Source organism: Myotis lucifugus, unplaced genomic scaffold, assembly GCF_000147115.1.
Source record: "Myotis lucifugus unplaced genomic scaffold, Myoluc2.0 scaffold_9, whole genome shotgun sequence".
In the NCBI taxonomy this organism is placed as follows: domain Eukaryota; kingdom Metazoa; phylum Chordata; class Mammalia; order Chiroptera; family Vespertilionidae; genus Myotis; species Myotis lucifugus.
This window is the reverse complement of record NW_005871057.1, coordinates 895,687-966,770: the sequence shown is the minus strand read 5'-3', so window position 1 is coordinate 966,770 and position 71,084 is coordinate 895,687. Positions and strand designations below refer to the sequence as shown.

Sequence of the window (71,084 nt, the reverse complement as noted above, 5' to 3'; positions counted from 1 at the left end):
CAGGGGATTGTCAAGGGCGGGGGAAAAAAAGGACACTTATGTAATACCTTTGTAATACTTTTATCAACAAAATAAAAATAAATAAATAAATTTTAAAAAAAAAGGTAATCTACATTTTATTGTTTTGGGGATTTGGATCTAAGGTGGGGAAAGTTGAGATATTCATGTCATGCTATCATCAAAGTCTTAGAAAGAGCCCTGTCTTACTTGGTTTCATTTGGTTTCTGCTTTCATCTTCCATTCCCAGCCGTGTTGCTCTCTCCATCATAAGGACTGATCCTAGTGTATAAGCAATACATGTTCTTGAATATGTCTATATTCTTGTAAAATATGTGGTATTATTTTGTGTCTGTATTTATAATTTGTAATTTCAAATTATGTGAAAGAATTACATAGAGAGGACCCAGGGTTCCATGGGATTTAGGCAGAACCCCCATTCTCCTGACCTTTAGAGTTTCATTCTTAATAGTGAGTCCATCAAAATGAAGGGAACACCTGGTATTCCAGGAGTAAAGAGGAGTTCCCAGAGCCCTGTAGGCTTCTGAAGAGATTTCCACCCCTTCTTACCTCTCCACAATCACTCACCACAATCTGCCTGTGGACAGACTAATAGAACTAATCCCACATACCTTGTGTGTGTGTGTGGGGGGGGGGCAGTTTCTGTCCCATATACCTTGTACCAGTGGGCTTGGAGATGACTAAGAATCTTCATATTGCTGGCAAGGATGTGGAGAAAAAGGAACCCTCTTGCACTGCTAGTAGGAATGCAGACTGGTGCAGCCACTGGAGAACAGTATGGATTTTCCTCAAAAAGTTAAAAATGGAACTCCCATTTGACCCAGTAATCCCACTTCTAGGAATATATCCCAAGAAACCAGAAACACCAATCAGAAAGGATATATGCATCCCTATGTTCATAGCAGCATAATTTACAATAACTAAGATTTGGAAACAGCCTAAGTGTCCATCAGCAGATGAGTGGATTAGAAAACTGTGGTACATCTACACAATGGAATACTATGCTGCTATCAAAAAGAATGAACTTTTACCATTTGCAACAGCATGGATGGAGCTGGATAGCATTATGCTAAGCGCAATAAGCCAGTTGGAGAAAGATAAATATTACATGATCTCACTCATATGTGGGATATAATAAACAACATAAACTGATGAACAAAAATAGATCCAGAGACAAGGTAACACTGAACAGACTGTCTAACCTCAGAGAGAAGGGGTTGGGGGCGGTTAGAAATCAACCAAAGGACTTGTATGCTTGCATATTAGCATAACCAATGGACACAGACATTGGGGCAGTGGGGGCTTATCCTGGAGGGTGAGAGTGGCGGGGGGGGGGGGGCGGTCAATCAGGGAAAAAGGAGACATATGTAATACTTTAAACAATAAGTAAAAAAGAATATTTATGTCAAGAATTGTGAAGGGGCTGAGATTTTATTCTACTTGGAAGCTAAAGATTAACTTGCCAGTTTTATGGATGTTGGGAGAAAACATGAGATTCCTGGGTCGGAGACAAAGAACAATTACCACTTACAGCCAAAGTAACATCATTTTTATTGTACCAGTTCCCCAAAGTCTAACTCCCTAATGGGAATATATTATTTTTTATTATAATGGGGAGTTAACAAACCTGCCCTTTGTTATTTTTACCTTCCAAAGCTGTTCCCTATACAACATCCTTAAAAAGACAGTCCAGAACAAAGGCAGTCTACTCACAAGACCAGCAGAATCATAGGAGACCCTTGGAGATCGTCTCCCAAATCTCCTATGCAATTTTCTCTCTCTCCTCCCTAAACACTTCTATATGGAGCTTATGCTATCAGATAACCCTTTCTTATTGCAATCATCTTCAAATCTTTCATTATTCCCTCTAATTTTCTGAAGACTTCTGAAGAAATTTGTGTCTTATCTTTCTAATACAATAGCACTTTGGTTCTATGACTTTTCCTCCAATGATCTTAACCTCTGCTCTATTTCCTATTCCTTGTGAAGGTGAACATCACTTCATGTACTAGGTATTTGGGTTTTCCTTCATGTGAGTGCCACATTTATATCCTGTACTCATTTTTCTCTTGGGTTTACCATTTTCTTGTCTAACTAATATCTTATGTATTGTAGACATGTATCTCTTGTTGCCTTTAGTTGTTCCAAATATGTTTTTCCAATCTGTGATCTGGGTATGAACTTTTCCTATTATAGCTTTTGATAAAGAGAAGCCCTTGATTTTGATGTAATATTTATCCTTTTTTTTTAATCTTAGAGTATGCTTTTGGGAGTTGGTTTAAGTTCTTACACACTCCAAAGCCAGTAAAATATTCTATGTGTTTGTTTTTGCTTTTCCATTTAGGAGTTTAATTCAAATGCATTTCACCTCTGAATATGATATAAACATACATTCTCAGTGGACGTAATAATATTCCCAAGGGAGTGAGATTGATATTTAGTGGGATAAAAGAACTTAGATATTGTGGTTTTCCCAAAGACCACAAACAGATAAATATACACTATGTCTGTGATATTAAAATTTCATTGGGAAAGAAGGAAAATTAGCAAATGAATGTCTAAAAAGGTTTCTTAGGAAGATAATAATGAAAAAAGGTTTGAGAAACACTTGTATACACTAAGACTCAGCATTACTTTTCTCCATACAATGACATTTTGCTAATATCACCTATTAAGTGCTCTCTCAACCTTTCCCCACCTTCACATATCAACTGTCTGATGCCTGACAGTGAGGTGCCTCCACTTACAGCCCTTTTCCAAGATCGTTTTAATTACTCACAACATATTTAGTTTTCTTATACATTTTAGAATAAGTATGCTGAATTATTTTTTTAAAGTCCTACCAGACTTTTCATTGGGATTGAATTTAATTATACATTAATTTGAGAGAACTGACATTTTACACTATTGCCATTCATTCCATGAACATGGCATACATAGCACACCATTTATTTCAGTCTTTATGTCCTTGAATAAATCTAAAACTATACAAGATCTTATATATTGTTTATTTGGTTAAATTAATAGTTTATGGTTTTGATTGCTATTATGAATGGCATCATAAAATCTGTTATATTTTTAGTTGACTATTGCTGATGCAGAAAAATAAGATTTTTGTTAGTGGATCTTGTATTTGGTCTTTTTAAAAAAATATATATTTTATTGATTTTTTACAGAGAAGAAGGGAGAGAAATAGAGAGCTAGAAACATCGATGAGAGAGAAACATCGATCAGCTGCCTCCTGCACACCCCTCACTGGGGATGTGCCCACAACCAAGGTACATGCCCTTGACCAGAATCGAACCAGGGACCCTTCAGTCCGCAAGCCAACGCTCTATCCACTGAGCCAAATCAGTCAGGGCTTGTATTTGGTCTTTTATTAAATCTATAGTCTTTTCTGTTGATTCAGTTGGGATTATTTCATCTGAAAAAAGAAGAGAGAAATGAAAGAGAAAGGAAGGAAGGAAGGAAGGAAGGAAGGAAGGAAGGAAGGAAGGAAGGAAGGAAGGAAGGAAGGAAGGAAAGTCATATGAAAGAAAAAGTTGTGTTTTTCCTCTGAAGCAGATAAGGAAAAGCCAATAATCCAGTGGCCTACATACATATAGCAAGAGGAACAGTGAATTAAACCCTTGTGGAGCACAATGACAATTAGCTGGTCTAGTTTAATGGCACAGGTAATTTCTGCTTTGCATTTCAATGATCAGCTAGTTTAATACTATTGAATAAATACCTATGATTACCTCTAGCTTTCTTATTCATTTGCTCAGTCCCCTTTTTGCTGTATAATTATGAATTTTAGGAATACATTATGTTATAAAAGGGTAGAACCACTTGTACTGCTTTATCTCAGCAAGCAGGCAATGATCAATATTCTGTGGTTCTCTTTGAATAGCCATACTTAGTAACCTCTGAACATTCTTATCAGTACTCACAATGAGAAGAAATTTAAGCACATGTATTAGAGGAGGGGGGAAAAAATCTCTTGAATAGTTTCCTAAATGACAATCTATAATAATTGGTCTGCTCAACGTGATCATTTTTGCCTGGTGATTCCAATGTATTGCTTAATGACAGCTTAGAAAGATTCAAAATATATACACCATTTCTTAATTGAACAATATATACAAAGTAAAATTATGCTCCACCATAATAAAGTTGGATAAGGTTTCCATGCAAATACATGACTGTAGAAGCTGAAAATTTCTCCAAATATTCACAAGAAATCTAGATGCCTTTAGAAACAAGTTCCTGAAAATGATCAAATCAATTGAACTGAAAATTTCTTTACTATTGAAAAAATCCAAGAAATTACTTGACCAACAAGTGATTTCTCCCAGTATAAAAGTGTGGCACTTGGGAAAATTTAAGCACATGTACTTCAAACACCACCAAATAGATTTCTACATAAAGCTTTTTGTAAGCTAAATGGAATTGAGAGCAAAGGCACACAGAGGAAAACAGACTTCTCTGTGTGACAAAAGGAAAGACAAATTTTTAAAAATGGGATAATCTTAGCTGCCCTAGTAGAGTAGGCAGGACTCAAATATAATGGCTTAGCAAAGAAGGAGAAAATCATAACAGAAACATTTTTATGAAGGTGATCTTCTGTAATTCTATCAGAAAATACGAGAAGAACATGAGGTTTAAGGGAAATGTTTTTAAACAAAACAACGGAGCAGTGATTTAATGTAGGTCATTATTAAAGACAGCACATAATGATATTGTTAATTCATTGTACTTTGTACACTTCTCTGTGAAAACACAAATTTACCTTATGTCATAATCATAAGCAATTGGCAGTCAGGAATTCTCTCTTCCTCTCCTGTTTTATTTTTTTTAATCTCCTGCACCCAGCATGGTGCACAGGTATGTAGCAGTTTTTCAATCTTGGAAATTCTTTGTGTTTTAAAGCAATGCTTTAAGACTGCACTACTTCTAGATGTACTCCTGTCATTGGATTTGCTTGCTTCATAGACATGACTTACTCTGCTTGAGCCGCAATGCCCTAAATTAGTTCAGTCTAGACCAATTATTCTGACCCCAAAATTGGACTTTTAATTCTGCCAGATGCTATTTGACAGTAGATTCCCCAAAATTGAAAATCTTGCCAAGCATACATTATGTCGTTGTGTAATTACAGCTTTCTAGTACTCAGTATGGTATTATTAGCTCAAGCTGTAGCTCATGTAGTGTACATAATTACAGCACACTCAGCAGCGAGCACTGACCTACAAAGGGGGGGGGGGCCCTTCTGGTGCTATTTTTATCTACTTCAGTGTTAATATGTGGTTATTACCAGGACTCCGAATTTTGAGAAAATTTGACATTCACACTGCATTTGCAAGTACCTTTGGGATATCTAACATCACCCTGATATTTTAGAGTGATAATTTCTACTAATGAAGACTGAATATTAATTACTATTTGAGCAAAACTTCAATTTTTTTGGCTCTTTCCTCTGCTGAGTGCCTGGGAGAATGACAAGGGACAAGATGACACAAAAGTGTGCAAGTCGTAAAGAACTGTTCTGCTGGTGACTCTAGCTTGTTAAGTTTTCATAATGCCTAGGGTGTCTTCACACATCAGTAAATTACACTTTCTTGTCATCATTCCATTTATATATTTTATGGCTTCAAATAACCCCTCTTTAAGAGGCACAGGAGTTAGCCCTTAAGCAACTGGTAGATGTAGGTGTGTTCTCCGGGGGATCAGGGTTGTCCTGGATACAAGGTAATAAGTCTTGGTGCTCTGCGCTGGGAGTGAGGGAGGCCTCCGCTGCCTGGGCATGTCCTCTGCAGCTATCTTCCCAGCTTATTGCTCCCCAGTCTCTATTACACAACTCAGCTGGCTACCTGCTTTTGCCTACGTGCTCCTCTAGAATTTACTTGCATTACAAGAAAGTTTAAGGTATAAACAAAACACATAGCACTTAACTGAAGCTCTCAATATCAATAATTAAAGCACTTTAATTTTTTAAAATGCAAATGTCCTGAAGACTATTATTTTATATTTCCTTATAGCATTGTCATAAGTAACAAGAGTTAATGCTTTTGCACATTATTTCACAGTGGTAAAGCTTTGTGAATCTCAAGAAATCTCTTTAAGTGTGCAGTAGATACTCCATGTTATTCTAAAGGGCTCACTATTTTAATACAAAGAAATTCATTTTTAAGGAAGGAACCAGTTTTCAGACTATCCATAATTTACATTTTAACAATATACTTTTAATTATTCTGATGAAAGCCATGGCTGCTTCAATATTAAGGAAACATACACAGAAAGTAATTTTCATTTATGTGCTCAAAACTTCATATACTACTATAGGCAGGAGAAATAATTTTAATTCAATAAAAGTCTTTTGGTATTATCTAAAAAGACACTAGCATAATCAGCTAATGAAGTTATAAGAGGGCTTTTATTTTGTGTGGACATTTTTTAGACTTGGTTTGACTAATAAAATATATACACACTTTTCTTAATGCTGAATCATGCTATAATAAGGTTCTACTTAAAACATCTTGGCATTTCCCTAGAACTGAGTGACCATTATGAAACTGGATGGTGGGCTACATAAGTAAACGGGCATCTCTTGATAGGTACCAATGAAGTACAGAAATATTCGAGCTGTTTGAGATCTTGGATGCTATTTAGCACAGCAATATTTAGCTAAGGCTCAGAGAATCAACTTGACTTGTAAAACTCAGGCTGTCTCTCAAGGTAAAATCTGATATCATCATCATACAAGAGGTTGTTAAAAGGAAATTTTTAGTTTGAATAAACAAATCAATTAATAATTTGCGAAAGTAATTATTCCTCATGTTTATATTGACATACGTCATAAGAACCTAATTATCAAGACCTACAATTCTGAAATCTTTAATGAGAATACTTGGGTTCAATATATCCACCTGAAATTTATTGGAAACCTCATATAGGAAACACATGTCAGATGCCATGAATGATTTTAAATGTTAATAAAAGGAATGAAAAATGGGAGGAGGAAGAAAAGAAAAAGACAATCCTACCCTCCAAAACCAGATTTCTAGCTAGAAGGAAGGTATTGCTATTTAACACTTTGTTTAAGGCTCCATAACCATTTCTGTATGTTGTCTGCCTCTACCTTTCAATGAAAAACATTTTGAGGGCAGAGAGTATATCTTTATTCACGACTTATCTCCCAGAATGAGTATCTTCTCTTAATATCATTTGCTCAGAAAATAAATGCTTCTTGAATTGAAATTAATTCTGTCACTGTCATGGTGCATCCAAACACCAATAATAGAATGAAGTCTATCTTTTATATACCATTTCAGATGCATTAATATACATCCAATAAAGCTTTTGCATAAAGAATAAGTAATGCTATGTATTTTAAACAGTAGCTTACACAAGAGGTTTTCAAAATACTTGAGGGAAAAGTACATAATGAAAATATTTATCTCTTTAAAAACTATATTTTAAATATCAATATGATATTTTTCTTGAAATGAAAATGACTGATTTAGAAATACATTCATTGGTACTCTTACTAGTCATTTAATTGTGATCCTATAGGTAAACTGGCAATCTCAGTGGAGGAATGCTTTGATTCTGTGTGCCTTTATTAAGTTATACCCGGTTGAGAGGGTAAAATATCCAAGGGAAAAGCAAGGAAATGTGTTATAAATTAGATGAGGCCCCTGAAGACAGATGATCAGTTGACAGATGGTCAAGACAGACAGATGGCAATAGGGCTATCTAACAGAGAAAAAGGTGGGTTTGGGTGTTCAGCCAGAAGGAAGAGCATGAACAGAGGCATAGAGGTGAACGCGTCAGAGTACACTTCTCTTTGTTCTAGAGACCCAGGCATCATTTTGGGTACCAGTTTTCTGGCAAGTGGTTTCTGCTTTGTTTGCTGTGCCTGAGTGCTACTTGGCATCTTGCTTAATTCCCCATGTCACTTTAGAATTAAGGTCGTCCTCGGCTCTTGCCACCCCCAAATAATTGAAATCCAGACACCACGTCCCAGAACATGCTCACCGGCTAAGTGACTTTCCCAAGTGCTGCCTGCTTCTCTGCCTGGGTTTCTAGACAGGTGGGTGAACATGGGTAAACTACTTAATCTTTTCTGAACTTCAGGTTCCTCACATATAAAATAGGAGAAATAAGATCCACCGCACTGGTTGGCTGTGATGGCTATAAATTGCTGAGCATGATGCCTGACACATGCTATTTCCATTCCCCTCCTAAGCTCTGCCCACTAGTTGGGACACTTCTGCTATTTTGTAGTACTACCAACGTCACCCTCCATACACACCCTGGCACATGGACTACTTTCTTCAAATACCCCACTTTCTGTTGGCCTTCTCTCCACTGCCCGTGCTTTGGCGTGGAACTGCATTGCTCCCCGCGTGGGCAGCGGGCTTTGCTCGGTGCCTCCGGCTCCATCTCTCCAGTGAAGTATCTCAGTACCTGTGCTGGCTCCTCCCAGGCTGCAACTTCCTGATGACAAGTTATGTCCTGAAATAGGATCCTGGGCACTTTCAGTTTGGGAAAGAGAAAGTGTGGGTGAACAGAGCTAGTTTCTAATATTTGAAGACCTAGCTCATAAACAAGGAATTAGACCAGGGTTTCTAAACATGTTATGCCTTATGGTGGCCCAGTGAAGCTCATGGAAACTTTCTTAGAATAATGATTTTAAACACACAAATTGTAACACATAGGATTACATGGAAACTAATTATATTTAAATAAATTTATCAAAATGTTTTTAAAAAGAAGTTTGTAATGTAGCACCATATGTGATTTTTTTATTAACACAAAAATAACAGTATGTAGCAACAAGCCTTGCCCTACCCACCCTGTGTAAGCGCTGGAAAGACCCTCTTTTAAACTCATTCTGTGCTATTCAAAAGAGCAGAAATAGGCTCAGTGGGTTCATAAACAAATTTCAGTTCACCATAATGAAGAAGCTAAGAGCTAAAAATCATCATAGGCCACATATAGTAATGCATTTTTCATCACTAAAAACTATTCAAAAAAGGTTAACTGATTAAATGAGGATGGAAAATGAAATTGACATAAAATATAACATTTATAATAATAAAAGCATAATATGCTAATTAGACCAGATGTCCTTCTGGATGTCCTTCCAGATGAAGCCCGGAGCTGCAAGGGAAGCCCAGGTCCTGGGTGCCAGAGGGAAGCCAGTGCCAGCAGCCAGGGCAAGGAAGGCCTACTCTTGCATGAATTTCATGCATCGGGCCTCTAGTCCTATATAATAAATCCCTAATATGCAAATCAACCAAACAGTGGAATGACTGGTCGCTATGATGCACACTGACCACCAGGGGGCAGATGCTCAATGCAGGAACTGCCCCTTGGTGGTCACTGCATTCCCACAGGGGGAACACCACTCAGTCAGAAGCTGGGCTCACGGCTGGTGAGTGCAGTGGCTATGGTGGGAGCCTCTCCCACCTCCACAGCAGCGCTAAGGACCCCTCAGGGGATGTCCACCTTCCAGCAGGGAGCAGGCCTAAGCTGGCAGGCGGACATCCCCTAAAGGGTCCTGGACTACGACGAGAGGATGCAGGCCAGGCTGAGGGCCCCCCCCCCTCGACCCCAGTGCACGAATGTTGTGCACCGGGCCTCTAGTATTTACATAAAATATAACATGAGTAATGTTTTTTAAAAGATGTGTGGGTGCAGCAGGCCTACTAATACCTGCCATGGTACAAAATGCTTTATCTTCATCAACTCATCAATTCTAACAGAATCCTGGGAGACAGGCATTACCTCTGAATATTAGCTCAGTTATTTTTCAATATCCTGACCAGGTCAAACATCTAAGAGGTAGAAGTCAAATCAAGGTTTATCGGGCCCCAAAGGTTAGTAGTTTCCATCTGTAAAATGGAGTTAATGATATCTACTTATAGGGTTGTTATGAAGATTTAAAAATATAATGCATGCCACGTGCATATGTCTGATTATCAAGGGTAACAATAATCTAAGTGCTTTGCATGTATCATTCCATCCTCACAGCACTCTATGAGGTAAATGATATTATCATCCCCATTTCACACATGAGAAAACAATGGTGCTAAATGTTGAATAGCTTGCCAAAAGTTATACACCTAGTAATTGGATTTGAACCTACATGGTCTAGCTCAGGAGTCCAAGTGTTATATTGTAAATCAGCGAGCTGAACATAGGTGCCTTAGTAAACCAAATTAATTTGGAGTCTTTATTACCCTAGCAGACTCAGAGGAATATTGTTTCCAGAGTCTGAGCAAAGCAACATGGAGGAAATTTTCCTTTATACCTTCCCAGGCCTTTGTCTCCTAAATATGGAGTTTCCGGACCTTTTGCGGGCTTTACAAAGAGCCCTATGTAGATATTGTGCAGGAAGCTTGTAACCTTGAGCACAGCACAGCTCAGTAGCCTTCAGCATAGTACATTTCCAGATAACTGGAGGGCATCTGTTTAGGGGAGCAGTCAGGGATGGCGGCGGAGCAGCTTGCAAGGTCAAATAGTTCAGCTTTTGTTCCCTATTATTCAAGCAAGCAAGCATGTTTACAGAAGCCAAGAAGAGCAGGGTTAAAATTGCAAACAGCAGTTTTTACACAAGATGGAGTGCCTATGTTTCACAAGCTGGTAACCACTATGCTATGCTGTACCCAGACATGGTCCTATCAATTCGTTTTATGTATATACAGGATTTCTCACCCCAACAAGGCAGTTAAAGTTCTAGGGTTAAGAAATGGAACTGACTGCCCTAACCGGTTTGGCTTAGTGGATAGAGCGTCAGCCTGTGGACTGAAGGGTCCCAGGTTCGATTCCGGTCAAGGGCATGTACCTTGGTTGTAGGCACATCCCCAGGAGGCAGCTGATCGATGTTTCTCTTTCATCGGTGTTTCTAACTCTCTATCCCTCTCCCTTCCTCTCTGTAAAAAATCAATAAAATATATTTTAAAAAAAAGAAATGGAACTGACATAGTGAAACTAGGGTTGTTTGAGGGATATAAGTTCAAACTAGGCCCACAGTTGTGTTCATCACTGCACAGCCCGTAAACGTTCAGTATTGAAGATCTCTGACTGTCAACCTAATTTACATTACTTCACATGCCAATATCTAAGCCAGGAAGAGAGAGAACTTCTCACTTCTTGATTCTATATATATATATATTTTTTTTTTATTGATTTTTTCACAGAGAGGAAAGGAGAGAGATAGAGAGTCAGAAACATCTATGAGAGAGGAACATCGATCAGCTGCCTCCTGCACACCTCCTACTGGGGATGTGCCCGCAACCAAGGTACATGCCCTTGACCGGAATCGAACCTGGGACCCTTCAGTCCACAGGCCGACGCTCTATCCACTGAGCCAAACCGGCTAGGGCTCACTTCTTGATTCTTATTCCTTCATTCTAGCAGGCCTGTTGGATGAGTCAAAATCAAATGACCCTGGGCCAGAGCAAAAAAAATGGGCATGCCTCCTCCTACTTTACTCTGCCTTTGAGTGAGATCAGCCATAAATATGTCTTTTTTAGGGAGAAAAAATAGTGTATTTATTTATGAATGTGGAGGAACTAAAGCCTCTCCAGCAGTTCCAAAACATTGAGGATTTGATGCTGTCCAGTAGATGGAGTTAAATCTTGGGGGGAAATTGGAGAAATTGAGTAAAATCAGGGATAGTATAGGCAAGAAGACTGAGAGAGACTGGAGAAAGAAAGGTCACCCTGACATAATATGTCTGCTTTACCTAAGTCCCTCTGCAAAACAAACAATAATCATTTCAAAGAACCTCGCAATTTCATTAGTAGGTTTCTCTCCTTTCGTCCTCCTGCCATGTCTTTTTTGTTCCCTCATGCCCATCTGAGGGGCAGAACGAGGAAGACTAGGAAAAAGTGTGAAAATGTAAAAATTTCAAATAACAACAACAAAAGACTTTTCAGTATTCATCCCTGTCAGTATGACTCAGAATCAACTTGTTCTGCTTCTGTTGCTTGTTTCTTTTAATCATTAATATTATGTTTGTTTGTTTCTAATCCCTGAGGACTTTTCTTCACGGTTGGTCACTGGCGATGTACTCCAAGGGGAAAGCCAGAACCACCCACTCCCACAGACGCTTTGGAAACTGCCGCTTTGATAAGTGCTAAGTGGGTTTCTCTGACCAACAGCAGAATCCAGGATGATGATTCACAAGCTGAGATTTATGACTTGCTTTGTTCAAAAGAGACAAGCAAAATGTTTATTTCTGTCATTCCTCTGAAGAAGTCATCTGAGTCACTCACATGCCTCTCTTGGTATTTAAAACGCTAGCATTTTGAGTAGTCATATGACAATCTTCAGAGGTTGATAGAGACTAATAGACATAAGTCAGATTTGGCCTAGGTAATTGGCTCGAGATTATTGAGCCCTTGAGCCCACTACTTGCAAGTCAGTGTGTTAAAATTCACATTCTCTCATTTAATCCTTACAAAAACTCTAGGAGGCATTCATATCTATGGTCCCCATTTCATATGAACAAAACAAATGATTGAGAAATTTACCAAAGGGCCTGCCCCTGGTAAGTGGTAGAACTGGAATTCAATCTGTCAGATTCCAGAGCTCAAGTTCTTAACCCTCTATTTTCAATTATCAGGGAGCTTTCTCAGTCACCCAGGCAGGCCGCTGGCAAAGACTGCTGAAATACTTGACTTATAGCTATGCGTTAAAGGCCTCTATCCACCTGTGGAAGATGTACCCCATGCTGCTTTGCCTGCTACTCTCTGTGCCTTTAAATCCTCTTAGACAGTGCTGTGACTATTTCCTGAGCACCCTCCATATGCTGCTTAACACAGACAAGTTATTTCTAGCAAGAAAATTTTTTCTGGGGGTCGGTTTCCTAAATGCAGCCTCATCTGCTACCCTTCAATATGATCCAGCTGAGTCCGGGCTGAAGTCATTGGGGTAATGAGCTGCACTGGGGTGCTGTCTGGGTGACACCTGAGACACACATGCCTACAAAACCCATCTCCGGGATCTCCTAAGAGGAAGAAAACCACTAGGCCAAGTCACAGGGGGGGAGTTTGAACCCCAGTAACCAAATTCAGATTGCTCACTGTGTTTGCAAAGTGGCATTCACCCTGAGCAAAATTCTCCTTAAGGACTCTCCTGTTAGTATCCTCAGCATCCGGAAGTTACTCAGGTAATTTCGATCATTCAAGCCAAGTGCTTGCTCCCTTCTCACTTAAGCTGCCTGTGGCTGCCTTTCATTAGTAAACACTGGGCTCTACGTGATAACTCTATTGGCAGTGCAGGAGCCCAGAAACTTCATGGGACGTGTGGTGGTAGTTATTGTAGTAAAAGCACTTTATGGGAATTTATTCTCTTCTGTAAAAGAAACAGAGTCTATAAATACTGGAATCTGCTAGGAGAAAACGGAGAAATCTTAGGTTGGCCAAATTGGAGGATTTTCATGTTGTTATATATCACTATCATTTTTACTTTAGTTTGCAAAGCATTAGAAGTAGATAAACACAATTAAGATTTTAAAAAACCTTTGCTGTGAGCTTGAGAAACATTTAATAGTTATTCTGGCTTATTTTTCATCTCTCACCTATTAAAAAAAAACTACGCAAGATATTTTCTAAAACGAAAAGTACTAATGGCTGATAAATACCAAAAAAAGTATTTTATCTAATTATTGCAAGATTTTTAAAAGGTAAACTTCAATTTCCAATCTGTGAATTAAAAATGAGAGAGAGAAAAAAAGAAAATAAATAAATAAAAATGAGAGAGAGAGAGAGAGAGAGAGAGAGGCACAGTAATGGTTGCAGTGATGTGGTTCCTATACCATGAGTGAATTTAAGTTTAAACTGTCTTTCTGACAAATTATTTAGCCAGTTTTACAAAATCTTTTAAAAGGTTATACCCTCCTATCATATCCAACACATAGTTTCTAAAAATCCATCCTAAGAAAACAGTTGCAAAATAAATAAAATAACATAACAATCATGGGTAGAAGAAAAAAGAAAACAGTTGCAGTTAGAATCAAAGATTTGCATAACAAATACACTGAACACAGTGACGTCAGAAGAGGCAGGGTCCCAGCAGCTCATATTCCTGAGGTGTCTAATTGGCCTACTATAACCTCCAATGCTGACGGCCATCTTGCATAATAATCTGAAGAATATTTTAGGCATGAAATTTAAAAATACTTGGGGTCCAGTCTTTACTCTGACTCTTATCTACTGGCTGACTCTAGGAAATTACTTTTTGCCTCTGTTATTTAACATTTTCAACGGCACCATAATATACTCTTAAGATCATAAGACTTTTGAGCCAGACTGTTTATTCCCATCTCACTATTTACTAGGTAATTAAATTGAGTAAGTTACTGAACCTATGTACCTTTATTTTCCTATCTGTGAAATAGAGATAGTAATCATTTTGACCTGTAGAATTGTTTTGGCCACAATAATGTAATTATCCAATGTTAATTACATTATTACTAATAAATACTAATTTAATCTAATGTAGGTTATATGACTATACTTGAGGCATGGGAATTATAAAAGCCATATTTTTGAATGGGGAGGAGAAGGTAGTGAGATAGTGCAGTATGTTGGCAACCATGCTTGGGTGGAAATTACTGTTTAATATTTTAACCCTGCTGACTTGGCTTTGTCATTATTTGCTTTGTTTAACAATAGAAAAGTTACTTTGATTTTCTGAACTATGTATGCTATCCCATTGATTGTGATTTTACTGGTTTTAGAAAGCACATTCTTCTGTACCTGGGAACCAGGACAGCACAATTATCTTAAATTGCCTCAGTGGCCACAGATAATGCGTTCTGGTTGACTCAGTGGTCCCAAGACCTGAGGGCTCTAGATAATGTGTTTCTGTCAACTCAGTGGTCCCAAGACTTATGGCTCCAGGCAATGTGTTTCCGTTGATTCAGTGATCCGGAGACCCAAAACTATAACTAACATGCTCAATTCTGCTTCTGTAAACTGCTTTTTTGCAAACCAGGTTCCTCATTCCAAACCCTGAGATGTAATCAATACCTTTGTGATTTTTGCCTATATAAATCTAGTGTTGGGGCTAGGTAATTACTACGAAATTTGAGAGAGCAAAATGCCCCCTCGTAGTCCCGGATTTGCAATAAATGTGACTCCTTAATTCGACTTCTTGAGGCGTCCTTGTGTGATTCGTGGGGTACATTACAACAATAAGATTCAATTCTCATTTTTCATAATAGGCTTTTTGGTATCAGTTGAGAGATGTATGTAAGAGTCAGACAGATGAAGATCAAAACATCAGCTTCTGAGAGACAAGATTTGGGTCAAGAAAGATTTCAGAGAAAGTGATCCTAGGCAGTAGAGTGAGGATGTGGAAAAGAGAGATAGGGGACAGAGAAAGCCAGTAAAGAGTGTGTCAATAATGAGAGTTGGGGATTGGGGAGAAAGACATCCCCAAAAAGTGTCTATGAGCTCATTTCTCCTGGAGAACTTCTGAGAAACTATGTGGAACACACCTGACTATTGTCCAACCAGAGGATAGGGAGGCTGGTCTCACCAGCTGAAGATGGTGTTGACGCCTCTGCCCTCTGCTCCTGGTTCCCAGGGTAAAACTAAGAGCAGCTGTGGGGCCAGAATAGTCCCGCCTGTGGAGAAACAACGAGCTGCAGGGACTGTCAGCATGGTGGAAGCTGTCACTACCAGGGCAGGCAGGTGGCTTAGAGATGGCTGTTAATATGGAGTGGGGCGTTAACAGCTTCTGTCAAACAGAAGCGGAGTTGAGGCATGGAGAGTGAGCTTCCTAATACTTCAATTCTGAGTTTGGCGAAGTAGCTGCTCCATCACTGGCCTCCTGCGCAGGGCAGACTCTGCCCCATTCCCTCGCAGGTGGAAGGGCAGAGCAGAAGGCAGCTTGTCTGAGGAGGTGCTTCCAAGAGAAAGAGGAAGGGGTTGAGACGGGCCTTCTCGCTGGCCAGGTATGTCACTCCTGTGGAGGAATGAGGGAGCACGGAGAGAGCAGGAGGAAGGGTTAGGGTTGGCAGACATCATCCACGTGGAAACAGAAGGGCAGGAAAGTGGAGAGAGAGCCCAACGGAAGTCAGCCTATAAAAGCTAATACTGAAATTAAAAACAGAACAAAACAGAAAACAGTATATTCACACGTTAGTTCAGAATATCAAGGTTTATACCCCCCAAACAGCTAAACAATTCCTAAAGAAGTTATCTGATGGGGAATGGGAACCAGGACAAGGAGGAACAAAGGGCTGCTTTTCCATTGTGAACTTAATCATACTCTGACTATTTAATCTGCATACATGTATTATTTTGATAAAAATTTAAACAGTACATTTTAAAAAATATATAGCAGACCCACTGCATTGAGAGGGATAAGGTTTTTTAAATCTGGATGGCAGAATAATCCTAATTTTAAAAAATTCTACAGAAACAGTTGTTACTTTTATAATCAGGAAAATGTTCTGAAAAAATAAATGAAGCAGAGATGAGTTGGTCTCATTATAGGTTTCTTCTACGTATTAGGTACTTACTAAATATTTGTCATTATTTCAATAATTGATTCTAAGAAGCAACAGTGAAAATAAGTTGAAGAACACAGTTATACTCTGCTAGTTCTAACACTCCTGCTTGATCGAAATCTCTGGGGCCCATTGGGATGTAAATAATACTAGTGAGGTGCCAGAGTGAAATGCAAGAAACTCTGAATTTGGAGTTAAAAAACGAACACACAACACTGGACTGGAGTTCTGGCTCTGCCACCCGCCAAGTCTGTGGTGCCAGTTAAGTTCTTCAGCATCGCTGAGCCTGGTCCCCCTCGACAGCAAGGGGACAGTAACACTGGCCTCAGAGGATTACCGTGGAGATGAAGTGAAACGTGTGCAAGCACTGTGATCAGCTTACATAAGTAGAGATCCATATTCGAACACTCTTCTTTAAATATAAGATTTTAAAGCCGAAAAGCAAATTATACAAAACCTATCAAAAAGAAAAGTTATAAGGGAACATTTAATCATAAAAATTTTACTATAGAATACATTTTAAGTTAAGATATAGTAGAAAAGAAATAGAACTGTCACTGGGTGCTGGCTAGTACCTTGGCACACTGATAACAGTTTTATGTTTTTCATCTTAACAATTTTTTTTGTCTGATTATAAAAGTAACACATACCTATCAATAGATCCTCAAATATATCTTCCGCAAAATACCTTTCAACGGCCATGAGACATTTCATTAATCAGTTGTGCAGTAATTTAGCATTTTTCTATTAAGGTAGATTGTTCCCAACTTTTCAGTATTATAATTAACTGGGTTTGATATGCCACTACATAAATTGTTGCATCCTAACTCGTCATGGCCTGTTTACTCATCTGGACAACAAGCTTTGTGAGGGACTCTTCATCTTTTTGCCATTGTTACTTAGTGCCTAATATTTTGCCTGCCACACAATATCTACATCTATAAATATGTGCTGTGTGAATGAGCCAAGAAATGAATTAGTGAATACTAGTATTTCCCCCACAGAACCCAAGGGTATTGCAGGGGAGCCTAACAAAATGAAATAACCTTCATGGAAGTGCTCTGTGTGTTTCACCAGCATTATTTTTACTGTTTGTAGTGTTACCATAAACCAGAGCAGTAAGAAAAAGACGCCCGAGAGGTAGGTGTGGGGGCACGGCAGGGGAGAGAGGGCTGCAACCAGTTCCTCCTCTCCCACACACTCGCAGGCAGGCGCTATTTAGAGCTCTTTGTCTGCCTTGGCAAGGACAAAGCTTTCATCTTAATGGGATCCTCTGCTGGCAGTGCAGTAAGTGGCTGTTTCAAGGCAGGAAGGAAAAAGAGAGAAAGGAATGGCCCTGGGGGAGGGAAATTACTTTGCTCAATTTCTACTTAACTGTGAGTGAGGACTGTACAAGGGGAATATATGGACAGAAATGCAGAATGCATCATGGACTACGTTCTGTGCTTGAGGTGTGTCTGCTGAAACCTGGATGTGGCGTGCGCTTCCAGAGGAGCGCATTGCAGCCCCTGGAGGTTTCGAAGCCGTGGAGACAGTGTGCATACTGGAGGAGTGCTACGTTACGGTAGTTTCTGGCTTAAAATGGCACAAAATAAACTTTGCGTGATGGAAATATTGCCAAACTTGTTTGATATGGTGGTTGCAGGGGTATATACAATTGTCATAACTCTACAAACTAAACAGTTCAGATCTCTGTGCATTTTATTGAATGTAAATTATACTTCAATTTAAAAATGTATTAGTAGCCTGACTGGTGTGACTCAGTGGTTGAGTGTGGACCCATGAACCAGGAGGTCACCAGCTGGGATTCCCGGTCAGGGCACATGGCTGGGTTGCGGGCTCGATCCCCAGGAGGGGCGTGCAGTAGGCAGCCGATTGATGTTTCTATCTCCCTCTCCCTTCCTCTCTCTCTCTGAAATCAATAATATATATATACATATATATATATATATTATTGATTTCAATAATATATATATTAAAATGTATTTAGTAACAGTTTTTTCTGATTGCAAAAATAATATGCACTCATTCTAGAAAGTTTAGAAAATACAGATAAGCACAAAGAAAGACAAAAATTACCAGCATTTTACTACCAGAGAAAATTTCCCTTAATATTTGGGTCATTGTTTCCATTATCCCACCATTCTAGTTAGGAGGGTACCTAAGAAAGCAATGCTTATTATGATATGGACGTATTCAACCAACAATCTGACCACTTATAAAATTAGTCCCCACCCAAACATCCTCCAGCTTCCGACCCCCACCCATCCTGTCAGAGGGCTGTCAGGCAGCTATGCCCTGAATGTTGGATGTAAACATCCACATCCACACATGTAATGGGAGTTGAAACAAAGTGGACTGTGATATTTTTTAGAAACAAGGGATCTTTCATAAACTCAGTAAACATGCAGTTGGAAACTGCTGGGTCATATAAAAGCCATTGAAAAGCAAGAGTTAGACATTATGTGCATTTACCAAGAGAAAATAAACAGGGATAATGATAAGCACTTCAAAAGAGAATGATCTCACAACATAAACTGATGAACAAAAACAGATCCAGAGACAGAAGCATTGATCAGACCATCAAACCTCAGAGGAAAGGCAGGGGAGGGTGGGGGTACAGAGGAGAGATCAACCAAAGGACTTGTATGTATGCATATAAGCCTAACCAATGGACACAGGCAACAGGGGGTGAGGGCAGGAGCGGGGGTAGGGGGTTGGGGGGGCAATGGGGGGATAAGGACACATATGTAATACCTTAATCAACAAAGAAAATAAAAATTAAAAAAAGAGAATGATCTCATTATCAAAGATTAAAAGAAGCCCTTCAGAAAATAACAAAGCCTTCAAATTATTTTTGTTACAAAAGTCAAACATATACTAGTAATGGTGAAGAATGTTACATCATACTGTCACATAATTTTGTCCAAAAGAAAGAGCTAAAATATCAACGTTTTAAAAGTTAATTCCCATTCAAACACTTTAAAAACCATACTTTTATAACACAGCTCTTAAAATATTAGTGTGCATTGGACTCACCTGGAAATCTTGTTAAAATGCAGATTATTATTCAATTAGGTTGGAGGAGAGGCTCTAGATTCTGCATTTCTAATGAGCTCCCAGGTATGCTAATGTAGTTAGTCTTTGAACCTGACTTTGAATAACAAGACTGTAAAATTGTAATTTAAGTAGAGTCACTTGAAATGGCCTTTATTCAATACTAATTATCCTTGAGTATTGAGAAATGTCTCCCTATCCTTCCAATAGGGATAATAGTGGCTGCCCAGCCCACCTCCCTTGGGGAGGATACGGAAGGACATAACGAAATACAAATGTTCACAGTTACCATGGATTAAAGATAATGTCACATATGTGCCTAGCTTAGGAATTGACTTTTTTTTAGTAATAGACTAAATAGTAACTATTTTAGGCTTTACAGGCCATATGTCTCTGTCACAACTACCAAACTCTGCCATTGTTGCATAAGTACAACCATAGGAAATACATAAATAAATGGTCATGGCTGTGTTCTAATAAAACTTTATTTATGGACACTGAAGCTTTATTTTTATATAATTTTTCTGCCATGAATACTCTTTTTCAGTTTTTTTTTCAACCATTTAATTGCCCATTCTTAGCACAAAACCAAATAGCAGGCTGAAGTTGGCTTGTGGGGCATAGTTTGCAGGCACCTGGTCTGGCACAATGCCTAGCAGGTAGCAGATAATGGTGGCTAATATTAGGCATCTAGAATTGCTTTATAAACTGTAAAAATCAGCAGATATAATCAATTAGCAACGTTCTTGACCTCCATCATACCTTAAAAACTATCAGCTGTTGTCCTACCATCATACCTGTCCTTTCTCAGTACCTTAGGATATAATTCTCAGGAATTATGGACTTTACATCTCAGTTCTCACCTGTGTCTGCCATGATTCTCTCCTACCCTGACCCCCTTTGGTGATATCTGATGCCCAAGCCTCTGTTTCCCACAAAGTCACTTGATAGTGCCACGACTGCAGGTGATGGCCATGCTAAGGGTGTTGGCTCCTGAAGCTACAAACTCTTAAAATCCCTCCCACTCTTGGAACCGGTTCCCTCTGCCACAGGGTGGTGAGGGCTGGCTTCTATTGCTGCCACAACCATCAGGGAAGGTCTCCATTGCAAACTAGTTGAATGTTAAAGTGAGGGGAGGCAATGTTTAGAGTCATTAATGCATTGGGGCCATGCTGCCCCAAAGCAGAATCAAGGCCTTTCTCCTTTGTGCCTTAGCATCAACAAATGAGTAACAAAATAGGATTGTCTTGTGATCCTAGTATTTTGCATAGTTTATTGAAATGGAGCTTTCCTTTCTTATATTCTACTCTCCTTAGGACTCTAACATGGGCTTATAGAGGCTGTGCCAGAGGCTAAATCTGAGAGACAGACATTATGCTGTACTTACTAATTGGTCCTCCCCTCTGGCCACCTATTGGTCTAAACTTAAGAGCCCTACTTTCCCTTCCTTTAGGATGAATTCTTTCCCAGGAGACTCCTTTTCTCCTCAATAACAATAATGAAGGATTCATGCCCTAAGACTAACACGTGCAGACAGGTCTGAATGCCAACGGTGATTAAAATTTAGGTTCAAGCCAGAAACCTCCACTCCATCAGAATTTCACTCTTCATTCCCTTTCATTCTTCTTAATGTGTTGTTCATTTTCAATAATGTTGGTTATAAAACCATAGTTATCTTTACTGTGGGCTTTTAGAAACCATTTTTTCTAGGACAAAGTCACAGAATCAAGCATGAGAAGGATGCAATACACTGTTATTAGTCTGACGATGAAGAAGGCCACGTGAGAAAGAATACAAGAGGCCTCTAGAAGCAGGGAGTGGCCTCTGGTGACAGGTATCACAGGAAACAGACTTTGGTCCTTACAACCACAGCAAATGCATTCTGCCAAGAACTGTAGTGAGCTTGGAAGAAGAACCTGAACATGAGATAAAAACGTAGTCAGTTGCCCTAGCAGGTTTGGCTCAGTGGATAGGGCATGAAGGGTCCCGGCTTGATTCCTGTCAAGGGCACATGCCTGGGTTTCGGGCAGGGGGCATGCAGGAGGCAGCCGATCATTGATTCTCTCTCATCATTGATGTTTTTCTCTTTCTCTCTCCCTCTCCCTTCCTCTCTGATATCAGTAACAAATATATTAAAAAAACAAAACAAAACTGCAGCCAGCTGACACCTGGATTTCAGCCTCATGAGAAATTGAGCAGAGAACCCAGCCAGTTCCTTCTAGACATCTGACCTACAGAACTGTGAGATAACAAATGAATTCTGCCCTAGGGCAGGAAAAGCCAGTGATCCAAGCTCGTGGATTGGGGTGAGGCTTCAAAGCCCTTTCCTATTGCTGATGCCTGAATAGATTTAGTCTCTTTCCGAGGGACCAGCCAGGAGAACACTTTATTTACAACTAGAGGCCCAATGCATGAAATTTGTGCATGGGTAGGGTCCTTAGGCCTGACTGGTGATCAGGGCCGATCTGTGGGGCAACTGGCAGGGAGATTGGGGGGGCGGGGGGGGCGGGGCTCCCCCTGGCAACTGCCTTGGCTGGCCTGGGGCCTGCGGGAAGCTCCTGCATTGAGCACCTGCGCCCTGGTGGTCAATGAGCATCATAGTGACCGGTTGTTCCACCAGTTGTTCCGCCATTCAGTCAATTTGCATATTAGGCTTTTATTATATAGGACTAGAGGCCCAGTGCACAAAATTCATGCATGGGGGGGGGGTGTCCCTCAGCCCAGTTTGCACCCTCTCCAATCTGGGAGCCCTCAGGGATCGGGCCTAAACTGGCAGTCAGACATCCCTCTCACAATCCGGGACTGCTGGCTCCTAACCACTTGCCTGCCTGCCTGCCTGCCTGATTGCCCCTAACCACTTCTGCCTGCCAGCCTAATTTCCCCCTAACCACTCCCCTGCCAGCCTGATTGACGCCTAACTGCTCCCCTGCCAGCCCGATCACCCCCAACTGCCCTCCCCTGCCAGCCATCTTCTGATGACGTGAGGGCATTGCGCGAGGGCACGAGGGCCACCTAGGCTTTTATTAGTATAGATTGCTAGCCCTTAGTCTTCATTGGACACTACTGTCACTGTCACACTAAACTTGGTAACTTCACTCCATTAAAGCTCCTTCTTTGGTCTCAAACTCAGCCTGAAAGAGGGATCCTGGCCAGATTCCAGCATATGTGGACACCAGGCCCCCCCACCCCTTCCGGGAGTCCTCAGGGGATGAAGGTGAGACCCACAGCACCCCCTTTGTCCTGCCCAACTCTGCTCCTTCCCCAAGGCCACCTTAGGACTGGACCGGGTGGGCTCAGGTTCTTTCCCCTCTGCTCCATAGAAAAATTTGGTCACGAGTTCTGAAGGACCTCACAGTTAGTGAAAGCCTTCACCTCCGCCTGCTAAGGAGCATCTCTTTGATTTTGATATTTTGGAACTTTCTGCTGTTACAAAGGACTGAAAACCACAGCTGTCTTTTTGGGGCCACATTGCGGGGCATGAAAACAAAGAGGTGTGAGGTGGGAGGAAACAGCCAAGAAGAGAGATAGGAAAGGGCAGCAAATGACAAAGAAGGGAGAGGAGCTGGGCGACCTCTGCAGGGCCTCCCTCTGAGCGCTCCCACCCCTTACAGATCCACCCCAGAACCAGAACCCACCAGGAATCACAAAGCTGCGGGGCTGGCATTTGTTCCTGCAGTTTCCTGTCCTGGTTCACAGGGAGGGGTGAGGTGGGGTGGTTTCCAGGTGAGCAGAAGCCAAGTGGCTCCCTTGGAGATCACTGCCCTGTAGAGAAACACATAAAAGCTTTGGGGCAGGTGTAACTTCATTAAAACTTTATATTAAAAGAAACAATTTTTTCCCACCTATGATCTTTTTAAAGTTCATCATTTGTATTTTGAATTTAAATTAGTATATAGTCATGTGTATTAACTAAAGATCCTGGGTTCTGTGTGATGTGCAAAAATGTCTTCCACTGTGAAACTATGCAATTTTTATTGGGACAGTTTTGAAGTAAGAAATTGGGTCATTATTTCCTTTTTAATGAGATGAACAGATGAGGTAATAAACACCTAGACCCTTTCCAGCCTCAGAGATTAGAGCTGATTAGAGATAATTACTTTCCCCAGGATTGTCCACAGCCATTGAAAAATATCACGAATGTAACTTAAATACAATCAATTTTCATCACATCCAGTCTTTAAGCAGTGTTATACCCAAAATACAAGAGCTAACACTTAATATTATACTGCAAATTGTCATGAGCCAGGCATAGTCTGCAAGTTTTACATGTGTTTATTCATTTAATTCTTACAACAAGCTTATATCATATCCTCATCCTCATTCTACATATAAGGAAACTGAGACGGGTAAAGATCAATAACCTGTCCAGTTACTCAGCCAGTGAATGGGATTTGGAAGCAGGAATTTAAATGAAGGTAGCCTGGCTCCACAAGATATGCTCAGACCACTACTAGGTTTACACTGCTCCTAATAGAAGAGAAACACAAATGGTAAAAAAAAAGAAAAGAAAAAGTTTGACAAGAAATTTAAGTATGTATATTTCTTTAGAAAAAAAACACTGAAAGAGAAATTATGTAACAGGAATAAACTTCTAAATATTCTCATGAACTACCTGTTTCTCAAACATCTCTCTTTAAAATATATATATTTTAAAATATATATATTTGATTTTGAGAGAGAGACAGAGAGAGAGAGAGAGAGATCTATGTTAGAGAGAAACATCAATCAGTTGCTTCCCATACATGCCCTGACCAGGGATCAGTATCCAATCCACCACCTTTTGGTGTATGGGCTGACACTCCGAACAACTGAGCCACCGGCCAGAGCCTAGACATCTTTCTTATTCTGACAGCTGCTCCCCCCAAAATATTAAACTTAAACACAGTTCCTTCCAGAACTATTTTTCCTCTGCTTTGTGTTTTCCTCTCACCTGTCCTCACACCTCTTCCATATCTATTCTGTTCTTTCATCCAGGACATTCATTGTTTTTAATTTTAAAATGTGGAAAATACATAAAGAAGAAGATAAGCAGTTATCCAATTCCCACCACCTGGAATTAACTACTGTTAGCACTTTTACATATTTTTCTTCCAATATATTTTTGAAGTTATTCTTTTCCCCTTTTTTTGCAAAAATTATACATGCTTGTTATACAAAATTCAAATGATGCAAAACAGTACAAATATGTAAAATTTTGAAATATCTTTTTTTTGTAAATATACACAAACTTTATTGAACTGTGCCTTATAATGAACATTCTAATCCAAAATTTCAGAAGCACTTCAGAAAGAATTGATCAATCAATATTCCAAATTCTCCACAACTCCATTTGTTCCCACACACCTTGCTCTTGAAGAAAAATGGGGGGAGGGGAGGGCAGAGAGGGGGAGAGAAAGACAAAACAAGTATTCAAATCACAGAAGTGTTTTTAATAAAATATTGGTGCTAACCTTGGCCAGTGTGGCTCAGTTAGTTGGAGAATTCTCCCATGATCCCAAAGGGTAGGCCAGTTCGATTCTGGGTCAGGGCATGGGTGCATTCTGGAGGCAGCCAATCAATGATGCCCTCTCACACTGATGTTTCCCTCTCTAAAAATCAACACAACCAAAGAAAAAATTTTGATGCTAGATCACTGATACCTGTATATAAAATTCTACCCACAAAAACCAGGTAATACTTTCAACAATATATATATAAAGTAAAAATAAGGTCCAGCTGGTTTAGCTCAATGGATAGAGCTTCATCCTGTGGACTGAAGGATTCTGGGTTCAATTCAGTTAAAAGCACATGCCTCGGTTGGGGGCTGGATCCAGAGTAGAGAGTGTGCAGGAGGCAGCCAATCAATGATTCTCTCTCATCACTGATGCTTCCATCCCTCTCCCTCTTCCTTCCCTCCAACATCTACAAAAATATATTAAAAAATAAAGTAACAATAAAATTATAATTTAAAAAAATTCTACCTACTGCCTACACATCACAGGAAGAAAATGAAGCAAAGTGATAGTTTATCCTTCCTAATCTCTTAAAGCACGGATGGTAAGAGGTTTGGGATCACATCCGACATAGAAGTAAGGCTTTAGCACCTCAGAAAATGTATCCCTGAAGGAATGGATGTGAGACATGTCATTCCAACTGTAAAAGGAAACATGACCCATCTCATAGTCCAGGTAGATGCCAATCCCTCTGGGCATTTCCTGCAGCACAAGGGTGACAGGAACAGGCCCTCGAGCCACATAGTCACCATCCTGCAGCTGAATCGTCCAACATCTGTTCTCCTGTCTGAGCAGGGGCTGCTTTCTCTCCTTGGAAGGGGAGTCTTTACAGACCCCCACGGCCCACTCAGGCTTGTCATCCACCTGGACCTCCCAGTAATGTCGGCCACAGTCAAACCCTTCAGAACCCAGGACAACTGCGTTGTCTGCAAATCCCTTTGGATTCCGATGAATTCCTTGCTTTTTCCTCACAAATGTCACAGACTTTTTATCCGCAGACACAAGCAGATGAGGATGTGCAGTTTCGGGATCCAGAGTAACTTCTTCTCTAAATGTCTGCATGATTTGCAGCAGGGCCGAACACTGTGGAGGAAGACTGAATTCTCTCTTATACTTCAAGCAATAGACATCTGGAGGTTCTAGGTTATCACAACGGTGGAGGACACTCTTGATGTTCATCAGCAATTTCACATCTGACACCACACTCGTCTCTGCCATCTCCTTTCGTAGACCTCTAAGTTTGGAAATGTGGTCTGAAAATGTAGCTTTGTTTGCAGTGAGATTCCGTAGAATGTGCTTCTCTTGTGCAGCTAGCCTTGAGTGAACTGCCGCTTGCTCACACTCTATGGATGCTATCACACTCTCATATTCACAGGCTAACTTCGCTCTCCGCTTTTCCACCTTTTCTCTCAGTTCTGATCGTTGCCTGTCTTGAGTGGCTAATAGTTTCTGAAGGTCTGCCAGCTGCTCCTTCAGGGGCTCAATGTAACTTCTGAGCTTTTGCCTGTGATTAGAGGCAGCCTCCTCCCCGGGCCTCACCTGGTGGCCCTGGTGGTCAGGGGGCTGAGTGCACAGGGGACACAACAACTTTAGGTCCTCCTCACAGAAGAGGGTCAGGGCCTGGTTGTGCTTCTCACACAAGCGCCTCTCTTCGTGCTGCTTCATCTCGGCCCCTGTGATCTGGAGGAGCTTGGCCATGTCAACCATCCTTCCGAGCTGGGTGTTGCTCCACAGGTGCCTCTCTTTGCATGGGTGACGGCACACAGGGCAAGGGAACCTGTCCTGCACATCAGCCCAGGTGTGCTGGATGCAGAAGCGACAGAAGTTGTGCCCACATTCGGTGGTGACAGGGTCTCCCAGGTTACCCAGGCAGATGGGACAGTTGATTTCTGTCTGGAGTTTTGCCACAGCTCCTTCACCTGCCATTTCTCTTTGTCAGTTAAGGTCAGCCCCTGGTGTCCTGTGAGGTCCTTAGCTACAGAGGTAAGTGCCCAGAGGAGCTCCACTGCCCTCCTGCAGACAATCAAAGTAGCTGGAGGACTACTGTCCTTGGCAGCTCAGAGGATATGAATCCAAGTTCAGCAATCCTCTTGGTCAGAGAGCAACGATGACTCTTCAGTACCGATTGGTTCCAGGAGCAGACGGCTCTTGTCTGGTCCGTAGCGCCAAAAGCAAAAGGAGAACCTCCCACAAGGCTCTCTCTAGACAGTCTGGCACAGCACTGCGGGAGCCATGACCTGACTCTGGTATATATACACCATTAGAAGGACCCAGTTATTAACCAAGCCCACCAAAGTCCAGTGGCTCCTCCCCCAGGGGGGAGGGATGAACCAGAGTAAGAGGATTTTCAGTGCTTTCCTGAAGCCAGAGAGGATTAACTGTTAATAGGCATGATCTAATTTGCCCCTGGTATTCTCTTTTGATCCTGTCAACACCATTTATTTATTTACTTATTTTTTTAAATGCATTTTTATTTACTTCAGAGAGGTAGGCAGAGTGAGAGAGACATAGAAACATCAATGATGAGAGAGAATCATTGATTTGCTGCCTCCTGCACGCCCCCCATTGGGGATGGAGCCCACAACCCTGACGTTGGCTCTGACGGGAATCCAACCAGTGACCTCTGGGTTCATAGGTCTACACTTAACCACTGAGCCATGCCGGCAGGGCATTTATTTTTTTTTAAATCTCTAGTCTCTAGGGTTGAGCCCTATCCGGTTTGGTTCAGTGGATAGAACTTCAGCCTGCAGACCTAAGGGTTCAGGTTCCATTCCATTCAAGGGCCCCTAGCTTGGTTGCAGACTCCTCCCCTTCCTGGACAGGCATGTGCAGGAGGCAACCAATGGATGTGTTTCCCTCACATCCTGCTTTCTCTAGGTCTTTCCCTCTCTCTTCTACGCTCTAAAAAGCGATGACATAATACCCTCAGGTGAGGATTGAAAAAAAAAAGAATAGAGTGCTAACTTTGCTGGGGGTGTGACAGTGCTCACAAACAACAATCACATGCTATTGAAAAGGTTTAAAAAAACTTTTTTGTTGATTGGATTAACTAATAGCGGTTAACCTGTGATAGCATTTCCAAGGCAGTTTTATATTTAAAAAACCCTTTAAGGGCCCCAGGTTCCATCCAGTCAAGGGCATGAATTTTTTCAACTCAGGTTGCAAATTAACACACATTTGGAAGATTTCAATTCTCCATTACTATCATCTCCCCGTGAATGTCGCCATGTATCCCCAGTCCCTGGCTAAAGCTGTTAAATAACTAAATACCGGCCTGGTCTTGGGGTCTCCATTAGGGACTGAATGACTTTGGACCACCTGCTTATGCTGTGGGTGGCTCTCTCCAGGCCGATTAAGGAAAATCAAATCAATCTGGTTCTGATCATCTGGGATTCAGGCCCAGGGCTCTAACCTCACCCCTGTCCTCCTACACACACACTCTCACCTACCTCCGCCTGTACACAAACCCGGCCTCCCTGAGACATAAGGGAAGGGAGTCCACATGCAGTTTCTGACCAGCACCGGGAGGCGTTTGTCACCCTCTTCGTTCAGGTTGAGATCCTGGTTTCCGAAATTTTAGCAAAAGCATTTGATGGCTCAGGAAGGCCCCGAACCATAATGAAAGCAGGGTCCTAAAATAACCTGAACCCGCATTAGAATTCCCCCGGGAAGTGCCGACTGGGCCCTTCCAGGGCCGCTGCACAGAAAGCGAGGTTTTTAGCGCCCACGGCTCTGGGCAACTCTGTGCAGCGGGCGTTTGAGGACCTTCGTCTTGGCTTTACCCCATACAAATGTTCCCATTCCTGGCTCCTCGGGGGTCAGACCTGGATATCTAACATTTGATAGGGCATTTAGGTGACTTAAAGTTCGGATGGGGGCCAGGAAAACATAATTAACCGCTTGTGTTTTAAAATAAGCCAATCCCGAGTTTGGGTTCCCTTTAGAGGTACATGTCTCCCAGCGGGGCCCTGCTCAGGTGCTCAGGGACCCACAGGTCTTCCTCGCTCGGGCCTCCCGCACCCACTTGGTCCCATCTCCGGACTCACCAGCAGCAGACGGCTCCTCTCTGTTCTGAAACGCCAAAAGGGAACAAATTTTGAAATATCTTAAGTTCAAAGATAACTTTTAACATTAGGTAAACATTGATGAAGTCATTTTTTGATATATCTACAAAAAAAGAACACATATAAATATGCTTTTATAAAATTGAAATCTTAAAGCTAGTTTTATTTAAAAGTATTCAACTTATACAATAGTACATGAATTTAATTGAAGAAAAAGATGTTTCTGAAATGAAGAAATTTTGTTGGAGGGAATGGAGATTAGTGCAACCACATGAAAAACAGTATGGAGTTTCCTCAAAAAGTTAAAAATGGAACCGCCTTATGATCCAGTGATTCCACTTCTGGTAATATATCCGAAGAAACCCAAAACACTAGTTTGAAAGAATGTATGTACCCCTATGTTCATGGCAGTATTATTTACAATAGCCAAGATCTGGAAACAGCCCAAGTTTCCAGATGAGTAGATAAAGTTCCAGATCAGTAGATGAGTAGATAAACAAGCTGTGGTATATTTATGCAGCCCTAAAAAAAGAAAGAAATCTTACCTTTTTCGACAGCATGGATGTATCTGGAGATTATTATGCTAAGTGAAATAAGCCAGTCAGAGAAAGTCAAATACCATATGATTTCACTTATATGTGGAATCTAATAAACAAAATAGAAATAGAATCATAGATACAGAAAACAGACTGACAGCTGTCAGAAGGTTGGGGAGTTGGGTGAAAATGGTGAAGGGATTAAGCAAAAACAAAAATTCACAGAAAGAAAAAAATGAAGGAATTATTGAATTTCCAATTAAATTATTTACCACAACAGCAATCATTTTTTTTTAATTCTCTAAGGCTAAAATAATAATAATAATAATAATTTACTTAAGTTAAAGACCAACATTTGGAATGATTTTTCTTTTTTTAAAATCTAACTTGTTAAGGTATAATTTGTAAGTAATTCAGTGCATCCATTTCAAGTTGAAAACTGTTGACAAATGTACCTACCCACATAACCACTACCCTGTTCAAGAACATTTCCATTGCTCCAAAATGTCCTCTTGTGTCTCTTTGCAGTCAATTCCCTCACCACCCCCACTCCCTGTCTTAGCAATCAATGATCCAGTTTCTATCATTATAGATTAGTATTGTTTGTTCTAGAAGTTCACATACTAGAATCACACAGTATGTACTCTTTCCATCACTCAGCATGTTTTTGAGATTCATCCATATCGTTACTATGTATCAGGAATTTGTTCCATTTTATTGCAGAGTAATATTCCACTGAATGATTGTACCACAATATATCCATTCCTCCCTTGGTGGACATGTGAATTATTTCTAGTTTACAAACAATGCTGCAATGAACAAGTCCCTGCTATGAACATGTGTTTTATAAATTCAATTTAAAATTTTGTATTCTCTAATACTAACTTATTTTGTGTATGGAACATCCATTCACAAAGTTCATTCAAATATGACAAAAGCTTGAAGCAGAAGTCTATACTTTTCTCTGTTACTAGAGGCCCAGTGCACGAAATTCATGCACTGGGAGGGGGGGGAGTGTGTCCCTCAGCCCAGCCTGCACCCTCACCAATCTGGAACCCCTCGAGGGATGTCCGACTGCCGGTTTAGGCCCGATCCCACTGGGCAGTCAAACATCCCTCTCACAATCCAGGATTGCTGGCTTCAAACCACTTGCCTGCCTGATTGCCCCTAACTGCCCTCCCCTGCAGGCCTAGTCCCCCCCAACTGCCCTCCCCTGCAGGCCTGGTCCCTCCCAACTGCCCTCCCCTGCCGGCCATCTTGTGGTGGCCATCTTGTGTCCACATGGGAGCAGCAATCTTGTGTGTTGGAGTGATGGTCAATTTGCATATTACCTCTTTATTAGATAGGATGTTTCATAATGTAAACAGCAATATAAACTGATGCACTTTATTTATTTATTCTTAAATATGTTTTAATTGATTTTTTTTAGAGAGAGAGGAAGGGAGAGGGATATAGGAATAGAAACATTGATGAGAGAAAAACATCAATTGGCTGTCTCCTGCATGCCCCCCCCTTCCCCAACCAGGTATGTGCCCTGAACTGGTGATCTCTTGGTTCATGGGACAATGCTCAACCACTGAGCCACACTGTCCAGGCCAGAGCCACTTTAAAATGAAGCCAGAGCTTCCATGCCAGAGGAAATGCCTTGCACTTCTTGTGCCTCAAAGTTTTGTAATGTTAAAACAGGAAAAAACAACCTTTGGACTGGGCCTAAAGTAACCATGTGCTTTGCAAAAGGACTGTTTTCAAAAATAATAAGAAAGCAGCTATTATGACTACTGGGCTGATGACTATCAGACTGAAAGTGAAAAACACTATTTAGAATTAACTTCACTACATTATGTTATCTGCATCAATATAAATGCCTTCCTTCTAGTGATGGATGCAATTGTTCCCCGTTCCTTTCTCATGATTACCCATTGCCTTTGTCTCCTAATTGGAACATTATTTGGGCTTCTGCCTGAATCAATGATTCCCAAATAGCTATTCTTATTGATCTCAAATAAATGCTTGTTTGCCTCTCAAAAGACATCTGTTTTTCTAAAATGTCCCATATGTTTTGTAGTAAGCATCTGTTGTTTTTGCATGTCTCCTCAAGAACTTTGCTCCGTGAATTCTGCCTTTACTCTCCTACATCAGCTCTTTCCTCTCTCCATTGGCTCATTCTATCAACATATAAATTTTTCCCATTAAAAAAAAGAATCTTGTGCCCTGGCTGGTGTGGCTCAATTGGCTGAGCATCGTCCAGTGCACCCAGAGGTCGCCCCTTTAATTTTTGGTCAGGGCACATGTCAGGTTGCAGGCTTGATCCCTAGTAGGGGGCATGCAGGAGGCAGCAGTCAATTTTTCTCTCTCTCTCATTGATGTTTCTCTCTCTCTCCCTCTCCTTTCCTCTCTCTCTCAAATAAATAAAAACATATTTTTTAAAAATCTTCTCTTGATATTCTTCTTCTAGCTATTGCCCCATTTCTCTGATCTCTTTGATTGCAAAACACATAGAAACAAACTGTGTTGTTATTATTAATATTAGTTGTTTTCAAATTCCTTTCTTCTCAGTTTCTCTTGAACAGACTCTTGTGGGGTTTTCTTCACCTTAAACTGCTCCTGACAAGGCCTCTACATAGTTAAATCCAAAGGTCAGTCCTTATTTTTACTTTACCTCTCTTCATTTGACAGGGTGATCTCTTCCCCCACCCCACCTTGGGGCACTTTTTTCTTTTTGCTTCCAGGATATCTCATTCTTTTAGATTGTCTCCTGTCTCATTGGCTGATTCTTCTCAGACTCCAGTCTCCTTTGCTGATTCTGTGTCATCACCCTGACATCTAAACATTGAAGTACTCATTCTTGGAACTTTTATCTTCTGTATTCTCTCTCCTTCAATGATCTCATCCAGGCTCATAGCTTTGAATACCACTTACATACTAATAACTCTCCAGCCAAGAACTCTCACCTGAATTCCACACTAATATATTCAACAGTTTATAACATCTCCACTTTGAGTCATAAAAGATGTCTCAAATTTAGTTCTCTAAAATGAAACTCCTATTTTCTCCTACAAACCAGTTCCTCCCACAGTTTTCTCCATCTCAGTTAATGGCAACTCCATCCTTCCAATTCAATTATGGTGGCACTACCTTCAAAATTTAGCCAGAATCTAACCATTTTTAACCAAGTCCACTGTTATCACTTTGATCTGAACTATGAACATCTCTACTCTGGATTATTGAACTACCTCTCTTTAAAAAAATGTTTTTATTGATTTTAGAGGGAGAGAGAAATGGAGAGGGAGAGCGAGAGAAATACTGATGAGAGAGAACCACCAGTTGGCTGCTCCTGCATGCCCCCTATGGGGAATTGAGCCTAAAAAAAATGGGTGTGTACCCTGATTGAGAATTGAACCAGTGATCTCTCAGTGCATGGGAGGATGCTCAACCAACTGAACCACACTGGCCAGGGCTATTCCACTATCTTTTACCTGATGTTTTCTTCCTTCATTTTTAAATGTCAACTAGATTAAGACACTACTCTGCTCAAACTCTTCTCAACTGCTCAAATGGCTTCTCAACTCAGAGTAAAATCAAAGTCAATAGCTTACAAGACATTTTTAGACTCTGACCTCATTTCCTACTTTCCTCCAGTTCATTGTACAAGGTTCAAATCCACTTATGCACTGCTGTTTCCTTTCCCTCCTAACCCAGATATCTACAGAGTTCATTCTCTAGTCTTCTTCGATTCAAATGTCCTCTTCTCAGCAAGGCCTTTTCTGATAACCCCAGATAAAATTATAGCACTCCTCCTCCCCATTAATCTCTATTCTCCTTCCCTGCTACTTTCCTTCACAGCACATATCATCACCTGAAATATTATATATTTCATTAATGTAGCCATTTATTATCTCTCTCTCTCACCCCAACTAAAATGCAAGGCCTAGTAGAACAAGGAAGAAAGGAAGGAAGGAAGGAAGGAAGGAAGGAAGGAAGGAAGGAAGGAAGGAAGGAAGGAAGAGGAAGAAAAAGAAAGGAAGAAAGAGAGAGAGAGAGAGAGAGAGAGAGAGAGAGAGAGAGAGAGGAAGGAAGGAAGAAAGGAAGAAAAGAAAAATACTGCATGGGCAAACCTGTGCAGGCCTGTGCAAAAAAGGGTTAACATAGCAGGCCTAACTGCTTATTCTTAGAAAGGCCTACTTATAAGATTGACCCTTGACTGGCATCTGTAAACTAGAATTTGGGGAAAGTTCCCACCATTCCTGGAACTGATAAGAGTGACTCACGGGGCGCAAACTCTTTGTACAAACAACAGGGTTTATCCTGAGCACCTGCGAGTTTTGGTATGTGCCTGGAGGAGCCTGCTTACATGGCCAGATGAAAACCTGGTGCTGAGTAGCTAACAAGCTTCTCGGCTGGCAGCATTTTACTGTGTTGTCGCTACTTACTGCTGGGGCAATTGAGCAGGTCCCGTGTGACTCCAGGGGACCCATGAAAGCTTGCGCCTGGTTTACCCTGGACTTTGCCCCATGTGCTTCTCCTTTTGCTGATTTGCTTTTGTATCCTTTGCTGTCATAAATCATAGCCATGAATAAAACTGGCTAGCTACACATTTCCCCCATCTTTCAAGTAATTTGTGGATACCATCCCAATAGAACTTTCTTGTTTTGAGGCAAACCATTCAGAGACCCAATTTAGTCCTATAATTCCATGTTTAGTCCTATAATTCCTCCTAGTGAATCATTGAACCTGGGGGTAGTCTTGGGGACCCCCGGCACAAGGCCAAACAAAATTTATCTTTGAGCCAAATCTATCCCACAGGTATTACTTTTCAACTTTTAATCTAAGAATGGTCATGGGTGGTACAAGTACCACCCCAAAATGGAGTATTTTTACATGGCTTATTTTATTTAATCCTCATAACAACCCTGCAAAATAACCATTTTCATAATCCCATTTTTTACAGGAGGAAACTGAGACTCAGCTTAAACTTGCACAAAGTCATATCACCTGTAAATAAGCAGAAGGGGCAGGGCTCAAACAGAGCGGAATCCCCTTTTATTTCCATATTGCCTGTATGAAATTATATTCTCCCCTCTCCTAATAAAATTTCAGGATCACTTTATTTTCTAGTTCCTATGCATAGCATTTACATCTCTGGAGCTAAAATTATTCTTATTACTCCCCCACCTTTTTATTTAAATAATATCTGCTTTTCTCTTATTCCATTCCAATCTTCCCTTTCTGTAGACCACGAATGAGCCAGTAGGCAAAGAAGGAAAGGAAGGTGGAAATGGACAAGAGAAGAATAAACCCAGTAGCTTGGCCAGATTTTGTTGGCCTGCTCAAGAGTTCCCAACAATAGGGTCTGTTGTGGGTAATGCAAGGTTAATCTGGGCTGGGGCCCACATCCAAGAGGGGATGAGATGATTATTACTGCCTCCCAGACTATGGGAGCATTTGTCAGAGGGGCCGTGATAGTTTTTCCAGAGGGACCAATAGTGTTTGAAGCAGAAGCTCACCTAGCATCTGAGAGACAGTGACATAGTCTGGGTATCAGGATAAGAGGGTGAGAAATGGATAGGCAGGTTGTCAAGGCCCTAGCTGGGGTCCAGGACTGAGCTACATTATCAGCAAAAATTAACATGAAAACCAGGAAGTTGGGTAGAAGCCCCACTGTAAGACCTTAACTTTTATTTTTTTAAAAAATATTTTTATTGATTTTAGAGAGGAAAGGAAAAGGAGGGGAGGGGAGGGGAAAGAAGGGAAGGGAAGGGAAGGGAAGGGAAGGGAAGGGAAGGGAAGGGAAGGGAGCAAAAGTGGACAGAGAGAGAAGTCAAGTTGTGATCCAGTTCCAATGACAGCCTTGGATGATACCACAGAGAGCTCTAGAGCTGGAATGACCCTTCAGAGCTGTCCCAGGTTGGGCCAAGATAGCTAGACCTTTATGCTCCCACATTAATGAGTTATTCTGAGGAACCTCAGGCCACACAGAAAGGCTATGTGTACATGTTCTGGCCAAGGTCCCAGCCAATAGCCCACATCCTCCTGTACACTGTGGATGAGGAAGCCTTAAGATGACTCAGCCACAGTTCTACTGAAACCACAATGGACTGGGCTGAGTGGAACCCCATCAGCCCCAAGGACCATGAGGGGCAATAATAAAAAATAGACTCTTGTGCTGTGTTACTGAGTTGGGGTGGTTTGTTACACAGCTATAGGTAACTAAAACATTGAAGAATCCTTCCAGGGGACTAAGGCAGATTTACCTCAACATTTTCTAGTCAGAAACTCCTCATAGTATTGTCTTCAGATCTAACCATCATCCCAAAGTTCCTGTCACAATTTCTCTTGAGAGACTTTTATACCTTCACAATAAAGTTCTAAGATCTGCCTTTAAGCTCTCTGAGGTAGACAAACAGATAATATTCCTGTGGTATGTGGAATGCAGATTTTGACCCTGAGGACACTAAAGTAACAACTTACTTTCTGTTGAGAGCATCTGCACTACACTACAGAACCAAGTAGCTCTGTCCAGTGGGGTGTTGTAGTCTATTGTTTTTGCTTTTATCTACTCACATTTACTAGTTTATTCTGAGGCTTTGCTATAAGAAGTTAAAAGTTAATTACTTTAAAGAAAAAAATCAACAGTGATTAATGGAAGTCATTGAAAGATTTAAACAAAAGAATAACATGTTCTGATTTATTTTTTTAATTTATATTTTTTAAACAAGGCTGTTTCTGTTGTAATGAAAATAGAAGAAGGGAGATGAGTTAGGAGGCCATGATGCAGTAATCCCAAGGAAAGATGATAGACAAGAATCAATAGGTTTTGATGCTGGATTAGCTATAGAAGGTAAGAAAAGTACCAAAGATGATTTCCACATTTTTGGGATGAGCAGCTGGAAGTAAAGACTGAAAGAGACTTGGAATTGGAGGAGGTGGAAATGTCAAACGTTCAGGTTTAGCCATGTTCAAGTGCATGTTTCCACAAATGAAAATATTAAGAAAGAGCGGTCGGATAATGCCTTCTGTAACCCCCAAAAAATGTGTGTGCTGAAGGGTGGGGGATAAGAGTACAGTTCAAGTTGTAAATGTACCTCTGCATTTGTTTTTGTTTAATCAGATGTGCTTTTCTTTCCCTTACCATCTTCAAAAATTATTGTTCAGCCTTGCAGAAATGATGTGCCTCATTTGCAAGGTTGCTGTGAGATGTCTGCCATCTGGTGGACAGTCATGGAGAGTATTATAAATTTACCTTGTCCAATGGAATGGAAATATTACTGTCAAGATGAATAACACAAATCTTTTTATTTATTTTATTTTTTAAAATAAATCTTTATTGTTCAGATTATTACAGTTGTTCCTCTTTTCCCCCCCCATAGCTCCCCTTCACCCAGTTCCCACCCCACCCCATGCCCTTACCCCCCTCCATTGTCCTCGTCCATAAGAGTAAGATTTTTGTCCAGTCTCTCCCTGTACCCCCACACCCCCTTCCACCCCAAGAATTGTCAGTCCACTCCCTTTCTATGCCCCTGATTCTATTATATTCAGCAGTTTATTCTGTTCTTCAGATTTTTTATTCACTTGATTTTTAGATTCACTTGTTGATAGATATGTATTTGTTGTCACTTTGTTGTTTATAATTTTTATCTTTACCTTTTTCTTCCTCTTCTTAGAGAATACCCTTCAGCATTTCATATAATACTGGTTTGGTGGTGATGAACTCCTTTAGCTTTTTCTTCTCTGTGAGGCTCTTTATCTGACCATCAACTCTGAATGATAGCTTTGCTGGATAGAGTAATCTTGGTTGTAGGTTCTTGCTATTCATCACTTTGTATATTTCTTGCCACTCCCTTCTGGCCTGCATAGTTTCTGTTGAGAAATCAGCTGACAGTTGTATGGGTACTCCCTTGTAGGTAACTAACTCTTTTTCTCTTGCTGCTTTTAAGATTCTCTCTTTGTCTTTTGCTCTTGGCATTTTAATTATGATGTGTCTTAGTGTGGTCCTCTTTAGATTCCTCTTGTTTGGGGTTCTCTGTGCTTCCTGGACTTGTAAGTCTATTTCTTTCACCAGGTAGGGGAAGTTTTCTGTCAATATTTCTTCAAATATGTTTTCAATATCTTGCTCTCTCTCTCCTTCTGGCACCCCCATAATTCAGATGTTGGTACGCTTGAAGTTGTCCCAGAGGCTCCTTACAATATCTTCATATTTTTGGATTCTTTTTTCATTTTGCTTTTCCGGATGGGTGTTTTTTGTTTCTTCGTATTTCAAATCTTTGATTTGATTCTTGGGATCCTCTCATCTGCTGTTGGATCTCTGTATATTATTCTTTATTTCAGTCAGTGTATGCTTAATTTCTAGTTGGTCCTTTTTCATATCCTTGAGGGTCTCACTAAATTTCTCAGAGGTTTCTAGAAGATTCTTTAGTAACCTTATAACCGTGGTTTTGAACTCTATATCCAGTATTTTGCTTTCCTCCATTTCTGTCATTTGTGACCTGTTTCTTTGTCTCTGTGTTTTGGCTGCTTCCCTGTGTTTGTTTCTATGTACTGGATAGCTGCTAAGTCTCCTTGAGTTGATAGAGTGGCCTTGTGTGGTTGGTGTCCTATAGGGCCCAGTGGCTCAGCCTCCCCGATCACCTGAGGTGGACACTCTTGGTGCACTCCTTTGTGGGCTGTGTGCACAGTCTTGTTGTAGTTAACTCTTGATTGCTGTTGGTATCACTGGGAGGAATTGACCTCTAGGCCAATTGGCTGTGGTGACCAGCTGTGTCTACACTGGAAGATCCGTTGCGAAGAAGACACCCTTATGGGGCAGGACTTGCTTCAGTAGGGCTTTGGTGCTCACTGAGTCTGCCCCTTGAGTGTGTCTCTTATGGATGTGAAGAGTTGTAATCCGTTATCATCTCCAAGGAGATGCAAGGTCAGCTACTGTCTGGGGCCGCCCAGCAGGAGCTACAGAGACATCTGCAGATTCCTCCTCTTTGCATGGGATTTGGAAGTGCCCAGATGAGGCCCAGTTGTGAAGGAAGAACGCTGCTGCTGCCAGATAGTGGGCCTTCTTTTGGAATCTCTGGGGGTCTCTGACCCAGCTACAGTTTGTTTTAGGCGAAAGGACAGGCCATTCATATGCAAAAGCTGATGTGCACAGCTTAGGTGGGGTTGTAAATTGGGTGGGGCAGGGCGGGGTCTCTGGGAATCACCAGGGTGGAACAAACAGCAATGGCTTCCCTGAACCTGAGAAGTCCCTGTTCTCCGCGTCCCACACACCCGTGCAGGAACAATGATTGCTGCAAGCACCTTTAAGAGTAAGCCGCCCTCACATTCCTGTCTCAATGCCAGACAGTCCAGTTTCTCCCCGTATGTGTCTGGGTCCCCCAGAGTCTTGCCCGTAAGTGGAATTCAGAGCAAGTGGGAGCTTTCTCCCTCCCGGTTTAAAGAACAGCACATCCAGGTGCCAACACCTCTTATGGGTCTCAATGCGCTTTCTTCACCTCTCTAGTTGTGGAACTTCCACTCAGCCAGCTTTCCCGAGGTTCTGGGTGGTAGTTGTTCTGCCGTTTAGTTGTAATTTTGATTGTGGTTGTGAGAGGCAGCAAGTATAGGTGATTACCTATGCCGCCATCTTCGGCCTTTTTGTCAACACAAATCTTTTTAATATCAATGTCTTACTAACAAACATATACATCTTTATCTATATTTCTCATTAGGGAAAATTGATTGCCATGTTTAAAACCAAATCACATCAAAGTGTGCAGCATTGAAAAGGTTTATACAAGGAATCTTTAGTTTTATAAAGTGATAAAACTAAACATAAGTATAATTTCAAAAATTACATTTTCTGAGAACTACATCAGAGAGGATATAGTCTTTGGGCCCTTTCACAGAAAATAAATTAATATGTATTCTCCTCTCCCCCACCCCCAACCCAGCCCCATGGAGCATCCCATCCCGTCTGTGCTGGAATTGTCTACACAGGCTCATGAGAGTACATCTCTTCCTAAAACTATGTTCAGTGATTTTAGGTTGATAGCTTGAAGTTGGCCATCATAGAAGTATTTATACTAAAAAAAAAATTCAAATCAAAGTTAGTTTCGTTTTATTTTATTGTTCAGAAAACCAGATTGCCAGCCCACCATGCAAATATCTCTTCTCTCAATTCCACCAATTTTTAAAAAAAACACATTTGATGAAATACTTGTTTAAAAAATTATTTTGCTTAAATACATATTTTGAAATTTGGGAGACAATGGAATCTTTTAGAAAAGTTTTATATTTTTCTTTTCTTTTAGTTGGAGGAGCCCAAGTGAATTTTAAGAAGGTTATTTATTATTAAAATTATTACATAAAAGTAATATATCTCAAATTGTTGCAGTTTTAGTAGAACTGGCATTTGGATTTCTTGTAATAATGATTATCAGCTAACAGGTTCAAGGAATGACTGTACAGCTCTAAAATTAAGGGCCCAGAAATCTAAAATTTTATATATACTTCAATGGAGAACTATGTGCTTTGAGACTTTCCTACTCTATTTTTAGAGGGGTGGACTGGAGAAATGTACATTCTTACTGTATTTGTCTCATGACTCAGAAATAGTCCCTCTGAAATTTTTGTTAGTTACATTGCCTTTAGTTACATTGTCATAAAGAGGCCTAAACAATAAATGTGAGAAATTCATTTTTTTTAAAATCCAAATCTCTTGTTAAAAGTCGACATAAAGCTTTTGACTCAGAGGCTTTATGCTCAATTCTCTACTGTGCCATATCCTAGAACAGGATTTTCAGATTTTATGGTTTCCATAAACCCTCAGATCAAAGAAAATGCCGCACTCTGCTTTCTGAAGCAGGAATGAATTGGCCTGTTTCATGTCAGCTGAGGTTCAATATGGCAGAGAAATTCCATTAAGGGGAGGAATTCACAGGCCTTATTAGCCTTCAGAGGTAAGAAGTGGTAGCATTCTATCATTGGTGCAAGTGGATTGAGATGGGGATTCAAAGAGAAAGGGGATTTGAGTTGAGTCATGTTAGCAGGCAGAGGAGACAGTATTATTGGATATTATGGGTGACAACTGGAAACATGTTGCTAATGTAATACATTCACAGCTAGATAGGTTCAACTTTCACTTCCTTGAGGACAGCTATTTTTGTATCTCCTACGCCTAGCATATTACCTCAGAAGATATTTGTTCATATTTTTACAAAATTATACAGGTAAACATGAATGCAATTATTTATTTAACTTAATGTCTGTTTTCCCCAGGAAATTACAAGTTCCATAAAGTCAAGAATCATATCTGTTGTATAAATACTATATCTCCATTGTCTGGCATATAGTAGGAAATTCACAAATATTTATTGAATGAACAAATAGAATATAGATATTAGGTATAATATTTAGGTATTAATAGATATGAAATCCAATAAAGGTTCCTTTGATTTTTTTTTTTGCAGATATTGTGGCTTACCCAGAATTCCATTCTGTTTTTGATAGGTAATTATATAAAGGAAGTTAGGATGCTTTATTTAACCATCTCGTAATATACAGGGTTCTGATTTTGTAAGAGTCTGGATTTAATATAGTAAGGACATTTTCTTAGTTTCTAAGATTCTTGTCAGACACCAATTGAAGGAAGAACAATTCACCTATATGATTAGGGAGTTACTCTTCCGACTCTTCTTTAGAGAACATGAGGTCGTGGTTCTCCTGAGTTACTCAGTCATTGATTTCCCCCCTTTCCTTTTCACAGAATGAAGGAGCCTGAAATAAAGGCAGAAAAACATGGCTTAGGCAAGATTATGTGGCTTTACTTGTAAATTGTTTCTTCCCTTCTTAATAACCAAATATTTCTTTAAAAGCTTATAGTCAAAATTTACACTCTTCCTGGTGAATATCCCCTATCGTCTGAACTTTGAGGATCTAGTTAACCTTATGTTCTCCCACTTCCCTTCATGCTATTGGCAGACTGGCCTCCTTTGTGTGACATGATCACACTATGCTTTTGCTTTCCTTCATGTCTGATAAACCTTAAATTTTTTTTTTAACTTACACAAATGCTATCAGTTATAGAAACTCCACCTCACATCTGAGACTTTCCATGAGACTTTCTTGGAAAACTCTGTCAAATTAAACAACTATGATTTTGCAATACAAAACGTCACCCACTCAACCAGGAGGATGAAGGGATTAACAGTAGTGTCCTCAGCTACTGCATCAAGTTCAGTTGTGTTACAGAAAAAGTGTCACAAGTCTGTACTTATGTGGGGTCCATGCTTCGTTTGGACTCCAAGCAGAAAGACATTTCCTATCAGAGTTTCTCTTATCATCACACCTGAATGTCCATAGAAACACATGATCAATTACTACAGGGAGAATGAAAACCCAGAACGTTCAGATTAGAGTGATTGAACTGCAGAATTACCCAGGCATTATCAGCTTCCACGAGTAAAAATTCTTATGTACCAATACAGTGAGAATGATAACAGTTTACTCTTTGTGATTTTCTTCTTAATATTTAGAGTAAACAAAATGAGATATGTGGAAATATTTCATAAAGTGCAAAAAGAAAAGGGGCTTAACGTTCACTGAGCACTCACCGAGCGCCAGGCAGCACAGGTAAAGGAAGTAGCACAGGCATGTCTTGGATCTCTGGCACTGCACTCTGTGGGAGCATCCAAACATAATGTTAATTTCAGAGATTTATTGTATTCTGTCATACTTTATGTAAGAGGAGGACCTTCACATTTGAATGCTCAGACTTACTGCTAAGGGCATTCTCTGTTGTTTCCCTAAATTTAAAGTGGTTTCATAGGATCTCACCTAGCTCTACATTATTTTTAATGACTTTACTATAGCTACGTTTCAAAAATGTTATTTGTATCTGTTCTTCTTAAGTTGTACTATTTAAATTAAATAAAAATTTTATTTCTTCTTTTTTTTTTCTTAATCCTCACCCAAGGATATTTTTATTGACTTTAGAGAGAAAGGGAGGGAGAGAGAGTGAGAAACGTTGATGTGAGAGAGAAACATTGATTGGTTGCTTCCCATACACGGGGAATCAATACCACAACCTAGGTATGTGTCATGACCAGAAATCAAACCTGCAATCTCTTGGTGTATGGGACAGCGCTCTAACCAACTGAGCCACCTGGCCAGGTCTCAATTAAATTAATTTTATTATTTAATCTATCTCTGTCTTTCCAAGTCACAAATAAGGGATAGAAATTGTCATTCCAAAGGGAAAGGAGTTGTCTCAAGAAAGAGAGTCCCTCGATGGGGAAAATGTTACTGGGGGGAAAAAAACAGATATTCACATGTAAAAGAATAAAACTGCCCCTATCTTACACCACTCACAAAAATTAACTCAAAATGGATTAAAGACTTAAACATAAGACCTGAGACTATAAAACTTCTAGAAGAAAACAGGAGAAAAGCTCTTTGACAGTAATATTTGTATATGACACCTAAAGCACAAGTAATAAAATAAAAAGTAAACAAGTGGGATGACATCAAACCAAAAGCTTCTGCACAGCAAAGAAACTATCAACAAAGTGAAAAGATGACCAATGGAATGGGAAAAACATTTGCAAACCTTATATCTGATAAGGGGTTAATATTCAAAATCTAAAACAATAAAAGGGTAATATGCTAATTAGACCTGACCTCCTTCCAGACAAAGCCAGGGCCGGAGGGAAGCCACCCGGGTCCTAGGTGCCAGGGGGAAGCCGCTGCCAGCAGCCGGGGGAAGGAAGGCCTATTCTTTTTTCTTTTTTATAATAATAAAAATTAAGTTTTATTTTAAAAGGTAAAAGTTTATACATCCTTATAAAAGAAGTGGTAGCATTTTACCAATGTAAAACATCACAGAATTCAAATCACAGTTTGGATCTCTAAGATTCAAGTGTTGTATCCCATTAAGTAAAATGTGGTCAGTTTTAAGATAAAAATTCCTCCTCTGGATATCCTGTTTTCAATCAAGTCTTTCTTTATCACCATCATCTCACACAGTAGGATAACTGGCCAGGGTGGCAATTCCACAGTGGTTGTTCCGGTGCTTGGCCATCTTTATGTAGCCACTCTTGCCCCAAGCTTTACCCCAGCTGTTCTTGACAATCCAATATTTATTGTTACTTGATTCTTCTCCTTCAAAGCCATAGCCAACAACCAGAACACCATGATCTAGATCTATGCTGCTGCAGTGCCACTCATAATAAATGCCATCTTCATAGAACTGGAAGCTAAGATGGCTTGCATCTATAGCAACAGAGATGGGCCCCATGGTTGCCACTGCCTTCATGAGGGACTCTCCTGCTCAGGGATGTCCATGAAGCCAGTGTCATTGGCAACAAAATCCTCGGGCCTGTATTTGCAGGGTCCAACCTTTGCATGATATGGATAGGAATCCTCTGAGTCTAGGCCTTTGTTGGACTTACTAGTAACATACTGGAAGGCATTCTCCATTAGGCCACCATTGCAGCCCTCATTGCCTTGAGCCTGAGAGCAGTCCACAAGGTTCTGCTCACTCAATGAGATAAGTTTGCCAGTTTTCCGGAACATCTGTGCTTCAAGGGCACCTGTTGCACTAACTGCCCAAAAAGAACCACAGTGACCCTGGTTCTTCATGGGAGTTACATAGCCTTCTTCTCTCCAATCCACAGTTGGGGGGATTTCAGCAATGTACAGTTCCCGAATCACTCTCCTTTTCAAGTACTTCTGGTTTTGATGGCCATTCATCACCTGTGTGAATTCTTCATTGGTCATGTCACCAAAAGCATTCATTGCCAAGGTGAAGCTCTGTCTCCCTAGGTTGTATTCTTGGTTGTGCAGGTCAATCATTTTCATATTCTTCTCCCACACTGTTCTCCTCCATCCTTCTTCATTGGAGCCATATAGTTTACTGTGTGTTGTCTTCCACCAGTGCCATCGTGACTCTAAACTTCCATCAAGTTTTAGAGCAGCTGAAGCTATTCCTAAGTAAAGGGCAATCAAGAAGAGTGAAGGATTCATGTTTCAAAACCTTCGGGGGAGCAGCTGAGCAGGTGCAGTCAGCATGTGCTGGTCCAGGATCTCCCAGGAAGGCCTACTCTTGCACGAATTCCGTGCATCGGGCCTCTAGTATATGAAGAACTTACAACTCAATAGTAAAGAAAAAAATAATAGGCAAATAATCTAATTTAAAATGGGCAAAAAGCCTGAATAGTTTTTCTTTTTTTTAGTTTTATTTTAATTTTAATTTTTCAATTAGAGTTTTGTTTCAATATTATTTTGTATTCATTACAGGTGTACAGCATAATGATTAGACTATCATATATTTTACATAGTGTTTCTCCCTCTCCCCAATATTTCCAGTACCTAACTGGTACTATATATTGTTATTACAATATTACTGACATATTCTCTATGCTGTACTTTATATCCCCATGACTATTTTGTAACTACTAATTTGTACTTTTTTTAAAAAATATATTTTATTGATTTTTTTTTACAGAGAGGAAGGGAGAGGGATAGAGAGTTAGAAACATCGATGAAACTGAAACATTGATCAGCTGCCAAGGTACCTGGGACCCTTCAGTCCACAGGCCGACGCACTATCCACTGAGCCAAACCAGTTAGGGCTAATTTGTACTTCTTAATTCCTTCATCTTTTTCATGTAGTCCATAAGCCACTCCTCCCCCCCTCCCTACCTCCCCGCCCCCCGGGGCAACCACCAGTCTGCTCTATGTCTATGAGTCTGTTCCAATTTTATTTGTTCATTAAATTTCAAATATAAATGAAATCATATGGTATTTGTCTTTCTCTAACTGACTGATTTCACTGAGCACAATACCCTCTAGGTCCATCCATGCTGTTGCAAATGGTAAGAGTTCATTCTTTTCTTATGGCCCAGCAATATTTCATTTATATATGTACCACAGCTTTTTATTTACTTGTCTACTGATTGGTCTTGGATTGCTTCCATATATTGACTATCTATATATATAAAAGTCTAAGTGATCGTCCAACCATTTGACCTATCGCCCAGTAGCTATTATGTGCAATGACCACCAGGGGGCAGATGCTCCAACCAGTAGAGGAGAGAGCCTGATTCCTCGCAGAATCAGCCATGGGTTAGCTTGCTGCTGGAGCACTGTCTGCCCCAAATCTGCTTCACCCGCACCCCGGATCCAGAGATCGGTTTCAGTCTGATCCCCGCAGGACAGACCAAAGGACCCCATTGGTGCACAAATTCATGCACTGGGCCTCTAGTTATAAATAACACTGCAGTGAACATAGGGGTGCATATATTCTTTTGAATTAGTGTTTTGTGATTCCCCAGAAGTTGACTTGCTGAGTCATAAGGCAGTTCCATTTTTATTTTTTTGAGGAAACTCCATACTGTTTTCCATTAGTGGCTGCACCAGTCTGCATTCCCACCAACAACGCACGAGGCTTTCTTTTTCTCCACATCCTCACCAACACTTGTCATTTGTGGATTTGTTGATGATAGTGATTCTGACATGTGAGGTGATATCTCGTGGTTTTCATTTGCATTTCTCTGACAATTAGTGACTTTGAGCATCTTTTCATATGTTTATTGACCATCTTTGTTTCTTTTTTAGAGAAGTGTCTCTGAATAAACATTTTTCTAAAGAAGATATACAAAAGACCAACAAATGCCTGAAAACTTGTTCAATATCACTAGTCATTAGAGAAATGCAAATCAAAATCACCTTACACCTATAAGAATGGTCATCATCAAAAAGACAAGAGATAGATGCTGGTGAGGGTATGGAGAAAAGGGTGCCCTTGTTCACTGCTGATGAGATTGTAAACTGATACAGCCACTATGGATGAGAAAGCAAGCTGAGAGCAGATAAACCTGCCCTTACTTGCTCCACCATAACCACGCCCTTGGCTTCTGTAATCTTGCTTGCTTCTTGCATCAGCCAACCACCCAGGCTGCCACATGTGTGGAAAGACCCCTGAATACCCAGAAGCTTATCATATATAAAAGAAGGTCAGAACCCAGATGCAAGGCTCAACCTCTGGAGGAGACCCTGCTGAGCCAGCACTGGTGCAAATAAAACAGTTCTTTTCTGAATCTCCGGGTGCATATGGTTTGTAGCTTCCCACCAGCCTGATTTTTGCCATAACATGGAAAACTATCTGGAGGCTCCTCAAAAACTTAAAAATAGAACTACCATATGATCTAGCAATTTTACTTCTGGCAATATATTGAAAGGAAATGAAAACACAAAATTGAAAAGGTATCTGCACCCCAATGTTCATAGCAACATTATTTACATTAGCCAAGATATAGAAACCTAAGTGCCCATTGACAGATAAATGGATAAAGAAGTTGTGCCGTATATATATTTTAGAGGCCCAATGCACCAAATTCGTGCAAGAATAGGCCTTCCTTCCACTGGCTGCCAGCACCGGCTTCCCTGTGGCACCCGGGACACAGGCTTCCCTTGCAACCCCGACTTCATCTGGAAGGTCATCCAGAAGGATGTCTAGTCTAATTAGCATACTATGCTTTTATAATATATACTAGAGACCCAGTGCACAAAAATTTGTGCACTCGGGGGGGTCCCTCAGCCTGGCCTATGCCCTCTTGCAGTCTGGGACCCCTCAGAGGATGTCCACCTGCTGGCTTAGGCCTGCTCCCTGGGGGATCGGACCCAAGCTGGCAGTCAGACATCCCTCTGGCAGCCCGGCAGCCCTCAGGGGATGTCCACTTGCCAGCGGGGAGCAGGCCTAAGCTCAGTCGGACATCCTTAGCGCTGCTGAGGAGGCTGGAGAGGCTCCCACCACCACCGCTGTATTGGCAGCCATCAGCCTGGCTTGTGGCTGAGCAGAGCTCCCCCTATGGGAGCGCACTGACCACCAGGGGGCAGCTCCTGCATTGAGCGTCTGCCCCCTGGTGGTCAGTGTGTGTCATAGTGACCAGTCATTCCCAGTTGTTCTACTGTTAGGGTCAGTTTGCATATTACCCTTTTATTATATAGGATGGAGGCTTGGTGCACAGGTGGGGGCCGGCTGGTTTGCCCTGAAGGGTGTCCTGGATCAGGGTGGGGGTCCCGCTGGGGTGCCTGGCCAGCCTGGGTGAGGGGCTGATGGATGTTTGCAGGCTGGTCATACCCCCTTCAGGGTGGGGGTCCCCACTGGGGTGCCTGGCCAGCCTGGGTGAGGGGCTGAGGGCTGTTTTCAGGATGGCCAAGCCCCCCTCCTCCCCTCCCCCCCAGCGACGGAAGCTCCCAGTCTCTCCTTTTCTTCTTCTTTTTTATTCTGGGATTTATTTACCTTCTATAATTGAAACTTTGTAGCCTTGAGAGGAGCTCAGAGCCAGCCAGGGCGGGCAGGAGGGAAGCTTGGCTTCCTCCATCGCCAGGGGCAACCCACTCCTGCTCACTCCAGCTCTGTGGCCACGGCCGGCTGAAAGCAGGTATCTGGGGTTTATTTACCTACTATAATTGAAACTTTGTTGCTTTGAGTGGAGCTCAGAGCCGCCGCGCTGCGGCTGGTGGGAAGCTTGGCTTCCTCCATCATTGGGGCAACCAAGCCTCCTGCTTGCTCCAGTTCCGTGGCTGCCGGCCACCATATTGGTTGGGTTAATTTGCATGTAGTCGCTCTGATTGGCTGGTGGGCGTGGCTTAAGGCATAGCAAAGGTACAGTCAATTTGCATGTTTGTCTTTTATTAGTGTAGATGTGTGTGTGTGTGTGTGTGTGTGTGTGTTAGAGAGAAGAGTGAGAATAGAATATTATTCAGCCATTTTTTTTAAAAAAGGAATCCTGTCATTTGTGACAACATGGTTGAATTTTGGGGGCATTATGCTAAGTGACGTAAGTCAGACAGATAAATACTGTATAATCTCACTTATATGTAAAATCTTAAAAAAAAAAAAAACTTTCTTCCTTCCTCTCTGAAATAAATTAAAATATATTTTTTCAAAAAAAGAGAAAATCCCAAGCATTCTCAACACAAGGAAAAAAAATGTTTTTTGCCTTCTCTTTTTATTTTATCCATATGAGGTGATGGATGCTAACTAAATTTATTGCAGTAATTACTTCATAATATATGTAAGCTAAACCATTATGCTATACACCTTACACTTAAACAGTGATGTATACCAATTATATCTCAATAAAACTGGCCCTGGGTGGGTAGCTCATTTAGTTAAAGCATCATCCTAATATACCAAGGTTGCAGGTTTGATCCCCAGTCAGGGTACAGACAAGAATCAACTAATGAGTGCATAAATAAGTGAAACAATCAATTGATCTTTCTCTCTCTCTCTCAAAAATCAATCAATCAAAAAACGCTAAGTGTGTTTATTTTTAAAAATCAATTTTAAAAAAATTTAAAACTAGAAGAAAAAAAAGGAGAGCCCCTAGCACAAACTTTTCCTAAGATAGATCTCCTAAGCAGATGTTAAATCAATCTCAGAATTCAGTCATATAGTAAAGAACAACAGCTCAAGATAAAGGCATTCTCTCCTTTTCATAACGTGAAAAGGTAAAGGGAGAACGGCAAATAAATACGTTAGCCATATAGAGTAGAAGAAACAAAAACTTTGAAATCAACCTCACAGAACCTGGTTTCAAATGCCATTCCACCAGTTCCTTTTTAACTTGAGTAAAGTTAAGTAACTTTGCACCTTGATATTTCTTATGAAAATCCAGATACTATCTAAGCGTTGTTGTGAGGATTAATTTATGTAAAATTTAGCATAATAAATAACACATACAAATCATTCAGTAAATGCTTATCCATTTATAAGAGCTGTGTTTGTGATATATGGACCACAAAAAAACTACAGATCCCTGCTAGACTGGTTTAGAGAGACACTACAGATAATTGAAATAGTGACCCATTTTTCATTTCCCCCTTTCCATTTTATTGCAAAGAGACAATATAAAGCCAATCCAGCTATAACCACAATTTTTTCATATCTGTTAAGTTCCAGTTTTTGTAAATGCTATAAAATTAGTTCCTCCTTGATTATAGCCACTTATATCCCTAACAGGAAGAGACTTGAACCCATCTTGCCTCACACAAGCCTTTCTTTTTTCTGACTTCCTGATTTCTTTGAATAATATCACTATTCTCCTAAGAACTGATACTTGAAATGCTAATCATTTTTGACAACCACTTCTCCCTCACAACCACACACTGATCTTACTTCCTCATTGTTCTAACAATCTATCTCCACCCATCTCCATTTCTAGAGCCACCACCCTAGTTCAGGCCTCCAACCTGGTCTTCTTGCCTCATCTTTTTTCTCTACTAAATTCTTTTCATCTATAGTTGCTAAATAAATATCTATATATATAAAAGTCTAATATGCAAATTGTTCCCACAGGAGTTCGACTGGGAGACCCATCACTTGCTATGACGTGCGCTGACCACTAGGGGGCAGCGTGGAATGAGAAAGGCCCTGCCCGGCAGCTGGCAGCCAGGGAAGGGAGGCCCTGACCAGCTGCCGGAAGGAAGGTCCTGGCCGGCAGCCAGAAGGCCCCAATTGGCTCTGATCGCTGGCCAGGACTAGGGACCCTACCCATGCAAGAATTTCATGCACCGAGCCTCTAGTTAAGTAAATAATGTTTTGATGACTGTACCTGCTTCACCCTAGTACCTTTGCCTCTGCTCAAACATCTCTGGTAGCTCCCCATTGCTTACCAAATGAAAGCCAGACACTCAACACCTCAATGAGATGACTCTATTCTGCCTTTCTGTTATTGTCTGCCATCTGCATCCTTCTGGTATCCCCCAAGAAGTTCCCCTTATTTTTTTTTAACTCTATAGATCTATTATTAGTTCTTACTAGAAGCCTGTTGCACGAAGATTCACACAATAGCCCTTCCTTCCCCTGGCTGCTGGCACCGGTTTTCCTCCGGCACCTGAGACCCAGGCCTTTGGTCCAGCCGCAGCGGAGAAGCCAAGCCTCTTCAGTCTTCAGTCTTCAGTTTTTACTCTGACCAGAGCCTTCAGTCTTCGCTCCGTGCCTGTGTATGCAAATTAACCACCATCTTTGTTGGGTTAATTTTCATAGTCACTCTGATTGGCTGGTGGGCGTAGTGGAGTGACACCAATTTGCATGTTTCTCTTTTAGTAGTGTAGATACTGTACTCTGAAAAACCTACACTCTTATTTCACTTGTCCAAATCATGTCACCCTTTAAGGCCAAACATCATCTCTAGGAAATGAAATAGATTTGCAGAAAATTCATTTTAAATTCAATGAATTTATATACCTCATTAAGTAAATTAACCAATAAATGTATGAATAAAATAAAATTCTGCCCTGCCTTTAGGTTGATTTCTGGCAAGAAGATCAAGAATTAAAATGGCTGGGTGGCTCAGTTGGTTGGAGCATCATCCTATACACAAAAAGCTTGTGGGTTCGATTCCCCGTATGGGCACATACCTAGGTTGCAGGTTTGGTCAGGGTGAGTACAGGAGGCAACAGATTGATGTTTCTCTCTCACATGGATGTTTCTCTCTCTCTCTCTCTCTCTCTCTCTCTCTCTCAATTCCTCTCTCTTTCCCTCTCTCCTTCTCTCTCTAAGAATCAATAAAAACATATGCTTGAGGGGAGGGTTAAAAAAATCATTAAAATGGCTATGTTTCATTGGTCCCAAAATTGTTCAAATATCTTGTGAGGAAGTAGCAGAGAATCTGAGAGTAGGGTAAAGTCAGGTTTATACCCGCATCCCCTGGTTTATTGATGTCTGGTCCAAACCACAGTTTTATTGGATCAGAGTTCTGATGCTGCCCTCCCCGCTCCAGGTAGACTCTAGAAGACAGACTGGGGCCTGGACTTAATGACAATAGCATCTCCCAGACTAGCTGTAATGTGTAGATTTGAGTGCTGAGGTCCTAGGTTTGTTCCTCTAAATCATACCCTTTCTAATTAATAAAACTACAATTATCTTCACTATAGTTAGATGGTCTAAATCTCACAGTCTATATCATTAACTAGAATGGGAGTAGAGAGTATGGGCTGCAAGGAACTAGGGTGCTTATTCTGCTTTAGAAGAGGAGAGACGGGTAAAATACGAGATAGCTATAGAAAATGGGCAGGAGCTGTAGGTTTATGATCTTGGTGGTGGGAAGGAAGCCCAAGAAGAGCTTGGATAATGTTTAGAGGGTTTTATGAATGAGATATAATAAAGAGCCCCAAATTTAGTCTCCTGTCTGCAAGAGTTTCCCTGGCACAAGTTAGAGTAGACCTTGGGGACTGCTTCAATTTGACAATTAAGCATTTGTACGACAGTTCAAATAGTTTGTAGTTCCCCAAATTAGTCATGCATGGCTAAAGTATAGGAAGAGATGAAGGAGAAGGAAAATGGAAAACATAGTTTATGTGAGAGGGAGGGTTTGACATTAAAAAGTGCAGGACTATATTATTGTTTTAGGGGAATTCAGTAGTGAAAAGGAAAAATGGTCTAGATATTTGTCTTGATGGTAGGCAATAGTCCTCTCAATCAGACAAAGTTAATACATAAAAGAAAAGCAAATGTTGGTTTGCCAAAGAGGAAAAAAGACACTTGCAGCCCTGGCCAATGTTGCTCAGTGGTTAGGGTGTCAGCCCTTACAGGTTTGATCCCCAGCCTGGTCAGGGTGTGGGAGCAAGGCAGCCAATTGATATGTCTCTCTCACATCGATTTTTTCTCTCTCTCTCCCTCTCCCCTCCCCTCCCTTCCACTCTCTCTAAAAATCAATGGAAGGAATACCCTCAGGTGGGAATTAACAACAAATACACTGACCAAAGCAGGATAGAAGTGGGAAGGAGGGATCAATATTTCTTAAGAGAAATAGGCCAAACTAGGGCTGAATTATAGGAAATTTCTAGGTGTCAAAAACAAAGTTCAGATTCTGTGGTGGTCATTAGCCAATTTGCTGTGAGATCCATTATTCCCAGCCCTTTCCTTGCTCTACTCTGAGTCACAAAACATGACCAAGTTAAACAATATTTCTCAGTATACTTTGCCAATTGGCTTCTGTTTAGACTCAGCCAATAGAAAGTGCTGGTGGGAGATTGGAGGGGAGAATGAAGGGAGAAGCATCCTGCCACTAAGAAAGAGGCACAGTGAACCATCACATACACACTTGGAGTGACTTGGAAGGCTGCCAGTTTTGAGTGGGTTCAAAAAGAGATTGTTCCTGGGTACAATTACTCTTCATTTATGGACCTGTGAAAATAAAGAAACGAGTTATCTGCCTCTGACATGCCCAACATTCAACGGTGAGATAGATGTAGGATAATAGCTATAGACATCCCAGTTCAAAAAGAAGAAGAACAGAGATAAAAAGGAGTCTCTTGTCCATAGCAGTTTTGAAACAGAATTGAATGAATATTGGAAGTTCCTTATTAGGTTATTTGGCTTGGGAATAATCCTGCAAGCTCTCGGCTCTGCCCTCTGGCTTCTTGTTTCAGCCTCTGAGTCATCCTTCCTTTTCATGGAAGCTGGCATGTGTTCAAAGATGAGTAGGTTTATCGGCCTGCTTCCTGCCCATAAAATTTGGGAGTTAACAATCTTCTTTTGTTTTGTATTCTCTCTGTCCTTCCAATTCCAAGCTGGCATTGCATCTGCTAAAATAAATTTCTTAAGAACATTATGGGGACCTAGCTGGTTTGGCTCCGTAGATAGAGCATCGGTCTGCGGACTGAAGGGTCCCGGGTCTCATTCTGATCAAGGGCACATGGCTGGGTTGCGGGCTCAATCGCCGGCAGGGAATGTGCAGGAGGCAGCTGATCAATGATTCTCTCTCATCATCGATGTTTCTGTCTCTCTCTCCCTCTCCCTTCCTCTCTGAAAACAATAAAAATATAATTTTAAAAAAGAACTTTGAGTCTTCTTATATTTCAATGGAATTCATTCCATTAGACAAAAACCACACAATTCACAGATTGTTTCAAAATAATTTCATCTCTATCTTTGGCTCCTGGTGAGAGCCTAAAGTTGAGGAACAACACCTTTATATTACTTAGAGGCCCAGTGGTTTCATTGAGAGTATCTGAGGCATGCCCTTAGTCCTTTTGAAATGGTCCTTTGTGTGACTAAGCTCCCTGATCTTTTAATCTCTTTGAGGTTTTAACAAAATATTATAGAGTTACTCCCTGGGCATTTTCTCTATAGTAGGCTCTCCTGACAATGTTCAGAAGTCATCTCCTAGTGTTAGTACTTTTTACCACCTGGGGAAGATGAAGATTTTCAAAATTATTACTTCCTGTTCCCTTTGTGTTTAACAGTTCTTCCCTTAAATTGTCTCTCTTTTCTTTCATTTACCTATAAGAAGCAAGAATAAACCAGTTGTCACCTTCAACACTTCACTTGTTAATCTCCTTAACTATATAACCAAGTTCATTACTTACAAGTTCTGCTTTCAACATAATTACAGGTGACAATATCACTAAGTTTTCTGCAACTACATAACAAGGCTTCCTTTTCCTCTAGTCTCCACTAACATGTTCCTCACCTCCTTCTGAGTCCTCAATAGCAGTGTCCTAGTGTCCATGTTTCCATTGATAATCTGGTCATGATAATTTAGGCTTTCTCCGACATGCTCTTCAACATTCTTCCGGTCTCCATTGACTGCTCAGTTCCAAAACCACTGGCACATTTTTAGATATTTGTTATAATAGCATCCTACTTCTAGGTATCAAAATCTATATTGGTCTTCTATTTCAGTGTAACAAATTCTATAAACTTAGCTGCTTAAAACCACACACATTTATTATCTCTGTTTCTGTGGGTAAAAAGTCTGGGCACAGCTTAGCTAGGGTTTCCACTTTTAGGTTTCCCCAGGCTACATTAAATGTGTCAGCTGGACTGTGTTCCCACCTGGACGCTTGACTGAAGAAGAATCTGCTTCCAAATCCTCTCAGGTTGCTGGCAGAATTAATTTCCTTGCAGTTGTAGGGCCAAGAGCTTCAGAGATTTCTGCTGGCTGTCTGCCCGAGGCTGTCCTCAGCTTCCAGAGGCCATCTGAGCTCCTTGCCACACGGTCCTCTCCATAGGCAGTTCGCCATATTGTGGCTTGCTTCTTCAAAGCCAGCAGGAAAGTGAGACAGAACAATTCTGCTAGCAGGATGCAATCTTAGATAATGTAGCATAATGATCAGAGGGATGTATCCCATCCCACAGCCATATAATATAATGTAATTATGGGAGTAACACTTCATTGTCTTTGCCATATTCTATTGGCTGGAAGCAATTCACAGGCTCCAACTACATTCAGGGATACGAGCTTAAAGAAGAACATTAATACCAAAATGCAGAGATTATCGGGGGTTATCTTAGGGTCTATCTGCCACATTCAACAATGGGGAATGGAAACAATAGTTAAGTACTCCCCTCTTCTTTACTCAGCCAGACAATTCTAGATGAATTCTAAGCAACTAGTCAAAGATCTGGAAAAACAAGGCCTCGTTGCCTACAGCAACGCTTAGATTGATAATGTACTCTTGAATTGGCTTTGCTTCCTTCCATATTTAAGTTTCCCAGTTCTCCACTCTTATTCAGTAGGATCCTATCTCCAAATCAACTACCTGCACACAAGTTATTGTATCAGACTCTAATTTCTGGTAGGAATTTAGGTTAAGATAGGAGGAGTGAATAAAACTGTATAAATGGTACGTTACAAAATAAGAGGGATGATAAGCAGAAAGTTCTCCCTACAGAATTATGCCCCAAATCCCATTTCCCATATAATTTCTCTAGACTACTTTTAATGAAGCAATGCTAAAACTTCATGGAAGAAAGCACACAAAAGGATTCCAAGATACAGTATCTTAACTCTCTCATTCATAAAGCCAGAACTTTAGCTGGATACTAGATTGGAGTAGGCTGGCAAGTGGAGCTCAATTTGTTTTTGTTGTAGAGAGAGAACTTTATAAACTATCAACTTGACAGCTCAAAAAAAGCAACCAAAGTATTTGAATATAAAGGAGAAAATGATTGGAGAACATTGATCACAAAACAGCAGTTCCTTCAGTTATCTCTATCTTCATGTCACCTCAATTGGTGGCTAACCTTCACTCTACTCTGGAGAGTAACTATCATTCACTCTATTTTGGCCAAGGTATTTATTTGTCAAATCATAAAGATGAAATGAGATGACTGTCAGGTTTAGGGCTGGGGGCAGGGATGGAATCACAAAGTAAGGAAAACCATGATACTTGGGGGAAAGAGTTAGGAGGAAAACCATGTCTGGCTAGGAAGAAAACCAATGGGTGCTTTAAAAAGGACTTGAGTCAGAGTCATCTAGCACAGTGAGTTATAATAATCCTCACATAAAACTTCTAAAATGATTGCCTGGAGATTAAACTGGCCACATGACCAGGCTTCTCATTTCCTTTTCTTAACCTTGGGTGGGTGCTCTTTGAAATTCCTAAGGACAGGTGGCTACCTTTTGGTTGAGTGTATTGTATGTACAGGCCCAGCACTGAGCTAATTGCTTGGCATTCAATTTCACAACTTCTTTATGAGGTTAGATGCTATTATTATCCTTTCCCCTAAGTATGAAGAAACTGTTAACCTCAGTTAAGATGTTTGAGTAACTTGCCCAAGGTCACACAGCTAGTAAATGACAGAGCCGAGACCCAAGTTCATGTCTGCTGACTCTAAAGTTAAGGTCTTTAACCATAGTATTACATTGCTGCTTCAGGCTTCAAGACAAGACATTTCAAAAGCAATGTTTTCAACATTTAAAAAGAATTTAAGTTTTTCCATATCTCATTTTAGTCTCTTAAAGTGGTTAGCTTACAACTTATGTTCTTCTCTAGAAAATGCAAACTTATAGTTACAGAAAGCATGTCAGTGGTTACTTGAGGATAGCCGAGGGCTGGGAGGGGCAGGAAGAAAGGAAATACAAAACGGCATGCAAAAACTTGAGGGAGTGATAAATATTTTCATGATCTTGATTGTAGTGGTAGTTTCACCAGTGTATACATACGTCAAAATTTATCAGATCATCTTTTAAATACGTGCAGTTTATTGAATATAAATTATACTTCACATTACAGATGAGGAAGTAGTTATCAGCAAGTGAAAAAGTGTCTTGTCCAAGATTAGCCAGAGAGGTGTTGGCAGAGAGACAGGATAAAAATAAAATTTTAAAGATTTTTGAACAAGTCATTCCCCCCCCCCCTTTCAATTTAATAAATTATTCCCACATGGTTTCAAAAGGATTTGAGGAGACATAAAACATGACAGAGGATTGTGTTTAAGACGAATTCTGGGTTAACTTACATATCTCAATTGAGCACTAGAAATCCATTGTGAATCATTTGATGAAAAAGTTCAATTCATCTTTTTAGAAGTTTGTCATCATATGCAATCTACTTTTTAGGAATTCTACAATTGTGTGACCAGCAGGGGGCAACTAAATACTTAAGAATCAGCATCTTGTACAGAAGGACAAATTAAAATTGAAGACTTAGCATTCTCAGTTGTGTAGGAGAACTGAATTCTTTCTAAAATTATAATTAACGCCCAGCCACACATTCTCACAGCATTGAATTTGTGGAGACAATTAGAACACTCCCCTAAGTAGACAGATTATAAAACCACAGTCTAAGGCAGTGATGCAAACCTATGACATGCATGTCAGAGGTGACACGCGAACTCATTTTTTTGGTTGATTTTTCTTTGTTAAATGGCATTTAAATATACAAAATAAATATCAAAAATATAAGTCTTTGTTTTAGGATGGTTGCAAATATCAAAAAATTTCTATATGTGACACGGCACCAGATTTAAGTGAGGGTTTTTCAAAATGCTGACACGCCGAGCTCAAAAGGTTCGCCATCACTGGTCTAAGGCCTATATGTGACAGATTGTTTTGGTTGTTTGTTTGTTTTGGGTTTTTTTTGGACTACAAGGTTCTTTGTAAAAATTTATGCATTTTATAACCAATGAAGATTTTTTTGAAAAATTCTTGTATTATAGAAAATATAATAAACATTGACTTTTTTTGTAGATTATTCCAGGAATCTGCTATTTCACTCAACATTCTAAGATCAAAGTAAATAGGGTTTGCACAGGATCTTCCTTATGCTTAACCTAAAATTTAATAAATTTTCTAACTTTCATAGAGATTAATTTTAAGGTTGTTGTATTAGTCATGGTTCTCCAGGAAAAAATAACCAAACACATATGTATATTTTCCCCCTTTTTCTTCAACCCCCACATGAAGCTAATATTAAAAGCTATTGCCCTGAACGGTGGAGCATTGTCCGTATACCAAAAGGTTGTGGATTCGATTCCCTGTCAGGGCACATACCTAGGTTGTCGATTCTATGCCTCGTCGGGCATAACTGATCGATGTTTTTCACACAATGTTTCTTTCTCTGTCTCACACACCCTTCCTCTCTCTAAAGAGCAATAAAAATATGTCCCCGGGTGAGGATTAACAAAACAACAACAACAAGCCTATTAATTCTTTCTCCAAAACAGCTCCATCCTAGTTTAAGCCTCATTTAGCTCTTGCCTGGACTTTAGCCCTTATATCCTTTCTCTTTTTCAGCCCTCTAAGGAGAAACTACAATTACCTTTTTAAAAAGCAAATTTGGTTAGGTCACTTACTTGCTAAAAACAAACCAGTGATTGCCTGTTGCACTCTCAGTAAAATGTAAAACTCTAACCATGCCATGTAGCCTCCTGCAGGATCTGGCCTCTATTTACTTCTTCAATTTAATTTCCAGCCATGCCTGTTTTACTCACCATAGCATATATTTCGTTCCTAGCATAATTTGGCTCTCGAAAGGTATTCACTAACTATTAAAAAATTAATGCATAGAGATGATGACTTAAGTTTTAGATATATTTGTGGTGAAACGCCTAACTGGACTTTACAAAAATTAGTGATTAAATATATGATCATGTTGCTCAGGAGAGAAGAATAGGCTAGAGATATGTAGAATAAAAAGAATATGAACACAAGAACCACTTTTTTCCCCTAGAAAGATGATATAGAGTGAAGATAGAAGAGGGCTGAGTATGGAATTTGGGGGCAATTAAAGAAATAGAAAAAGGTAAACTTGCAAAGGAGACTGAGGAGCAGTCAGGAATGTAGGTGGAAAACTAAGAGAATATGGTGACATAAAAACTAAAGAAAAAGAATTGAGACATATAAAGAAGTTGCCAGTTGGTGGTGACTGCTAAAATGAAAAGGCTATGTGGATCTAGCGCTAAGGTACCCCTTATAAGCCATGAGTAAGATGTACAGGCAAAATAACTCAGCAGGCAAAGACAGGATTTGTGGAAGTAACCAGCTAGGCAGGTGCTCTGGCAGCCTGTATCTCTGAAAGATACAGGCTTGTGTTGATGATGATTCAGCCGCTATATGTAGATTCAGTAGAAAATAGTGATTTTTAGAAAATAACTTTTTGTTATTATAAATGTACATGAATGGTAGAAACTAAATATAAGCAAAATAGGCAATAAAAATAATTGTATTCCCTACCCACAGATTACCACTGTTAACAGCTTATTGTATATCTTTAATTTCCTCTGTATATGCATATAAATACATGAATATATATTTTATTGTATTTTTTAAAAATGTATTTTTATTGTTGATAGTATTACAGATATCTCCCACTGAATATGTATTTTAAACCAAAGTGGTATCATACTCAATATGCAGTTTTGTAACCTATTTGCTTTTTAAAAATGAACAATCTCTACCTCTCCAAGTCAATAAATGTACACCATATCTAAAAGCTAAATTCAGATTTTCCTATTAGTTTTCAAAATATCTTTACTATAAAACTTAGTAACTAAAAATAAAAAATTACTATTTATTTTTCCTTTGCTGTAGGAACCGTATTTCAGGGTAACCAGCTAGTTCCAGGCAATAGAGGCAAGCACTAATTTACCACAGAAAGTCAGAATATAGAAGGAATGATGGAATTAGAATGATTTTGCAATTCTCATGGAAATTATTGACTTGTGTAAGGGTTTTCAACAGGTGTTAAAACATGACATTTATGTTTGAAGGGAAACTAGACATCTGTAAAATATCAATGCTACACAAATTTATAAAGTAGGGATAAGAATACTATATCATTAATTCCGTTAACAGTCCAAACATCAATAATTGTGCATCAAGCAAATAGCATCAAAGATGCCATATAAAAATATACTACATCGCCAACCAGTGTGGCTAAGTAGTTGAGTGTCGACCATGAACTAAGAGGTCACTGGTTGGATTCCGCCCGGGTTGCAGGCTCAATTCCCAGTGGGAGACATGCAGGAGGCAGCCAATCGATGGTTCTCTCTCATTGATATTACGATATCTCTATTCCTCTCCCTTCCTCTCTCTCTCTCTAATATATATATTATCAACTATATTTTAGCCCAAAATGTTTAACTTGAATCCATTAGGTCTTTACTTCTAACATCTTTCAAAGATATTAGCTTTCAAAAGCCATTTTTACATTTATAAAATATCATAGATAAGATGTTCTGAGTTGCTAAGCAACACTATGAAGACATAAGAAAATATGTGCACTACTGTATTGTGCTTAGAGATAAATTTTGTTTTACTTTGATTTATTGTACTTAATAAGTCTGGCAAGAGTGAATTGGCTTAGATTGTTGAGTCCAGCTATTGTAAGAGGAGGTTGGTTGGAAGTCTTACTTGAATGGAAAACATAACTCTGAAATTGAGTCTATCTAGTTCCTGATTGCTGAAGTAGTGGCTTTCATTCTCACATCACATATGAGATACCGATATTTGAATTGGGGATTGTATAGATTCTTAAATAAATCTGCTTTTATGACCCGAGGTTATGTCTATGTCTTCTATAATTCTCTGAATTAGGGCAGTCCTGCAAAAGCCTTGATATCAATGGAAGATTGGTGGAGTGTATGTATGGTCTGTGTGTAATTTTCTTAAAACTGAGTGGAGTGAAAATACAGTTTGTAATATTGGTAGAATATAACATTCCCGCAAATAGTAATCATAATAGTTTCTATTTCTTGAGTTCTTGAATTTTTATTTTTTGTTATTCCTCACCCGAGGATATTTTCCCCACTGATTTTTTAGAGACAATGAAAAGGAGGGGGAGAGACAGAGAGAGAGAAACACTGATGTGAAAGAGACATATAGATTGATTGCCTCCTGCACTCACCCCAACCAGGGCCAGGATGCAGCCTGCAACCGAGGTACATGCTTTTGACCAGAATCAAACCGTTGACTCTTCAATCTGCAGGCCGACACTCCAACCACTGAGCCAAACTGACTAGGACTTGAGTTCTTTAATTCTTATAACACTGCAAAATTGACTTTTTAAAAACTCCACAGATGAGAAAAAGAGCATTGGTGAGGTTACACAGCTAGTAAATGATAGGGCTAGGATTAGAACTGAAATCTGACTTTATAGTTGAGCTCAGTTCCTCTATTATACTACTTTATTGAGTCAAATTTGTATTAATGAACCTTATAATGTTGATTAAAGTGATGTTGATATTTTCTTTGGACCTAATAGTAATACTAACTCATAATAGTTTCTGGATTATCACTGCCAAACTTAGTTCTAGTCAAATATTAGCACTAAAGAAATAAAACATTAACTGAACACTTAAAAAATTTTTTCAGGTAACATTCAGTATTATTCAAGGCAAACCTAAACTTTTACTTGACATTTTTTTTCTACTTTTTATGAATTTGACAGTTGTGCATTTGGAATCTCTTCAAATTCTATTTGTAGCTGAATCATGTGAATGCCAAGGAGATCAGTACATCTGCTTCTTAGCATCTCTAGAGTAATCTATATTTGCAGAAAGCTTTATATAAATTTGAACAGGTTAATGTGTTCAATCTGATTTATTTACCAGAAGTCATGTGATATTAGCCTTTCGCAGGGATTTAGAAGTTGGAACAAATAACAGGTAGCATGAGTAGCTTTTGAATTGAATACTGTTATTAAGAAAAAGCAATGACATGATAAGGAGGGAATGATTACTATATTTGGTTAAGGGTAGAAAATGACAAGCAGTTTTAGTAGAGTATATTCCACAGACCTGACCTACAGGTAGAGAAAAGAAAGAAACATATTTTGAAGTTCTTTTTCTTTTTTTCTAAAGCAGAGGCCCAGTTATAGTTTAGAGTATGTGTCTCTAACATCTGAAACATTAAAAAAAAAAGGTAATCACATATCATTATCATATCTAAGACAATAACTAATGATTCCTTAATAGCATGTAACATCTAGTCAGTATTAACATTTCCCTGATTGTCTCACTGACATATTTTTATAAAAGTGCTTTGTTTGAATCACAATCTAAAAAAGGTCAATGCATTACATTTGGTTGCTATGTCTAATGAGTCTATTTTAATCTATAGCAGTGCCCCCTTTTGTTTTCCCTTGCCTTTATTTGTTGAATAAAGGTCATTTTCTTTGAGAATTTTCCCTGTTCTTAGTTTAGATCATTATATTTATATGGTGGACTACTTTTGTAATAATTTAAGGAAGGGTTGTTAGGATGTAAATGATGTCAGGTCCAAGACTATTGGTTGACAGAAAAAGGAAGTTAGCGGGAGTAATCAACAATGTGGGACCACCAGGGGTAAAGTCTTTGGCCATCTCTGGAAGGAACTGACATTCAAAGATGAAGTCTTAAATATAGGCGTGCCAACTCCAGTCCATTTCCAGGAGGATGTTAACAGGGATTAGGGTTAAAGGAAACCACTGGAGGAGTCAGATTGGGAGTCTGGTCTCAGCTGTGCATGTCAGAATACCAGGCAAAAGTAAGGCTCCCACAGGAATTGACTGAAAACAGCTAGGGGAGAATATCAAGAGGGCCCAGAGCAGAGGGAAGAAGCAGACAAGGACGCATTGAACAGATGCTTTTCTGTTTGTATGTTTTTTGAAAATTTTTATGAGTTTATTTGAGCCAAACTGATGACTTATGCGGAGGGAGATCTCAAATGCCCCAAGAATGAGTTTTTGCAGCTTCTTTTATTCATTTATAAACAGATGTTTTTGGAACATAAGAGTAGGTCCCCTCTTTTTTCACCTTGTCATCTCTGGGCATTTAGTGTCTGGGGTAAGAGACACTAAATATCTAGATTTGGCAGAAGGCATCTAGGTAGGACCTGTCATTGTTGGGATGGGTGGTGTTAGATGGCTGCTATCTGATAATGCTGTAAGTATGCATGACACCTTCATTCCCAGCAGAGAATAGCAGGAATGACAGTTCTGAAACCTGTTAGTTTACAGGGTGTGGCCTCTTGGTGGTTTTTGCGTTCATTTCAGGAAAGAGGTGAAATAATCTACAGATACTTGATAATTTTTTTTTCTTTTGTAAACAGGATGGACCTTCGACTGATTAAAAACTGATAACATTAAATTGAAAGACAATGTCTATTAAATTGAAAGACAATGTACAATCTGGCTTATACAAATTGAATTACTTGTGACCTCTCAGAAAGTTTATAGATGCATAAATAGAGGTTGGACAAAGCTAACTGGATAATCTATACTAGTAATATATAATCTTTTATATGTTTAAAGATACGGACATAAAAGTCATTTGGACATTCTGCAGTGAAATTATAGATTTGGTTTTATCAAGAAGTATGCTTTGAATAATCGCATATGGTTGAAGGAAAGAGAGAGTAAAGCTTGGTTAAAATAAATAAATAAATAAATAAGTAGCCCTGGCCAGTGTTGCTTAGTAGGTTGAGTATTGTCCCCGTGCACACAAAAGAGGGGTGAGAATGGGAGGCAACCCATTGATGTTTCTCTCTCACATCAATGTTTCTTTCTCTCTCTCTTCCCCTCTCTCTAGAATCAATAAGAACATATTTTTTAAAAGTAAGGCATTATTTCTTTGCCATTATAGTTACAACTTTGGAAATTTAAGGGATTATTTGTTCTGTTTCCCATGTTTACAAATTATAATAAACAGATTTTTATACACTCTCATGCAATTGAAATGACAGACATATTTACAACTGGGAATAGGTAGTCTATGTAGCTATCAGAAAGAAATGAGTTTTTCTTTTTAAAATTTATTTGGAGTTTAGGATGCCCTCCGAGCTGAACTCAGGAGTCAATTCTTATCCTGAGCATACATTTCTAATTATTTCCAGAGACGGTGTTAAAAATCATAGTACCTAATTTTGAATAGGCAAGGTGGGTGGAAGAGTAGGCAGAGCTTTTCAATAAGACTTAATTGTCTTTTACCTGTGACTACATAATTATATAATTCATTATGATGAACTTTCATTTTTAGACTTCTATGGTGGGAGTCATTAACGCTTCATAGTTATGTGAAAATTGTATATAATTCTGCTTTTTATTACTCTGTATCATGATGTTCTAAATATGCACTAATTTCTTAGTCTGATTATTAATAAATCACCTTCATTGGTACATTATGCAAATTTGAAATAACAATGTCATTATGAAGAAAAACTTAAAATGCTGTACCAGTATAGTTATTTAAAAACAGAATAGCAGTAAAATATTAATATAATTTTGCCTATATGGATGAGAAAAAAATAAATGGAAATGTTTAGTGTTTTTGCTTCTAAAGGCATAAACCAGATGGAAATAATTATACAAATGGGTATAGTACTTAGTCTGATGAGGTTGATAGGTATAAAGTGAGAATTTTATTGAACTTATTCTGATGTTGGGCAAATGAGTAACTGTTATTTTTCTTTTAATATATTATTAAAATAATTTTAACAATTCGCTTTGCATAATCAATGGTTTTAGATTTATATAAATATTTCTACTTTCAATGCTCTTCGTTCAGTCTCAACTCAGACCTTCCATTTAGGATCATTTTATTTTTGTCTGTAGGAAGACATTTCTTTAGACTTTCCATTAGTGAGACTATATTAGCAGCAAACTCTCCTTTTGCTTGCCTGAAAATGCCTTTATTTTTGCCTAATTTTTAAAAAAAATATGTGTTTATTTATTTTAGAAAGAGAGAAAGGGAGGAGAGAGAAACATTGATGTGAGAAGGAAACATGGATTGGCTGCCTCCCGCACTCACTTGGACAGTGGGATGGAGCCCACAGCCTGGGCTTGTGCCCTGACCCAGAATTCAACCGGGGACCTTTCAGTGCACAGCACGACGCTCAACCAGCTGAACCGCACTGGTCAGGGCTGGCCTCATTCTTGAAAGATTTTTCTACTGGGTAGTGACAGTCATTTTCTTTTAGCCCAGTGAAGATATTATTTGGTCTCTGGTTTCTATTGTTACTGATGAAAGTCAGTTAACAGACCCTTTGAGGGTGATCTGTATTTTTTCTTTGCTACTTTTAAGGTTTTCTATTTTGTGTTTGATTCTCTATGTAGTTTCATTATGATGTATCTAAGTGTGGATTTATTATTCTTTAACTTGCTTGGGATTTGGGGGTACTTAAGCCTGCAGGTTGGAGTCTTTCATCAGTCCTCAATCCTCAATCATTATCTTGTCAAATATTGCCTCTGTCCCACATTCTATTCTTCTGGAGCTATAATTAGATTTGTTTTAGATCTCACAATACCTCCTATGTCACTTAAAGTCTCTTTTATATTTTCATTTATTTTTCTTTTTCTGTTGTGTTTGGGATTTCTTCAGCTCTAGTTCCCAGTTCACTAGATTGTACTTCTGCAGTGTCAAAGAGACTATTAAACTTGCCCACTGAGTTTTAAATTTTAATAATTTATATTTTTTAATTCTTTAAGTTCTATTTTTCCAAATATATTTAGTCATTCTTTACAGTTTATTGTTCTCTGTAATATTTTCAAGTTTGTCTTTTATTCCTTTATTCATATTTTATATAATTACTTTATAGTCTGTGCCTGGTAATTTCAGTATCTGAAGTACTTTTGAATCTGTTTCTGCTGTCTTGTTTATACTGTTTCTCACTAATGATTTCTTATTATTTCTGTGCTTGCTATTTTTAAAAATGTAAGCTGCTAGTTTTCCTCAGAATTTTATTTATAATCCTTCTGTAAGGCTTAAGATGAAGACGAGTTCTTCCAGAGATGATTAGCGTTTGCTTCTGCCTGGTATCTGAGAGTATAATCAGTTAAAAATTGTCGGCTTAAGATGTTTTGGATTCACCCAGGCAATATAAATTCAAGTTGCATCTTTGTGTGAGAGCTGGACTGTGACTCCAAGTTAACAGATATGACTTTGTTTTTCCCCTGTCCACTAGGTGTCAAGGTTTAAGACAGTTAATTTTCTTTGTAGAGAGGGGGGTGTATGCTAGTAAGGGGCAAGTTTATTTCTAGTATATTTTCACACTGAATGAATAATCTTTGGAACCACAGCTTTCCGTGTGTGTGTGTGTGTGTGTGTGTGTGTGTGTGTGTGTGTAGGGCAGGTGATGAGTTTTGTCTCTTATAAGGCAATGAAAACCAAGGCTTATGTTAATTGGGTTTGGCAAATGACTTTAGGGTAAAAGTCTGGCTTTAGGCTCTGCTCTTCTAGGTTCTGCCTGCATTTCATTTATGACCTAATAATTTCTTACTTATTTCCAGTTAATCAATATATTTAATAAGATTAAAAATAATTTTCCAGGAATTTTGTTTTCCGTGTGATCATTGACTGAGGTACCTGTTCCACAATATTGACAGAAACAGAAGCCTATATTCTTTTTACTTTGGTTATTATCCAAATTTTCCTTGAGGAAAATCATACTAAACAGAAATACTTAAAATCAATATGCAAATATTTTGCAAGCAAATCTGTAGATTTTATAGACTTTACAATATATAAATATTAATTGTATGTTTGCCATATATTTGGTGGATGACTTTGTAAATTATTATTTTATTAAATAGAAGTTTAAATATTATCATTCTATAGTGCATTTAACCTTTGAACCACTCATCTATCAGGTATTGGCTCGAATTCACTTTAGGTGATTTGTGAGATTATGCTACTATTATACAACAATTTCAAAATGCTCTGTGATTTAGATCAACACACATTTATGTTTTACTCTTGTGTGATGTTAGTAGCTTCAGGTCAGCTTCCTCAGGACTGTTCCAGCGTAAAGGTCAGTTTTGGATCTACTCCATGTATTTTCTTATTCAGAGACCTTACTTGGAGCACACCTCTCTCACGGCAGCCAGCACAAGATTAAGAGATTGACCTGAACCTTGCACACAGATTTAAAGCAGTTAGGACGTGTCACATCTGCTCCCAAACCATTGGCTAGAGCAAGTCACATCACCAAGAGTAATAATACAATCTACCACAGTCTTCAAAGTTGTGAATACCTTATTTATGTCTGAGGTTGTTCTCAATCTTAAGCTTCAAGAAAAATCCTCATTAGCAACCTTTGGCAACATAATCATCTACATGGATGCTTATGAGGCTAAACAAAAATACAAAAACAACCTCAAGCCCAATCTCTCATTCTAGGTCAGGGGTTTAAATGCATTCTGTGAGAAAGATTATCATGCCAGTCAGTGCTTAAACTGTTTTGGGAAAAATCCTTCTCATTCTTAGAATTAATAATTTATTAAACACTAAGCAAAAGAGATGAATTTTTATTCGAGTTAAAATTGGATAGTTATAATTTAAAAGTTTTATTTAAAATGTTATTCTTTAAATCACTTTAGTAATAGCAAACTGCAAGGTATCTCTTAACATAGTAATGGGTATTATTGGATATTTTTCAGTTACAGTAAAAATCACACATAGTTTCTCTTTATGTTGTGATTACATTGAAAATAGTAGATTGATCATGTGCTGGAATCATAGAATATTAGATCTGAAAGTATCTGAAAAGCATATATTTTCAACTTTAGTGCAATGATGCATCATTGTGTTGTGATCAGTTGTGAGATATGTCAAATCATTAGTTATTCACGATAAGGAGCTATTATAAGTAACTAGAGGCCCGACGCATGAAATTCGTGCGTGGGTACAGTCCCTAGGCCTGGCCTGTGATCAGGGCCATCTTCCCCAGCTGCCCGCAGCCGGCCCTGCCCCCCTGCCGCCACCCCCCCTCCCCCGCCTGGTTCCCCATTCGCCATCGGGTGATTGGTTCTTGGGGAAAGGGACTGAGAGGTCGGCTGTTCCCTCCCGCCTGTTTGCCAGCCCCAGCCCTGCAGCAGGTGGCCATCAGGTAATCTGACCCTGCCAGCCAGGGAAAGAGACCAAGAGGTGGTCAGTGCGCCTCATAGTGACTGATCAGGCGGTTGTTCTGGTCGTTCTGCCAATAGGGTCAATATGCATATTACCCTTTTATTATATAGGATAGAGGCCTGGTGCATGGGTGGGGGCTGGCTGGCCTGCCCTGAAGGGGGTCCCGGATCAGGGTGGGGGTCCCTGCTGGGACAGGGCCAGCCTGGGAGAGGGCCCGCCTGGGGTTTGCAGGCCGGCCACGCCCCTGATCAGGGTGGGGGTCCCTGATGGGGGGTGGTGCTGGCCTGGGCGAGGGGCTGAGGGTGGTTTGCAGGCCAGCCACGCCCTCGATCAAGAAGGGGGTCCCTGCTGGAGGTCAAGGTGGCCTGGGCGACACCCCGGCTTTGTTAGGAAGGATGTCCGGAAGATGTCCAGTCTAATTAGCATATTACCCTTTTATTAGTATAGATAGTTAATATATAGAAGATTTGTGAAATATATACTTACATTTGTTATCCTATATCTTCACTTTCACTTACTTGCATTCTGATTTCTTTGTCTTGAGTATGGTGAAAGGAGTTGAAGCTAGTTTCATAAGAATTTGTATAATCCTTGCCTAATCCTCTTCTGTCTTAGCCCCACTTTCTTATATTGGCTATTGTATAAACAAATAGGTGTGCCATGACTATTTGTTTCAAATCTGAACACCACCCATTAAGAGAAAAAGGTTGACTATCATACCTTGAAGAGCATCTAGTACAACTCCCTACTTTTACCAGAACTTGAAATGCAGAGAGTATTTTATCTAGTCACACATCTAGTTAGCTAAGCCTATAACCTAGGCCTCTTTGCTTTCAGTACAGTACTTTCCATTCCAAAAAATAACCATTCATTTTCAATAGTCAATATAAGAAAGTGGGGCTAAGACAGAAGAGGGTTAGGCAAGGCAATTTGCCCCCTTTTTCTAACCTTGAGTCTCACTTCCAAAGTAAAGGAAAAGCACCAGAGAACAGAGCCCTGCTGGTATATTTTGCATGTTATCTATGCTCTAGGAACATTATTTTATCAAATCTATTTGATTGCAACTCACAATAGGAAATATAGTTTAAATCACAACATAGGATACACTCTCCCTCTCCCCCATAACTAAGACAAAGGTTTCACAAAGCAATACTTGCCCTTAGTAGATATGCATTCTGACTTTAAATTCTATTTCATTAAAAAATAAAATTGATTTTTTAGTCAGTTTGAAAAAAACTGCTCTGGAAAATAGGAGACAGGTTTCAATCTGTTGACAAACTATAAAGTTACTAGCATTGCTGAAATAATTTCGTTCACGGAATAATAAACTTACCTCATTTATTTGAATCATAAGTACCATCTCTCAGACTTCAGAACCTGCAGAATCTTTTCCTCATTGGAACTCTAGTTCATTACAATATCTCATAGATTCTGAAACTCATTGTTTTTCACATTTTAACATCTCTGAATTCAAGATGTGTCTTTAAAAAAAATCAATGGGCCGTAACTGGTTTGGCTCAGTGGATAGAGCATCGGCCTGTGGACTGAAGGGTCCCAGGTTTGATTCCGGTCAAGGGCATGTACCTTGGCTGCGGGCACATCCCCAGTGGGAGGTGTGCAGGAGGCAGCTGATCGATGTTTCTCGTTCATTGATGTTTCTAGCTCTCTATCCCTCTCCCTCTCTGTAAAAAAAATACATAAAATATATTAAGAAAAAATCAATGGCATGGTATAGTTTAGTTGGTAGGTCTTTCTTTCTTTCTTGGGTAACACGAAATAATGGTGAATCTTAAATTCCACGATTTCTTAGAGTTTCTATGAAATATATTAATAAGTATTATACATGCCAAACTACTGCTTATTCATTTCAAAGTATCCAGTTGACCAGAAAACTTTTTGATGTGTTATTAAGAAAATGTAGTGAGATGAAAAAACTGCTCAAGAAAAAACCTTAACAATGGAAGGAAAATGTTACAAACGGAGTTTAGTTACTACAGAAAGCTTTTTCATGTGTTTTCTTATTGGCATTTGTTTATAAACTTTCTGCTTTTCTATCTCCCTTATTTCTGTATTTTTTTCCTTTTTGCGACTAGCATTTTATTCTTTTCCTCCCATCAACAAGGTTGAGGGAAGATTCCCTCTGAAAACGGTTAAAAAGAAGGCAAAAGGTTATGTCCAAAAGGTAAGATACTTAAATAAAGAATTAGGCCCCTCGGATGCGGCTCAGTGGCTGAGCCTGCGAACCAGGAGGTCACGGTTGGATTCCAGGTCAGGGCACAGCCCTGCTTGTGGGCTCCATCCCCAGTGGGGGGCGTGCAGGAGGCAGCCGATCAATGACTCTCTGTCATCATGGATGTTTCTTTCCCTCTCTCTGAAATCAATAAAAACATGTTGGTTTTATAAAAATAAAAAAAGAAGTAGGCTTTATTTTAAAAATGGAACGAATTGCCAAACACCCAACTGCCACCAGCCTAACACGTTGTAAAAACTTAATGGACTGTAAAACTGGCACGAAGGATCCCGAACAGGACTAGGAACAAAAATAAGTCTGCTATTTTCATCCAAGTGTGACTGACATGCACCATCCGTCTCTTAAAAATGAAAACCTCTAATGAAGAGAACAGTAAATTCAGTGCCACCATCCACGTGTTACTAGAAATAGGAACAAGCAGTTACTGCTTTCCAAGCCTGACACCACGAGACCTTTTTTTCCTTTGTTTGACTAAAACTTGAGCAAGCCCCAGGCCAGGAGGCGGGGCGGGCCGAGCGAGCGTGGGGTCGCGAGCCCTGAGCAGGGAGCTCGCCGGCGCCGTCCGCTCAGCCCGGGCAGGACCCTGCACGACCGGTCCCGCAGGCCCCGCCTCGGCCAGTCACGGGCGTGGGGCGGGCGGCGGTGGGCTCGCAGCCCGCGGCCGCCCTCGGCTGTGCGGAGGCGAGGCGGCGGCGATAAGACTCCGGCAGAACCTGGCGCGGCCAGCTGCTCGGGCGTGGTGCCGCCCGGCCCGCAGGGGAGGCCTCCGGCGGCCGCCCCCGCGCGCCGTCACGTGACGCCAAGGGGCGTGGCCGCAGCCCGCGCGCGGCCGGGCGGGACACGGACGGGGAGGGCGCTCGAATGTGAAGATTCTCCGCGGCTCCGGGGACCCAGAGAGGCGGCGACACGGCCGATGACAACATTAGGCCGCGACGCGCTCCGGGCCGGGCGGTAGTGGTGGTCGTGGCAGCCCCAGCGGCTGCAGCGTGAGCTTCCGCCGCGGCGGCAAGCGCCACCGGCTCCCCACAGCCCGAGGCGAGGTGGGGGCCCGCCCCGGCCGGTGG

General features: G+C 40.1%; 1 protein-coding gene and 1 pseudogene across 1 annotated transcript; both read right to left on the bottom strand.

Moving 5' to 3' along the window:
* Positions 1-25,605: 25,605 nt before the first annotated feature.
* LOC102431211 (putative tripartite motif-containing protein 75) lies at positions 25,606-27,009 on the bottom strand. The gene has a single exon (XM_023749731.1). It carries the CDS (start codon positions 27,007-27,009, stop codon positions 25,606-25,608), a length of 1,404 nt encoding a protein of 467 aa, XP_023605499.1.
* A 16,655-nt stretch (positions 27,010-43,664) lies between these two features.
* Positions 43,665-44,671, bottom strand: LOC102427589 (annotated as a pseudogene).
* Between the last annotated feature and the right edge of the window lie 26,413 nt (positions 44,672-71,084).

Excerpts from the sequence above, each read along its gene's own strand:
- LOC102431211 (XM_023749731.1), bottom strand. The coding sequence starts at position 27,009 with ATGGCAGGTGAAGGAGCTGTGGCAAAACTCCAGACAGAAATCAACTGT.